At 42.8% G+C, this 72,089-nt stretch overlaps 1 protein-coding gene across 1 annotated transcript; it reads right to left on the minus strand.

The window, feature by feature from the left end:
* Positions 1-27,930: 27,930 nt before the first annotated feature.
* LOC111755790 (uncharacterized) lies at positions 27,931-33,269 on the minus strand. The gene is given in 5 exon segments (XM_063244454.1): positions 27,931-28,067; positions 28,191-28,255; positions 28,289-29,273; positions 29,276-31,497; positions 31,535-33,269. Coding segments are annotated over 5 exon segments (4,953 nt in total). The 5' UTR covers positions 33,079-33,269.
* Between the last annotated feature and the right edge of the window lie 38,820 nt (positions 33,270-72,089).

The following is a 72,089-nucleotide window of genomic DNA, read 5'->3' on the forward strand; positions in this document are numbered from 1 at the left end:
TTTAGTGTTCAGGGTTATGCTGGAATGGCTGCAGACCTCCTTGAAATAGCTATTGCAGACAAGTGAACCCCGAGGAAGCTGGATAGTTGAAGCAGGCACTCCAAATATTCATGCACTGCAAGGATTCACTTTCATTTTGGGACTCATCTTCTGGTTGCTGGCTTTTAGTGCTAACTGATACTACCATGGTGGCAGTAATCCAGCAGAGACTGCATGTATGGTTTGCAGGTTTGCTTCCCAAGCCACCAGAAACTTGGCAGAACACAAATCATTGTGGCATGTTCTTTCCTCCCCTGAAACATTTGGCTTTCTAAGTTTGAAAATTGAATAGACTGGGCTAGTCAGGTTTTTTACCCCATGTACCACCAACAGAGCTAAAGTCAGAGCCAATTACTTCCCTCCATTGTCAAAATATGTGAAATTTTCTTGGTCACCACAACTTGAAAGAAAATTCTGAGGCAACTTAGAGAGGTGAATCAAATACTGCCTGATTGGAATGGCTGTGGTTGTATGAGGTGGAAAGCTGCAGAGTTGGGCTGAAACTGTTCACAGAAATCCACAGGCTTGTGGTTGCCAGGCAACCACACTGGGCTGAGATTGGCTGAGCACCATTGTGAGCTGGACTTTAGGCTCTAGGATACAAGTGTGCAGTAGGAGACCTGAGTCACAATGCTGGGCGTTGCCATGGACACCTTAGTGGCACAGAGGACCTTGTAGGGCAAGATTTAAATAGGATGAATATTCTTGGACTGGTATGCCACAGGATTCTCACTGAAGGCTTCACTGCTCAGAATTTGGGGATGGCAGTGCTTGCCAATCTACACATGGATGTACTTTCAATGGGATATGAAATATGCCAGGGCCTGGCAGATGTTCTCTGACATGTCCTCTCCTTGAGCATATGCTTTTCCCTTGTCATGTCTGTCATTTGGCTGAGTCCTGTTCCCTAAGCTATTCAGTCAAGACTTTGCTGGAATCATTCACCTGCAGTATAAGAGCTTTCTGTGAAATTTCTCAGCAGAAACATTCGGCAAGCACATCGCTTTGGATATGAGAGACAGTGGTGGAAGTTGAATTTCAAGGGCAGATATTTGAAAACAATGAAACAGGCCCCGAATAAGATCTTTACATGTTTCCCAGATGAATATGTTTGGAAATACGGGGGAAGATGGAGATCAAGACTGAGAAGAGTGCACACCCATTTCAAGGTACAAACACCAGGGAAAAATATGGGAAAGCAAGAGAGCTGGTTAATTTGATGTAAAAATCTTTGATGATGAAAGGAAAATTATATTCTCATGGTGATTTAATCAGGCTGTAGCAGTGAAGTTCTCATTTTGGTTGTCCTATGTGTGGCCTTCTGCATTGGGCAGTGGATGCAGGACAGGAGATCTTCAAATAAATCTGGTGGAACACAAAATAGTGAAAAAAATATCAATCTAAATCCTGTGTATTCCTTCCCTTTGAGAACATATATGGATAATGTCCGGAGTTTCAAAAGAGAAAATGTCTATTGGGTCATGGTTTCACCAATGAAATGGTCACTTCACATAACATTTTGAATTTTGCTTTCACAGTTGCTCATGTACCGGGCCTGAGTAAAGCAGAATGCAGAGTAAGCCTCATCAATAATTGTGCATTCCATAAGGGGTTTTAAAACCAGTGAAATCCTTTGGACCTAGTGTTTGTATTTAATTGGTTGATTGGTTTTTCAAATTGTTTGTTTTACTATTTTTAACTTTGGGAGTGAGGGAAGCCCTCACTCATAGTGATTTAGACCTCTCCAAAAGCTCTGAAGTTATTCATGTAACAGCTATTACATGTTATAAGTTTCTCCTATTAAAACTTGAAAGACTAACAAACTCTGTTACTTTTCATCTAAATTCAGTGTTGCGCTAAATTCAGTGTTGGAATGTTTTTACAAGTCCTTTGAAATGTGTCCTCCTCTAGTCACTGGTCGTGCTGGAATGTACTTTCTTGTGAAGACAGGATTTGAGCAAATTGACACAAGTACAGTGTGCCACTACACTGGACACCTGCTTAAATATCGAGTTGCCTAAATGGTGTGTGTTTTACTTTGATCTCTGCTCACACTTTGCTCATCCATTTAGAACCACAGGGCTCCAGGCCATAGCGTTCTAGGCCTAAACAAGAAAATTTCGATTCCGTTTTGGGAGTTCATTCGGCTCTCATAATTACTTTTTCCACAAATGTGTGCTTCAGGAGAGTCCCTGTCTAAATGTGGAGAGGCCCATTTTCATTCACTCACTTTCAGACTTTCTAAGATTTTCAGTTACTAGAGGTTTGCCCAGACTTGCCATTGTCAAGGGACAGTGCATTTCACTTGAAGTTGTGCAGTATTACTTCATGTGTGTCCGTGGAAATTCCACCAATGGGAAACTCTTGCTGTAGTCATCTCCAAGTGTTTCTGCGTAAGACAATATAACTAACAAAGGATGTGGTTTCAAGCAGAATGAGGAATGGAGGGATAATCTTTATTTCAGTGCAGGTTGACGTTTCAAAGAAACAGTAATTCCTATGAAATAGGAGGTAAAATCTTTTGTAAAGAGACATGGATATGACATACTCAACTTTATGTCACATTTTTTAAAAAGCCAAGGGCATTTGAGAAATTCTTGGCTGCTGAATTGTCCCTTTTTTCAAATTTCTCATAGGTAAGACACTCCAGTTTCTTCAAACCATGGTACAGTTCCTTCCATGTAAAAAACCAAAGCAAAAAACAAAATAAATTAAAACAAAACCCATCAAATTACATTTGAGAGCACACAATTGCTCAGCAGGCCCACTATTCAAGAAGCTAGAGGTACAGAAGCCTCAGCCTTCAGCCCATGGCCTGAAGTTTTGTCTCTATTATGGCCCCTCAATTCCCTGGCATGTCCACATTAACTCATGAATCTTTACTCATTTCCTCTTCAAATGCACAGGATCCAATATATTTGAACCCTGTTCACCCTGGCTGTAATCATCCAAGGACACACCAGAGGAAGGGCAGCCACGCCCTTGCCTGGGGCCTTGGAGCTTAGCACAATAGAAATGGAAACCTGAACAAGGGGAGCCAAAACAAAGAGAGGAATATTCCTAAAGTCTGAAACACAGAAGCTACCTATAGACCAGTAGTGGGATTTCACAAATTATGTAAGAATCTCTGTGCACATGCTTGGCATGGTCACTCATGCCTATAATCCCAGCAATCTGGGGGCTGAGGTGGATGGATATTGGGAGTTCCAGTCCATCGTGGGCTACGAATTTATCTCAAGGCCTCTTTCAACAACTACATAAGATGCTGTTTCCAAAAAGAGGACAACAGAAATCTAGACACACTTGGTCTAGGTCCCGGGGTTCACTACATGAGTTGTGGAGTCTAAATATTCCATGCCATGAGAAAATACCTGGGATTTTTAGTGAAAGGGGCATTTGCATCCCTTTTCTAAGGGTTTCCCTTTCAACATGTTACATTTGAATTCTGGGAACACCTGCTGGTGGCAAGCTATCTAGCATTATTTTGGTTTAGGTATTGAGCTAGTACCGCATGTTTAGTGTTCAGGGTTATGCTGGAATGGCTGCAGACCTCCTTGAAATAGCTATTGCAGACAAGTGAACCCCGAGGAAGCTGGATAGTTGAAGCAGGCACTCCAAATATTCATGCACTGCAAGGATTCACATTCATTTTGGGACTCATCTTCTGGTTGCTGGCTTTTAGTGCTAACTGACACTACCATGGTGGCAGTAATCCAGCAGAGACTGCATGTATGGTTTGCAAGTTTGCTTCCCAAGCCACCAGAAACTTGGCAGAACACAAATCATTGTGGCATTTTCTTTCCTCCTCTGAAACATTTGGCTTTCCAAGTTTGAAAATTGAATAGACTGGGCTAGTCAGGTTTGGACACCATGTACCACCAACAGAGATAAAGACAGAGCCAATTACTTCCCTCCACTTGCCAAAATATGTCAAATTTGCTTGGTCACCACAACTTCAAAGAAAATTCTGAGGCAACTTAGAGAGGTGAATCAAATACTGATTGATTGGAATGGCTGTGGTTGTATGAGGTGGAAAGCTGCAGAGTTGGGCTGAAACTGTTCACAGAAATCTACAGGCTTGTGGTTGCCAGGCAACCACACTGGGCTTAGATTGGCTGAGCATCACTGTGAGGTGGATTTTAGGCTCTAGGTTTGAAAATTTAAAAGACTGGGGTAGTCAAGTTTGGAACACATCGAACATAGACAGACCAAAAGGTCTTTCAATTACCTCCCTCCACTTCTCAAAATATGTCAAATTTTCTTGGTCACTACAACTGTAAAAAAAATTCTGAGGCAACATAGAGAGGCTAATCAAATACTGCATGATTGGAATGGCTGTGGTTGTATGAGGTGGAAAGCTGCAGAGTTGGGCTGAAACAGTTCACAGAAAGCCACAAGCTTGTGGTTGATAGGCAACCACACTGGGCTGTGATTGGCTGAGCACCATTGTGAGCTGGACTTTAGGCTCTAGGATACAAGTGTGCAGTAGGAGCCCTGAGTCACAATGCTGGGCGTTGCCATGGAGACCTCAGTGTCACAGAGGACCTTGTAGGGCAAGATTTAAATAGGATGAATATTCTTGGCCTGGTATGCCCCAGGATTCTCACTGAAGGCTTCACTGCTCAGAATTTGGGGATGGAAATGCTTGCCAATCTACACATGGATGTACTTTCAATGGGATATGAAATATGCCGGGGCCTGGCAGATGTTCTCTGACATCTCCTATCCTTGAGCATATGCTTTTCCCTTGTCATGTCTGTCATTTGGCTGAGTCCTGTTCCCTAAGCTATTCAGTCAAGACTTGCTGGAATCATTCACCTGCAGTATAAGAGCTTTCTGTGAAATTTCTCAGCAGAAATCCTCTGCAAGCACATAGCTTTGGATATGAGAGACAGTGGTGGAAGTTGAATTTCAAGGGAAGATATTTGAAAACAATGAAACAAGCCCCGAATAAGATCTTTACATGTTTCCCAGATGAATATGTTTGGAAATACGGGGGAAGATGGAGATCAAGACTGAGAAGAGTGCACACCCATTTCAACGTACAAAAACCAGGGAAAAACATGGGAAAGCAAGAGAGCTGGTTAATTTGATGTAAAAATCTTTGATGATGAAAGGAAAATTATATTCTCATGGTGATTTAATCAGGCTGTAGCAGTGAAGTTCTCATGTTGGTTGTCCTATGTGTGGCCTTCTGCATTGGGCAGTGGATGCAGGACAGGAGATCTTCAAATAAATCTGGTGGAACACAAAATAGTGAAAAAAATATCAATCTAAATCCTGTGTATTCCTTCCCTTTGAGAACATATATGGATAATGTCCAGAGTTTCAAAAGAGAAAATGTCTATTGGGTCATGGTTTCACCAATGAAATGGTCACTTCACATAACATTTTGAATTTTGCTTTCACAGTTGCTCATGTACCTGGCCTGAGTAAAGCAGAATGCAGAGTAAGCTTCATGAATAGTTGTGCATTCCATAAGTGGTTTTAAAACCAGTGAAACCCTTTGGACCTAGTGTTTGTATTTAATTGGTTGATTGGTTTTTCAAATTGTTTGTTTTACTATTTTTAACTTTGGGAGTCAGGGAAGCCCTCACTCATAGTGATTTAGACCTCTCCAAAATCTCTGAAGTTATTTATGTAACAGCTATTACAAGTTATAAGTTTCTCCTATTAAAACTTGAAAGACGAACAGACTCTGCTACGTTTCATCTAAATTCAGTGTTGCGCTAAATTCAGTGTTGGACTTTTTTTACAAGTCCTTTGAAATGTGTCCTCCTCTAGTCACTGGTCGTGCTGGAATGTACTTTCTTGTGAAGACAGGATTTGAGCAAATTGACACAAGTACAGTTTGCCACTACTCTGGACACCTGGTTAAATATCGAGTTGCCTAAATGGTGTGTGTTTTACTTTGATCTCTGCTCACACTTTGCTCATCCAGTTAGAACCACAGGGCTTCAGGCCATAGAGTTCTAGACCTAAACAAGAAAATTTCCATTGCATTTTGGGAGTTCATTCGTCTCTCATAGTTACTTTTTCCACAAATGTGTGCTTCAGGAGAGTCCCTGTCTAAATGTGGAGAGGCCCATTTTCCTTATCTCACTTTCAGACTTTCTAAGATTTTCAGTTATTAGAGATTTGCCCAGACATGCCATTGTCAAGGGACAGTGCACTTCTCTTGAAGTTGTGCAGTATTACTTCATGTGTTTCCGTGGAATTTCCACCAATGGGAAACTCTTGCTGTAGTCATCTCCAAGTGTTTCTGCGTAAGAAAATATAACTAACAAAGGATGAGGTTTCAAGCAGAATGAGGAATGGAGGGATAATCTTTATTTCAGTGCAGGTTGACCTTTCAAAGAAATAGTAATTCCTATGAAATAGGAGGTAAAATCTTTTGTAAAGAGACATGGATATGACATGCTCAACTTTATGTCACATTTTTTAAAAAGCCAAGGGCATTTGAGAAATTCTTGGCTGCTGAATTGTCCCTTTTTTCAAATTTCTCATAGGTAAGACACTCCAGTTTCTTCAAACCATGGTACTGTTCCTTCCATGTAAAAAACCAAAGCAAAAAACAAAATAAATTAAAACAAAACCCATCAAATTACATTTGAGAGCACACAATTGCTCAGCAGGCCCACTATTCAAGAAGCTAGAGGTACAGAAGCCTCAGCCTTCAGCCCATGGCCTGAAGTTTTGTCTCTATCATGGCCCCTCAATTCCCTGGCATGTCCACATTAACTCATGAATCTTTACTCATTTCCTCTTCAAATGCACAGGATCCAATATATTTGAACCCTGTTCACCTGGGCTGTAATCAACCAAGGACACACCAGAGGAAGGGCAGCCACCCCCTTACCTGGGGCCTTGGAGCTTATCACAATAGAAATGGAAACCTGAACAAGGGGAGCCAAAACAAAGAGAGGAATATTCCTAAAGTCTGAAACACAGAAGCTACCTATAGACAAGTAGTGGGATTTCACAAATTATGTAAGAATCTCTGTGCACATGCTTGGCATGGTCGCTCATGCCTATAATCCCAGCAATCGGGATCCTGAGTTGGATGTGTCCTTGGGAGTTCCAGTCCAATGTGGGCTACGAATTTATCTCAAGGCCTCTTTCAACAACTACATAAGATGCTGTTTCCAAAAAGAGGACAACAGAAAACTAGACACACTTTGTCTAGGTCCCGGGGTTCACTACATGAGTTGTGGAGTCTAAATATTCCATGCCATGAGAAAATACCAGGATTTTTAGTGAAAGGGGCATTTGCATCCCTTTTCTAAGGGTTTCCCTTTCACCATGTTACATTTGAATTCTGGGAAAACCTGCTGGTGACAAGCTATCTAGCATTATGTTGGTTTAGGTATTGAGCTAGTACCGAATGTTTAGTGTTCAGGGTTATGCTGGAATGGCTGCAGACCTCCTTGAAATAGCTATTGCAGACAAGTGAACCCCGAGGAAGCTGGATAGTTGAAGCAGGCACTCCAAATATTCATACAGTTCAAGGATTCACTTTCATTTTGGGACTCATCTTCTGGTTGCTGGCTTTTAGTGCTAACTGATACTACCATGCTGGCAGTAATCCAGCAGAGAATGCATGTATGGTTTGCAGGTTTGCTTCCCAAGCCACCAGAAACTTGGCAGAACACAAATCGTTGTGGCATTTTCTTTCCTCCCCTGAAACATTTGGCTTTCTAAGTTTGAAAATTGAATAGACTGGGCTAGTCAGGTTTGGAACCCATGTACCACCAACAGAGCTAAAGACAGAGCCAATTACTTCCCTCCACTTGTCAAAATATGTCAAATTTGCTTGGTCACCACAACTTCAAAGAAAATTCTGAGGCAACTTAGAGAGGTGAATCAAATGCTGCCTGATTGGAATGGCTGTGGTTGTATGAGGTGGAAAGCTGCAGAGTTGGGCTGAAACTGTTCACAGAAAGCCAAAAGCTTGTGGTTGCCAGGCAACCACACTGGGCTGAGATTGGCTGAACATCACTGTGAGGTGGATTTTAGGCTCTAGGTTTGAAAATTTAAAAGACTGGGGTAGTCAAGTTTGGAACACATCGACCACAGACAGACCAAAAGGTCTTTCAATTACTTCCCTCCACTTCTCAAAATATGTCAAATTTTCTTGATCACTACAACTGTACAAAAAATTCTGAGGCAACATAGAGAGGCTAATCAAATACTGCATGATTGGAATGGCTGTGGTTGTATGAGGTGGAAAGCTGCAGAGTTGGGCTGAAACAGTTCACAGAAAGCCACAAGCTTGTGGTTGCCAGGCAACCACACTGGGCTGTGATTGGCTGAGCACCATTGTGAGCTGGACTTTAGGCTCTAGGATACAAGTGTGCAGTAGGAGACCTGAGTCACAATGCTGGGCGTTGCCATGGAGACCTCAGTGTCACAGAGGACCTTGGAGGGCAAGATTTAAATAGGATGAATATTCTTGGCCTGGTATGCCACAGGATTCTCACTGAAGGCTTCACTGCTGAGAATTTGGGGATGGAAATGCTTGCCAATCTACACATGGATGTACTTTCAATGGGATATGAAATATGCCAGGACCTGGCAGACGTTCTCTGACATGTCCTATCCTTGAGCATATGCTTTTCCCTTGTCATGTCTGTCATTTGGCTGAGTCCTGTTCCCTAAGCTATTCAGTCAAGACTTGCTGGAATCATTCACCTGCAGTATAAGAGCTTTCTGTGAAATCTCTCAGCAGAAATCCTCTGCAAGCACATAGCTTTGGATATGAGAGACAGTGGTGGAAGTTGAATTTCAAGGGCAGATGTTTGAAAACAATGAAACAAGCCCCGAATAAGATCTTTACATGTTTCCCAGATGAATATGTTTGGAAATACGGGGGAAGATGGAGATCAAGACTGAGAAGAGTGCACACCCATTTCAAGGTACAAAAACCAGGGAAAAACATGGGAAAGCAAGAGAGCTGGTTAATTTGATGTAAAAATCTTTGATGATGAAAGGAAAATTTTATTCTCATGGTGATTTAATCAGGCTGTAGCAGTGAAGTTCTCATGCTGGTTGTCCTATGTGTGGCCTTCTGCATTGAGCAGTGGATGCAGGACATGAGATCTTCAAATAAATCTGGTGGAACACAAAATAGTGAAAAAAATATCAATCTAAATCCTGTGTATTCCTTACCTTTGAGAACATATATGGATAATGTCCGGAGTTTCAATAGAGAAAATGTCTATTAGGTAATGGTTTCACGAATGAAATGTTCACTTCACATAACATTTTGAATTTTGCTTTCACAGTTGCTCATGTACCGGGCCTGAGTAAAGCAGAATGCAGAGTAAGCCTCATCAATAGTTGTGCATTCCATAAGTGGTTTTAAAACCAGTGAAACCCTTTGGACCTAGTGTTTGTATTTAATTGGTTGATTGGTTTTTCAAATTGTTTGTTTTACTATTTTTAACTTTGGGAGTCAGCAAGCCCTCACTCATAGTGATTTAGACCTCTCCAGAAGCTCTGAAGTTATTCATGTAACAGCTGTTACATGTTATAAGTTTCTCCTATTAAAACTTGAAAGACTAACGACTCTGCTACTTTTCATCTAAATTCAGTGTTGCGCTAAATTCCGTGTTGGACTTTCTTTACAAATCCTTTAAAATGTGTCCTCCTCTAGTCACTGGTCGTTTTGGAATGTTCTTTCTTGTGTAGACAGGATTTGAGCAAATTGACACAAGTACAGTTTGCCACTACTCTGGACACTTGTTTAAATATCGAGTTGCCTAAATGGTGTGTGTTTTACTTTGATCTCTGCTCACACTTTGCTCATCCAGTTAGAACCACAGGGCTCCAGGCCATACCATTCTAGGCCTAAACAAGAAAATTTCCATTCCGTTTTGGCAGTTCATTCGTCTCTCATAATTACTTTTTACACAAATGTGTGCTTCAGGAGAGTCCCGGTCTAAATGTGGAGAGGCCCATTTTCCTTCTCTCACTTTCAGACTTTCTAAGATTTTCAGTTACTAGAGGTTTTCCCAGACTTGCCATTGTCAAGGGACAGTGCACTTCACTTGAAGTTGTGCAGTATTACTTCATGTGTGTCCGTGGAAATTCCACCAATGGGTAACTCTTGCTGTAGTCATCTCCAAGTGTTTCTGCGTAAGAAAATATAACTAACAAAAGATGTGGTTTCAAGCAGAATGAGGAATGGAGGGATAATCTTTATTTCAGTGCAGGTTGACCTTTCAAAGAAACAGTAATTCCTATGAAACAGGAGGTAAAATCTTTTGTAAAGAGACATGGATATGACATGCTCAACTTTATGTCACATTTTTTAAAAAGCCAAGGGCATTTGAGAAATTCTTGGCTGCTGAATTGTCCCTTTTTTCAAATTTCTCATAGGTAAGACACTCCAGTTTCTTCAAACCATGGTACTGTTCCTTCCATGTAAAAAACCAAAGCAAAAAACAAAATAAATTAAAACAAAATCCATCAAATTACATTTGAGAGCACACAATTGCTCAGCAGGCCCACTATTCAAGAAGCTAGAGGTACAGAAGCCTCAGCCTTCAGCCCATGTCCTGAAGTTTTGTCTTTATCATGGCCCCTCAATTCCCTGGCTTGTCCACATTAACTCATGAATCTTTACTCATTTCCTCTTCAAATGCACAGGATCCAATATATTTGAACCCTGTTCACCTGGGCTGTAACCATCCAAGAACACACCAGAGGAAAGGCAGCCACACCCTTGCCTGGGGCCTTGGAGCTTATCACAATAGAAATGGACACCTGAACAAGGGGAGCCAAAACAAAGAGAGGCATATTCCTAAAGTCCGAAACACAGAAGCTACCTATAGACCAGTAGTGGGATTTCACAAATTATGTAAGAATCTCTGTGCACATGCTTGGCATGGTCGCTCATGCCTATAATCCCAGCAATCTGGGGGCTGAGGTTGATGGATCCTTGGGAGTTCCAGTCCATCGTGGGCTACAAATTTATCTCAAGGCCTCTTTCAACAACTACATAAGATGCTGTTTCCAAAAAGAGGACAACAGAAAACTAGACACACTTGGTCTAGGTCCCGGGGTTCACTACATGAGTTGTGGAGTCTAAATATTCCATGCCATGAGAAAATACCAGGATTTATAGTGAAAGGGGCATTTGCATCCCTTTTCTAAGGGTTTCCCTTTCACCATGTTACATTTGAATTCTGGGAAAACCTGCTGGTGACAAGCTATCTAGCATTATGTTGGTTTAGGTATTGAGCTAGTACCGCATGTTTAGTGTTCAGGGTTATGCTGGAATGGCTGCAGACCTCCTTGAAATAGCTATTGCAGACAAGTGAACCCCGAGGAAGCTGGATAGTTGAAGCAGGCACTCCAAATATTCATGCACTGCAAGGATTCACTTTCATTTTGGGACTCATCTTCTGGTTGCTGGCTTTTAGTGCTAACTGATACTATCATGGTGGCAGTAATCCAGCAGAGACTGCATGTATGGTTTGCAAGTTTGCTTCCCAAGCCACCAGAAACTTGGCAGAACACAAATCATTGTGGCATTTTCATTCCTCCCCTGAAACATTTGGCTTTCTAAGTTTGAAAATTGAATAGACTGGGCTAGTCAGGTTTGGACCACATGTACCACCAACAGAGCTAAAGACAGAGCCAATTACTTCCCTCCACTTGTCAAAATATGTCAAATTTTCTTGGTCACCACAACTTCAAAAAATTCTGAGGCAACTTAGAGAGGTGAATCAAATACTGCCTGATTGCAATGGCTGTGGTTGTATGAGGTGGAAAGCTGCAGAGTTGGGCTGAAACTGTTCACAGAAATCCACAGGCTTGTGGTTCCCAGGCAACCACACTGGGCTGAGATTGGCTGAACATCACTGTGAGGTGGATTTTAGGCTCTAGGTTTGAAAATTTCAAAGCCTGGGGTAGTCAAGTTTGGAACAATTCGACCACAGACAGACCAAAAGGTCTTTCAATTACTTCCCTCCACTTCTCAAAATATATCAAATTTTCTTGATCACTACAACTGTAAAAAAATTCTGAGGCAATATAGAGAGGCTAATCAAATACTGCATGATTGGAATGGCTGTGGTTGTAGGAGGTGGAAAGCTGCAGAGTTGGGCTGAAACAGTTCACAGAAAGCCACAAGCTTGTGGTTGCCAGGCAACCACACTGGGCTGTGATTGGCTGAGCACCACTGTGAGCTGGACTTTAGGCTCTTTGATACAAGTGTGCAGTAGGAGACCTGAGTCACAATGCTGGGCGTTGCCATGGAGACCTCAGTGGCACAGAGGACCTTGTAGGGCAAGATTTAAATAGGATGAATATTCTTGGCCTGGTATGCCACAGGATTCTCACTGAAGGCTTCACTGCTCAGAATTTGGGGATGGAAATGTTTGCCAATCTACACATGGAAGTACTTTCAATGGGATATGAAATATGCCAGGGCCTGGCAGATGTTCTCTGACATGTCCTATCCTTGAGCATATGCTTTTCCCTTGTCATGTCTGTCATTTGGCTGAGTCCTGTTCCCTAAGCTATTCAGTCAAGACTTGCTGGAATCATTCACCTGCAGTATAAGAGCTTTCTGTGAAATTTCTCAGCAGAAATCCTCTGCAAGCACATAGCTTTGGATATGAGAGACAGTGGTGGAAGTTGAATTTCAAGGGCAGAAGATTGAAAACAATGAAACAAGCCCCGAATAAGATCTTTACATGTTTCCCAGATGAATATGTTTGGAAATATGGGGGAAGATGGAGATCAAGACTGAGAAGAGTGCACACCCATTTCAAGGTACAAAAACCAGGGAAAAACATGGGAAAGCAAGAGAGCTGGTTAATTTGATGTAAAAATCTTTGATGATGAAAGGAAAATTATATTCTCTTGGTGATTTAATCAAGATGTAGTAGTGAAGTTCTCATGTTGGTTGTCCTATGTGTGGCCTTCTGCATTGGGCAGTGGATGCAGGACAGGAGATCTTCAAATAAATCTGGTGGAACACAAAATAGTGAAAAAAATATCAAGCTAAATCCTGTGTATTCCTTCCCTTTGAGAACATATATGGATAATGTCCGGAGTTTCAAAAGAGAAAATGTCTATTGGGTCATGGTTTCACTAATGAAATGGTCACTTCACATAACATTTTGAATTTTGCTTTCACAGTTGCTCATGTACCGGGCCTGAGTAAAGCAGAATGCAGAGTAAGCCTCATCAATAGTTGTGCATTCCATAAGTGGTTTTAAAACCAGTGAAACCCTTTGGACCTAGTGTTTGTATTTAATTGGTTGATTGGTTTTTCAAATTGTTTGTTTTACTATTTTTAACTTTGGGAGTCAGGGAAGCCCTCACTCATAGTGATTTAGACCTCTCCAAAAGCTCTGAAGTTATTCATGTAACAGCTATTACATGTTATAAGTTTCTCCTATTAAAACTTTAAAGACTAACAGACTCTGCTACTTTTCATCTAAATTCAGTGTTGGGCTAACTTCAGTGTTGGACCTTTTACAAGTCCTTTGAAATGTGTCCTCCTCTAGTCACTGGTCGTCCTGGAATTTACTTTCTTGTGAAGACAGGATTTGAGCAAATTGACACAAGTACAGTTTGCCACTACTCTGGACACCTGGTTAAATATCGAGTTCCCTAAATGATGTGTGTTTTACTTTGACCTCTGCTCACACTTTGCTCATCTAGTTAGAACCATGGGGCTCCAGGCCATAGCGATCCAGGCCTAAACAAGAAAATTTCCATTCCGTTTTGGGAGTTCATTCGTCTCTCATAATTACTTTATCCACAAATGTGTGCTTCAGGAGAGTCCCTGTCTAAATGTGGAGAGGCCCATTTTCATTCACTCACTTTCAGACTTTCTAAGATTTTCAGTTACTAGAGGTTTGCCCAGACTTGCCATTGTCAAGGGACAGTGCACTTAACTTGAAGTTGTGCAGTATTACTTCATGTGTGTCCGTGGTAATTCCACCAATGGGAAACTCTTGCTGTAGTCATCTCCAAGTGTTTCTGCGTAAGACAATATAACTAACAAAGGATGTGGTTTCAAGCAGAATGAGGAATGGAGGGATAATCTTTATTTCAGTGCAGGTTGACCTTTCAAAGAAACAGTAATTCCTATGAAATAGGAGGTAAAATCTTTTGTAAAGAGACATGGATATGACATGCTCAAATTTATGTCACATTTTTTAAAAAGCCAAGGGCATTTGAGAAATTCTTGGCTGCTGAATTGTCCCTTTTTTCAAATTTCTCATAGGTAAGACACTCCAGTTTCTTCAAACCATGGTACTGTTCCTTCCATGTAAAAAACCAAAGCAAAAAACAAAATAAATTAAAACAAAACCCATCAAATTACATTTGAGAGCACACAATTGCTCAGCAGGCCCACTATTCAAGAAGTTAGAGGTACAGAAGCCTCAGCCTTCAGCCCACAGCCTGAAGTTTTGTCTCTATCATAGCCCCTCAATTCCCTGGCATGTCCACATTAACTCATGAATCTTTACTCATTTCCTCTTCAAATGCACAGGATCCAATATATTTGAACCCTGTTCACCTGGGCTGTAATCATCCAAGAACTCACCAGAAGAAGGGCAGCCACCCCCTTGCCTGGGGCCTTGGAGCTTATCACAATAGAAATGGAAACCTGAACAGGGGGAGCCAAAACAAAGAGAGGAATATTCCTAAAGCCTGAAACACAGAAGCTACCTATAGACCAATAGTGGGATTTCACAAATTATGTAAGAATCTCTGTGCACATGCTTGGCATGGTCGCTCATGCCTATAATCCCAGCAATCTGGTGGCTGAGCTCGATGGATCCTTGGGAGTTCCAGTCCATCGTGCGCTACTTATTTATCTCAAGGCCTCTTTCAACAACTACATAAGATGCTGTTTCCAAAAAGAGGACAACAGAAAACTAGACACACTTGGTCTAGGTCCCGGGGTTCACTACATGAGTTGTGGAGTCTAAATATTCCATGCCATGAGAAAATACCTGGGATTTTTAGTGAAAGGGGCATTTGCATCCCTTTTCTAAGGGTTTTCCTTTCACCATGTTACATTTGAATTCTGGGAAAACCTGCTGGTGACAAGCTATCTAGCATTATGTTGGTTTAGGTATTGAGCTAGTACCGCATGTTTAGTGTTCAGGGTTATGCTGGAATGGCTGTAGACCTCCTTGAAATAGCTATTGCAGACAAGTGAACCCCGAGGAAGCTGGATAGTTGAAGCAGGCACTCCAAATATTCATGCAGTGCAAGGATTCACTTTCATTTTGGGACTCATCTTCTGGTTGCTGGCTTTTAGTGCTAACTGATACTACCATGGTGGCAGTAATCCAGCAGAGACTGCATGTATGGTTTGCAAGTTTGCTTCCCAAGCCACCAGAAACTTGGCAGAACACAAATCATTGTGGCATTTTCTTTCCTCCCCTGAAACATTTGGCTTTCTAAGTTTGAAAATTGAATAGACTGGGCTAGTCAGGTTTGGACCCCATGTACCACCAACAGAGCTAAAGACAGAGCCAATTACTTCCCTCCACTTGTCAAAATATGTCAAATTTGCTTGGTCACCACAACTTCAAAGAAAATTCTGAGGCAACTTAGAGAGGTGAATCAAATACTGCCTGATTTGAATGGCTGCGGTTGTATGAGGTGGAAAGCTGCAGAGTTGGGCTGAAACTGTTCACAGGAATCCACAGGCTTGTGGTTGCCAGGCAACCACACTGGGCTGAGATTGGCTGAACATCACTGTGAGGTGGATTTTAGGTTCTAGGTTTGAAAATTTAAAAGACTGGGGTAGTCAAGTTTGGAACACATCGACCACAGACAGACCAAAAGGTCTTTCAATTACTTCCCTGCACTTCTCAAAATACATCAAATTTTCTTGATCACTACAACTGTAAAAAAAATTCTGAGGCAACATAGAGAGGCTAATCAAATACTGCATGATTGGAATGGCTGTGGTTGTATGAGGTGGAAAGCTGCAGAGTTGGGCTGAAAAAGTTCACAGAAAGCCACAAGCTTGTGGTTGCCAGGCAACCACACTGGGCTGTGATTGGCTGAGCACCATTGTGAGCTGGACTTTAGGCTCTAGGATACAAGTGTGCAGTAGGAGACCTGAGTCACAATGCTGGGCGTTGCCATGGAGACCTCAGTGTCACAGAGGACCTTGTAGGGCAAGATTTAAATAGGATGAATATTCTTGGCCTGGTATGCCACAGGATTCTCACTGAAGGCTTCACTGCTCAGAATTTGGGGATGCAAGTGCTTGCCAATCTACACGTGGATGTACTTTCTATGGGATATGAAATATGCCAGGGCCTGGCAGATGTTCTCTGACATGTCCTATCCTTGAGCATATGCTTTTCCCTTGCCATGTCTGTCATTTGGCTGAGTCCTGTTCCCTAAGCTATTCAGTCAAGACTTGCTAGAATCATTCACCTGCAGTATAAGAGCTTTCTGTGAAATGTCTCAGCAGAAATCCTCTGCAAGCACATAGCTTTGGATATGATAGACAGTGGTGGAAGTTGAATTTCAAGGGCAGATATTTGAAAACAATGAAACAAGCCCCGAATAAGATCTTTACATGTTTCCCAGATGAATATGTTTGGAAATACGTGGGAAGATGGAGATCAAGACTGAGAAGAGTGCACACCCATTTGAAGGTACAAAAACCAGGGAAAAACATGGGAAAGCAAGAGAGCTGGTCAATTTGATGTAAAAATCTTTGATGATGAAAGGAAAATTATATTCTCTTGGTGATTTAATCAGGCTGTAGCAGTGAAGTTCTCATGTTGGTTGTCCTATGTGTGGCCTTCTGCATTGGGCAGTGGATGCAGGACAGGAGATCTTCAAATAAATCTGGTGGAACACAAAATAGTGAAAAAATATCAAGCTAAATCCTGTGTATTCCTTCCCTTTGAGAACATATATGGATAATGTCCGGAGTTTCAAAAGAGAAAATGTCTATTCGGTCATGGTTTCACCAATGAAATGGTCACTTCACATAACATTTTTAATTTCGCTTTCACAGTTGCTCATGTACCGGGCCTGAGTAAAGCAGAATGCAGAGTAAGCCTCATCAATAGTTGTGCATTCCATAAGTGGTTTTAAAACCAGTGAAACCCTTTGGACCTAGTGTTTGTATTTAATTGGTTGATTGGTTTTTCAAATTGTTTGTTTTACTATTTTTAACTTTGGGAGTCAGGGAAGCCCTCACTCATAGTGATTTAGACCTCTCCAAAAGCTCTGAAGTTATTCATGTAACAGCTATTACATGTTATAAGTTTCTCCTATTAAAACTTGAAAGACTAACAGACTCTGCTACTTGTCATCTAAATTCAGTGTTGCGCTAAATTCAGTGTTGGACTGTTTTTTACAAGTCCTTTGAAATGTGTCCTCCTCTAGTCACTGGTCGTGCTGGAATGTACTTTCTTGTGAAGACAGGATTTGAGCAAATTGACACAAGTACAGTTTGCCACTACTCTGGACATCTGGTTAAATATCGAGTTGCCTAAATGGTGTGTGTTTTACTTTGATCTCTGCTCACACTTTGCTCATCCAGTTAGAACCACAGGGCTCCAGGCCATACCATTCTAGGCCTAAACAAGAAAATTTCCATTCCGTTTTGGGAGTTCATTCGTCTCTCATAATTACTTTTTCCACAAATGTGTGCTTCAGGAGAGTCCCGGTCTAAATGTGGAGAGGCCCATTTTCCTTCTCTCACTTTCAGACTTTCTAAGATTTTCAGTTACTAGAGGTTTTCCCAGACTTACCATTTTCAAAGGACAGTGCACATCACTTGAAGTTGTGCAGTATTACTTCATGTGTGTCCGTGGAAATTCCACCAATGGGAAACTCTTGCTGTAGTCATCTCCAAGTGTTTCTGCGTAAGAACATATAACTAACAAAGGATGTGGTTTCAAGCAGAATGAGGAATGGAAGGATAATCTTTATTTCAGTGCAGGTTGACCTTTCAAAGAAACAGTAATTCCTATGAAATAGGAGGTAAAATCTTTTGTAAAGAGACATGGATATGACATGCTCAACTTTATGTCACATTTTTTAAAAAGCCAAGGGCATTTGAGAAATTCTTGGCTGCTGAATTGTCCCTTTTTTCAAATTTCCCTTAGGTAACACACTCCAGTTTCTTCAAACCATGTTACTGTTAGTTCCATGTAAAAAACCAAAGCAAAAAACAAAATAAATTAAAACAAAACCCATCAAATTACATTTGAGAGCACACAATTGCTCAGCAGGCCCACTATTCAAGAAGCTAGAGGTACAGAAGCCTCAGCCTTCAGCCCATGGCCTGAAGTTTTGTCTCTATCATGGCCCCTCAATTCCCTGGCATGTCCACATTAACTCATGAATCTTTACTCATTTCCTCTTCAAATGCACAGGATCCAATATATTTGAACCCTGTTCACCTGGGCTGTAATCATCCAAGGACACACCAGAGGAAGGGCAGCCATCCCCTTGCCTGGGGCCTTGGAGCTTATCACAATAGAAATGGAAACCTGAACAAAGGGAGCCAAAACAAAGAGAGTAATATTCCTAAAGTCTGAAACACAGAAGCTACCTATAGACCAGTAGTGGGATTTCACAAATTATGTAAGATTCTCTGTGCACATCCTTGGCATGGTCGCTCATGCCTATACTCCCAGCAATCTGGGGGCTGAGGTGGATGGATCCTTGGGAGTTCCAGTCCATCGTGGGCTACAAATTTATCTCAAGGCCTCTTTCAACAACTACATAAGATGCTGTTTCCAAAAAGAGGACAACAAAAAACTAGACACACTTGGTCTAGGTCCCGGGGTTCACTACATGAGTTGTGGAGTCTAATTATTCCATGCCATGAGAAAATACCTGGGATTTTTAGTGAAAGGGGCATTTGCATCCCTTTTCTAAGGGTTTTCCTTTCACCATGTTACATTTGAATTCTGGGAAAACCTGCTGGTGCCAAGCTATCTAGCATTATGTTGGTTTAGGTATTGAGCTAGTACCGCATGTTTAGTGTTCAGGGTTATGCTGGAATGGCTGCAGACCTCCTTGAAATAGCTATTGCAGACAAGTGAACCCCGAGGAAGCTGGATAGTTGAAGCAGGTACTCCAAATATTCATGCAGTGCAAGGATTCACTTTCATTTTGGGACTCATCTTCTGGTTGCTGGCTTTTAGTGCTAACTGATACTACCATGGTGGCAGTAATCCAGCAGAGACTGCATGTATGGTTTGCAAGTTTGCTTCCCAAGCCACCAGAAACTTGGCAGAACACAAATCATTGTGGCATTTTCTTTCCTCCCCTGAAACATTTGGCTTTCTAAGTTTGAAAATTGAATAGACTGGGCTAGTCAGGTTTGGACCCCATGTAACACCAACAGAGCTAAAGACAGAGCCAATTACTTCCCTCCACTTGTCAAAATATGTCAAATTTGCTTGGTCACCACAACTTCAAAGAAAATTCTGAGGCAACTTAGAGAGGTGAATCAAATACTGCCTGATTTGAATGGCTGCGGTTGTATGAGGTGGAAAGCTGCAGAGTTGGGCTGAAACTGTTCACAGGAATCCACAGGCTTGTGGTTGCCAGGCAACCACACTGGGCTGAGATTGGCTGAACATCACTGTGAGGTGGCTTTTAGGTTCTAGGTTTGAAAATTTAAAAGACTGGGGTAGTCAAGTTTGGAACACATCGACCACAGACAGACCAAAAGGTCTTTCAATTACTTCCCTGCACTTCTCAAAATACGTCAAATTTTCTTGATCCCTACATCTGTAAAAAAAATTCTGAGGCAACATAGAGAGGCTAATCAAATACTGCATGATTCGGATGGCTGTGGTTGTATGAGGTGGAAAGCTGCAGAGTTGGGCTGAAACAGTTCACAGAAAGCCACAAGCTTGTGGTTGCCAGGCAACCACACTGGGCTGTGATTGGCTGAGCACCATTGTGAGCTGAACTTTAGGCTCTAGGATACAAGTGTGCCCTAGGAGACCTGAGTCACAATGCTGGGCGTTGCCATGGAGACCTCAGTGTCACATAGGACCTTGTAGGGCAAGATTTAAATAGGATGAATATTCTTGGCCTGGTATGCCACAGGATTTTCACTGAAGGCTTCACTGCTCAGAATTTGGGGATGCAAGTGCTTCCCAATCTACACATGAATGTACTTTCAATGGGATATGAAATATGCCAGGGCCTGGCAGATGTTCTCTGACATGTCCTATCCTTGAGCATATGCTTTTCCCTTGTCATGTCTGTCATTTGGCTGAGTCCTGTTCCCTAAGCTATTCAGTCAAGACTTGCTGGAATCATTCACCTGCAGTATAAGAGCTTTCTGTGAAATGTCTCAGCAGAAATCCTCTGCAAGCACATAGCTTTGGATATGAGAGACAGTGGTAGAAGTTGAATTTCAAGGGCAGATATTTGAAAACAATGAAACAAGCCCCGAATAAGATCTTTACATGTTTCCCAGATGAATATGTTTGGAAATACGGGGGAAGATGGAGATCAAGACTGAGAAGAGTGCACACCCATTTCAAGGTACAAAAACCAGGGAAAAACATGGGAAAGCAAGAGAGCTGGTCAATTTGATGTAAAAATCTTTGATGATGAAAGGAAAATTATATTCTCATGGTGATTTAATCAGGCTGTAGCAGTGAAGTTCTCATGTTGGTTGTCCTATGTGTGGCCTTCTGCATTGGGCAGTGGATGCAGGACAGGAGATCTTCAAATAAATCTGGTGGAACACAAAATAGTGAAAAAAATATCAAGCTAAATCCTGTGTATTCCTTCCCTTTGAGAACATATATGGATAATGTCCGGAGTTTCAAAAGAGAAAATGTCTATTCGGTCATGGTTTCACCAATGAAATGGTCACTTCACATAACATTTTGAATTTCGCTTTCACAGTTGCTCATGTACCGGGCCTGAGTAAAGCAGAATGCAGAGTAAGCCTCATCAATAGTTGTGCATTCCATAAGTGGTTTTAAAACCAGTGAAACCCTTTGGAACTAGTGTTTGTATTTAATTGGTTGATTGGTTTTTCAAATTGTTTGTTTTCCTATTTTTAACTTTGTGAGTCAGGGAAGCCCTCACTCATAGTGATTTAGACCTCTCCAAAAGCTCTGAAGTTATTCATGTAACAGCTATTACATGTTATAAGTTTCTCCTATTAAAACTTGAAAGACTAACAGACTCTGCTACTTGTCATCTAAATTCAGTGTTGCGCTAAATTCAGTGTTGGACTGTTTTTTACAAGTCCTTTGAAATGTGTCCTCCTCTAGTCACTGGTCGTGCTGGAATGTACTTTCTTGTGAAGACAGGATTTGAGCAAATTGACACAAGTACAGTTTGCCACTACTCTGGACACCTGGTTAAATATCGAGTTGCCTAAATGGTGTGTGTTTTACTTTGATCTCTGCTCACACTTTGCTCATCCAGTTAGAACCACAGGGCTCCAGGCCATAGCGTTCTAGGCCTAAACAAGAAAATTTCCATTCCGTTTTGGGAGTTCATTCGTCTCTCATAATTACTTGTTCCACAAATGTGTGCTTCAGGAGAGGCCCGGTCTAAATGTGGAGAGGCCTATTTTCCTTCTCTCACTTTCAGACTTTCTAAGATTTTCAGTTACTAGAGGTTTTCCCAGACTTGCCATTTTCAAGGGACAGTGCACTTAACTTGAAGTTGTGCAGTATTACTTCATGTGTGTCCGTGGAAATTCCACCAATGGGAAACTCTTGCTGTAGTCATCTCCAAGCGTTTCTGCGTAAGAAAATATAACTAACAAAGGATGTGGTTTCAAGCAGAATGAGGAATGGAGGGATAATCTTTATTTCAGTGCAGGTTGACCTTTCAAAGAAACAGTAATTCCTATGAAATAGGAGGTAAAATCTTTTGTAAAGAGACATGGATATGACATGCTCAACTTTATGTCACATTTTTTAAAAAGCCAAGGGCATTTGAGAAATTCTTGGCTGCTGAATTGTCCCTTTTTTCAAATTTCTCTTAGGAAGACACTCCAGTTTCTTCAAACCATGGTACTGTTCCTTCCATGTAAAAAACCAAAGCAAAAAACAAAATAAATTAAAACAAAACCCATCAAATTACATTTGAGAGCACACAATTGCTCAGCAGGCCCACTATTCAAGAAGCTAGAGGTACAGAAGCCTCAGCCTTCAGCCCACGGCCTGAAGTTTTGTCTCTATCATGGCCCTTCAATTCCCTGGCATGTCCACATTAACTCATGAATCTTTACTCATTTCCTCTTCAAATGCACAGGATCCAATATATTTGAACCCTGTTCACCTGGGCTGCAATCATCCAAGAACACACCAGAGGAAGGGCAGCCACCCCCTTGCCTGGGGCCTTGGAGCTTATCACAATAGAAATGGAAACCTGAACAAGGGGAGCCAAAACAAAGAGAGGAATATTCCTAAAGTCTGAAACACAGAAGCTACCTATAGACCAGTAGTGGGATTTCACAAATTATGTAAGAATCTCTGTGCACATGCTTGGCATGGTCGCTCATGCCTATAATCCCAGCAATCTGGGGGCTGAGGTGGATGGATCCTTGGGAGTTCCAGTCCATCGTGGGCTACGAATTTATCGCAAGGCCTCTTTCAACAACTACATAAGATGCTGTTTCCAAAAAGAGGACAACATTAAACTAGACACACTTGGTCTAGGTCCCTGGGTTCACTACATGAGTTGTGGAGTCTAAATATTCCATGCCATGAGAAAATACCTGGGATTTCTAGTGAAAGGGACAATTGCATCCCTTTTCTAAGGGTTTCCCTTTCACCATGTTACAGTTGAATTCTGGGAAAACCTGCTGGTGTTAAGGTATTGAGCTAGTACCTCATGTTTAGTGTTCAGGGTTATGCTGGAATGGCTGCAGACCTCCTTGAAATAGCGATTGCAGACAAGTGAACCCCGAGGAAGCTGGATAGTTGAAGCAGGCACTCCAAATATTCATGCACTGCAAGGATTCACTTTCATTTTGGGTCTCATCTTCTGGTTGCTGGCTTTTAGTGCTAACTGATACTACCATGGTGGCAGTAATCCAGCAGAGACTGCATGTATGGTTTGCAGGTTTGCTTCCCAAGCCACCAGAAACTTAGCAGAACCCAAATCATTGTGGCATTTTCTTTCCTCCCTTGAAACATTTGGCTTTCTAAGTTTGATAACTGAATAGACTGGGCTAGTCACCTTTGGACCCCATATACCACAAACAGAGCTAAAGACAGAGCCAATTACTTCCCTCCACTTGTCAAAATATGTCAAATTTGCTTGATCACCACAAGTTCAAAGAAAATTCTGAGGCAACTTAGAGAGGTTAATCAAATACTGCATGATTGGAATGGCTGTGGTTGTATGAGGTGGAAAGCTGCAGAGTTGGGCTGAAACTGTTCACAGAAATCCACAGGCTTGTGGTTGCCAGGCAACCACACTGGGCTGAGATTGGCTGAACATCCCTGTGAGGTGGATTTTAGGCTCTAGGTTTGAAAATTTAAAAGACTGGGATAGTCAAGTTTGGAACCCCTAGACCTCAGACATACCAAAAGGTTTTCCAATTACTTCCCTCCACTTCTCAAAATATGTCAAATTTTCTTGATCACTACAACTGTAAAAAAAAAATTCTGAGGCAACATAGAGAGGCTAATCAAATACTGCATGATTGGAATGGCTGTGGTTGTATGAGGTGGAAAGCTGCAGAGTTAGGCTGAATCAGTTCACAGAAATCCACAAGCTTGTGGTTGCGAGGCAACCACAATGGGCTGTGATTGGCTGAGCACCATTGTGAGCTGGACTTTAGGCTCTAGGATACAAGTGTGCAGTAGGAGACCTGAGTCACAATGCTGGGCGTTGCCATGGAGACCTCAGTGGCACAGAGGACCTTGTAGGGCAAGATTTAAATAGGATGAATATTCTTGGCCTGGTATGCCACAATATTCTCTCTGAAGGCTTCACTGCTCAGAATTAGTGGATGGAAATGCTTTCCAATCTACACATTGATGTACTTTCAATGGGATATTAAATATGCCAGGGCCTGGCAGATGACCTCTGCCATGTCCTATCCTTGAGCATATGCTTTTCCCTTGTCATGTCAGTCATTTGGCTGAGTCCTGTTCCCTAAGCTATTCAGTCAAGACTTGCTGGCATCATTCACCTGCAGTGTAAGAGCTTTCTGTGAAATTTCTCAGCAGAAATCCTCTGCAAGCACATAGCTTTGGATATGAGAGACAGTGGTGGACGTTGAATTTCAAGGGAAGATATTTGAAAACAATGAAACAAGCCCCGAATAAGATCTTTACATGTTTCCCAGATGAATATGTTTGGAAATATGGGGAAAGATGGAGATCAACGCTGGGAAGAGTGCACACCCATTTCAAGGTACAAAAACCAGGGAAAAACTTGGGCAAGCAAGACAGCTGGTTAATCTGATGTAAAAATCTTTGATGATGAAAGGAAAATTATATTCTCATGATGATATAATCAGGCTGTAGAAGTGAAGTTCTCATGTGGGTTGTCCTATGTGTGGCCTTCTGCATTGGGCAGTGGATGCAGGACAGGAGATCTTCAAATAAATCTGGTGGAACACAAAATACTGAAAAAAAAATTCAGCCTGAATCCTGTGTATTCCTTCCCTTTGAGAACATATATGGATAATGTACGAAGTTTCAAAAGAGAAAATGTCTATTGGGTCATGGTTTCAACAATGAAATGGTCACTTCACATAACATTTTGAATTTTGCTTTCACAGTTGCTCATGTACCAGGCCTGAGTAAAGCAGAATGCAGAGTAAGCCTCATCAATAGTTGTGCATTCCATAAGTGGTTTTAAAACCAGTGAAACCCTTTGGACTTAGTGTTTGTATTTAATTGGTTGATTGGTTTTGCAAATTGTTTGTTTTACTATTTTTAACTTTGTGAGTCAGGGAAGCCCTCACTCATAGTGATTTCGACCTCTCCAAAAGCTCTGAAGTTATTCATGTAACAGCTATTACATGCTATAAGTTTCTCCTATTAAAACTTGAAAGACTAACAGACTCTGCTACTTTTCATCTAAATTCATTGTTGGGCTAACTTCAGGGTTGGACTTTTTACAAGTCCTTTGAAATGTGTCCTCCTCTAGTCACTGGTCGTGCTGGAATTTACTTTCTTGTGAAGACAGGATTTGAGCAAATTGACACAAGTACAGTTTGCCACTACTCTGGACACCTGGTTAAATATCGAGTTCCCTAAATGGTGTGTGTTTTACTTTGATCTCTGCTGACACTTTGCTCATCCAGTTAGAACCACAGGGCTCCAGGCCATAGCGTTCCAGGCCTAAACAAGAAAATTTCCATTCCGTTTTGGGAGTTCATTCGTCTCTCATAATTACTTTTTCCACAAATGTGTGCTTCAGGAGAGGCCCTGTCCAAATGTGGAGAGGCCCATTTTCATTCACTCACTTTCAGACTTTCTAAGATTTTCAGTTACTAGAGATTTGCCCAGACTTGCCATTGTCAAGGGACAGTGCACTTCACTTGAAATTGTGCAGTATTACTTTGTTAGGGCCAACGCCGCAGGGAAAGAGACCCCAAGGACTCAACTCTTGGTGAGGAAAAAAAAGTTTATTTCCATGTGCATGGGGTCCCTCAGGCAAACGAGTGCGGAGGGGCCCCGAGGGGAATTTGTGCAGGGTTTTTAAAGGTACAAGCCGGAGGCAAGCAAGTTTACAGAAGCAAATCGCATTGGTTAATTTTGAACGGCGCAGGACTTGGCTAACGCTGATTTGAGGGTCTGGGGCTGAGTAACCATGGAGACCGAGGGTCTTGGGTTGACCTTAGAGTGCCAGGTGCCCCCTGGTCCTGTTTATACAGTACATTCTTTTGCTTATCTCTATCTTTACAGAGTACAGAACATCTAGTGGTTAATGGCTAGCAGAGACATTCCTTTCTGCCCTGCTCTGATTATCTCCTGGGAAAGGTTTAGGGAGTGAAGCATTCTTTACTGCTCTGTTTTATAACTCGGGGAGGGGGTTGTAGCAGGGGGGTCGACTCTCACATTCCCCCCTTTTATTTTTCCAATGACTTTTAATCCTAAAGGTCCTGTATAGGTAAGGGGTCATATTGTTGACGTAGCACCATAACTTTTACCTGAGAGATCTGAGCCCTCACAAATTGGGTTACTCGGTTAATGAGGCAAGGGGCTATAGTCATGACTATAATGAATCCGGCCAGGGGTCCCAGTAAAGGAAGAACATAGGGCAGGATTGATTCCCAGAAAGAAAACATTTTGGCTTCACTTGAAGGGGGCTCTCGAGATTTGATTCTCTCTCTCAACTTTTCCATTGCGTCTTTTACAATCCCAGTATGATCAGTGTAGAAACAACATTCTTCTCTAAGTGCGGCGCAGAGACCCCCTTCTTTTAAAAATAGAAGATCTAAGCCTCTTCTGTTCTGTAACACTACTTCAGATAGAGACGAGAGAGATTGTTGTAACGCAGTTATAGAAGTTTCTAAGGCCTGTAAATCTTGGTTTACTACTGCAAGAAGCTGTTGGCGGGATTGATGCCCAGTAATGAGGGCTGCTGTGCCAGTTCCTATCCCCCCTGCCACCCCTATCCCCAATAGGACTGCTAGGGTCAAGGAGACAGGTTCCCGTTTATATCGACCTTTTATGAGGGGGAGCATGTCAGGAGGGAGATACTTAATGCGTGGCATAAGGTCTATGAGGATGCAGGAGCTGTCCCCTGCAAGGAGTACATTTGTGGAAACACAAGGGGTGAGCCCCGTAGTACATAACCAGAATGCCCCGGTGGGAGGGATGAGGTACTGGTTTTTGGGGAAGGAGCGGGTATATGTGAGGCAGCGATGGCGTAGGTCTGCAGGCCAATTATCGAGTGTCCCTATACAGGTTCCTCGGCTAGCGAGGCCAGGTAAAGGAAGGGTGTGGAACACGTGATCCCAATCGCACTGGTCGGAATTAGGGGTCAGCGTATAGGAATCATTTAGAGCAGTCCCCTCATAATATGGAGGGTTAGCACTTAAACATAACCAACAAGCCTGGGCCAGGTCTGGATGGGTAAGATTAAGGGCTCTATGAGCCCCAAGTATAAGGTTAAGGAGAGAGTTTACAGTTGGAGGGACGAGTCCCGACTCAGGAGGATTAGTTAAATCCCCGGAGGGGGTGCGAGGTGAGGTCATGTATTCTCGATTTTGGGTAGCCTTGGGCCCCGGGGATAAAAATCTTTTAGCAGTTGTTGGGGCCTGTGGTGGCGGGGACGGCCTTGTTTCCGGTTTTAATTCTTTTTTGATAAACAAATATCCCCCTGAGTCTTTTCCACTTTGATAATATCTAAACCCCCAAGTTTTTCCGGTGATCCATGAAGGCTCTTGGGGGGTAAGGACCGTGAGTTGTAGGTTTAGGCAGGGTCCAGGTCCCTGGCTTGACTTGGCATCCCAAGCCCCACCATAACAAGTGGGGGGCTTTGGGCGAGCTCCAGTCAACTTTGAAAGACTAATGTGTTGGTCCCTTATGGTGGGTGTCCACGCAGTGGCCACCGTCTCACATCCCCAGTAAGCACAGTAATATTCTCCTGGGGAGTTACAATAGGTTCTCCCCTCCACTGAAGTTGGGCATAGGTAAACACCCTGAGATGGATCCATACAGGGGGCTTGAGGGACAATATCGCAGGAAAAGAAGGCAAAAGTGGGATTACCTGATCCTTCCCACTTGTCGACCACCTCTTGGTTGTCCCACTTAATTAATGACCAGATCCAAGGGCGGTGGGGGTTAGCTATCGCAGGGGTGACTAGCATTAACATGAGTAATCCCATTATAGCCCAGGGGGTTCCAATCTGGGGTCTTTGTTGGATCATCTTGCAATAATACACAAGGGGAGCGTATAGAAACAGCATTAAAGAGTCTTTCGGCTCAGTTTAAGTTTCAAGGGGTTATCAAACCGCTTGAGTTCCCAGGAGCTGTCCTCTCGCGCTGAAGCAGGCTTTAGATGTGACGCGTGGATCCAAGAGGCGACTCCGTCAACCTTTACCGCTGTAGGAGTAGTCAATAGGACCTGGTATGGTCCTTTCCAACGAGGCTGTAGAGTCTCTTGTTGGTGGCGCCGGACGAACACAAAGTCTCCCACCTGGTATGGATGTGGTGCGGGGAACTCACTGGGAGCATAGGCCGAGGCTAGCTGCGTCCACACGTCCCTCTGTAGATTGTCAAGGGCGATGAACCTGTCAGACAGGGAGGTTGGCAACGAGGCAGCATGCTCAGTTAAGGGAGTGAGATCTCGAATGGGGGGTGGAGTGCCAAAAAGGATTTCGAAGGGAGTAAGGTTAGGGGGTTTGGTAGACGGGGTGTTTCGCGCGCGAAAAAGGGCATACGGCAGGAGCATTGTCCAATCTTTTAAGCCAGTCTCATGAGCCAATTTAGTGAGGGTCTCCTTAATAGTTCTATTCATTCTTTCTACCTGTCCTGAACTTTGGGGTCTATAAGCACAATGTAACTTCCAATCAATCCCCAATATGTTGGCCAGTCCCTGACTTACCTTAGCCACAAACGCCGGTCCATTATCAGACCCTATTACCTTTGGCAATCTGAACCGGGGAAATATTTCTTCCATCAACTTTTTAGTTACCACGGCAGCAGTTTCCTTTTTGGTAGGAAAAGCCTCAGTCCATACAGAAAAGGTGTCTACAAAAACTAGCAGATATTTTAGTCCGCATCGGGCAGGCTTAACTTCTGTAAAGTCCACTTCCCAGTATTGTCCAGGTCTGGTGCCACGTAGCCTTTTGCCGGGGGCCAGCTTGGCAGGGTAGGCATTGGTCAATTGACATGCCTCACAATTAGCCACCACCCGATTGGCGACCTGACGTATGGCAGTGGGGGATGCCCCTGGGAAGTCTTGGCGTTGGGCCAGTAGGCTTAGCTTTTTAGCTCCCAAATGGGTGAGCCGGTGGGCCTGTTGTATGTAAGCAGTCAAATCAGGTGTTTCAGGGGTTTGGTTAATCTGAGCTTTCTCCTTTGGAGGAGAATCTTTGACATCAGTCGCCAACATTTGTGAGTCTCCCATGGCTGCAGATTTTGCTGCCTGATCGGCCAGGTTGTTTCCCCTTGTGACGGGATCAGTCCCTTTCTGGTGGCTGTTACAGTGTATTATCGCCACCTTCTGGGGCAACATAACTGCAGCGAGCAACTGGAGGATTTCCTGTTTGTGTTTTATTTCTTTTCCTGCGGAGGTCAGAAGCCCCCATGGCGGTATATGGCCCCGTGGATGTGGGCCGTTGCAAAGGCATATCGGCTATCCGTGTAAATGTTCGCTCGCTTTCCTTTAGCGAGCTCCAGAGCCTTAGTCAAAGCAATCAGTTCGGCCTTTTGGGCCGAGGACCCGTCCTCTAGTCTGGCTGTCCATATAACATTGGAATAATCAGTCACAGCCGCCCCCGCATACCGCTTACCTTGAATCAAAAAGCTACTCCCGTCAGTGAAGTAGGTCACCTCTGCATTGGGTAGGGGGCAATCCAATAAGTCCGGTCGTACTCCGGCCTCTTCTGCCAAGACGTCCTGGCAGGTATGGAGGACGGGTTCCGAAGCTTCTTCCGGCAGCAGAGTCGCCGGGTTGAGAGTCACCGGGGGTCCAAAAGTTATCTTGTCCTTGTTGAGCAAGAGGCTCTGATAATGAGTAACTCTGGCATTTGAGAGCCACCTGTCTGGAGGCTGGCGGATGATGCTTTCTAGCGTGTGCGGGGCAATGATTGTTATTTTTTGTCCCAAAGTCAATTTGTCAGCGTCTTTAATGAGTAAGGCAGCTGCTGCGATGGCCTTTAGGCAAGGTGGCCACCCGCTTGCCACCGTGTCCAGTCTTTTTGAGAGGTAAGCCACCGGACGCCTCCATGGCCCAAAGGCCTGGGTCAGTACTCCTCTCGCTATTCCTCTCTTTTCTTCAATGAAGAGAGTAAAGGGCTTATCCACATTAGGAAGAGCCAGGGCCGGAGCGGACAGGAGAGCCCGCTTGATGGCATCAAAGGCCTGCTGGTGATCTTTTTCCCAGATAAAGGGAGACCCCCCCTTCAGTAACGGATACAGGGGAGCTGCCAAAGTTGCGAATCCTGGGATCCACAACCGGCAAAACCCCGCAGTACCCAGGAACTCTCGTAATTGTTTTTGACTCTTTGGGGGGGGAATCTGGACCACAGTCTGTTTTCTGGCCTCAGTGAGCCACCTTTTTCCCCCTTTTAAGGAGTAACCCAGAAAAATTACCTCTCGCTTACAAATTTGAGCCTTTTTTGCTGATGCCCTATACCCCAGGATAGCCAACTCACGTAAAAGGTCCTGAGTTCCACTTGTGCAGTCACCCTCAGAGTCCGCAGCCAGCAGCAAGTCATCTACATATTGAAGAAGGGTGAGGCTTGGGTGTTGAGCCCGAAAGGGGGCTAAATCCTTATGTAGGGCTTCATCAAAGATGGTTGGGCTGTTTTTGAAGCCCTGTGGGAGGCGCATCCAGGTTAGTTGTCCCGCGGACCCAGTCTCAGGGTCCGTCCATTCAAATGCAAATAAGGGCTGGCTATCTTTGTGTAAAGGCAAACAGAAAAAGGCATCCTTTAAATCCAGAACAGTGTACCAAGTCCTTGACGGATTTAACCCGCTGAGGAGATTATAGGGATTGGGTACGGTGGGGTGAATGTCTTCTACCCTGCTATTGACCTCCCTTAGGTCCTGTACCGGTCTGTAGTCATTCGTCCCGGGCTTTCTGACCGGGAGTAACGGAGTATTCCATGCAGACCGACAAGGAGTTAATACCCCTTGATCTAAAAGTCTCTGTATGTGCACCTTAATCCCTAGGTGAGCTTCTCTATTAATGGGATATTGCTTAACCCGAATAGGGGAGGCAGTGGTTTTTAAAGTAACCACTACAGGCGGTTGCTGGCTTGCCAGCCCGAGTCCAGCCGTCTCGGCCCAGGATTCTTTAAAATCAGTTAGCCAGGCTGGGGCGATAGGCTGGGGATCCTGGTGGTCGTAGAGCCTATATTCATCTTCCAGTGTTAGAGATAACACCGTAACCATAGGTTGCCCAACCTTTGGGTTACGGAATGTCACTTGAGGTCCTTGGGGCTCAAAGGAAATCTTTGCCCCCAGTTTGGTTAATAAGTCCCATCCCAGGAGGGGAGCAGGACATTCGGGAATAACCAGAAAGGAGTGTTTTACTTTTCCCTTGCCTAAGTCAACTGTGCGCTCAGTGGTCCACGAGCGATATTTGCTCCCATTAGCCCCTTGAACTAATGATTTCTTAGTTGAAAGGGCCCCTAAGGGGGCTTGTAAGGCCGAATAAACAGCTCCCGTATCGACCTCGAATTCCACGGGAGTCCCCTCCACTTTAAACATTACCCTGAGCTCGGGGAGGGGATCCGAGCCCCGAAGTCCCTAGTCTTCTTCATCCAGGGCGAGCATGGGGGCTCGGGATCGCTGTGAGGACTGCCTTTCTCGTTCTTCTTTGGCCCGTTTTTTTTTTTAACTTTTCACAGTCTTTGATCAGGTGTCCTTTTTCCTTACAATATGCACATTGGTCAGGGTCTAATGGAGGGCGAGTGGGCTTTCCCTTTCCTGGCTCAGGTTTTCCCTGAATAACTGTGGCCAACATCTTAGTTAATTCCTTGTTTCATCTTTTGTCCCTAGCTAACTCTTTCTCTTCCTCTGTCTCCTGCTTATAGTAGACTTTTTCAGCTTCCTTAACAAGATCCCTCAGAGTCAGGTCTTGGAGACCATCTAGCCTTTGGAGCTTACGTCTTATATCAGGGGCCGATTGCCCTATGAAGGCCATAGCTATCGAGCCTTGTCGGCCTTCCTCCTCAGGGTTAAAAGGCGTATATCGCCGGTAAGCTTCCATCAGGCGTTCTAGAAAAACTGAGGGAGTCTCAGTAGGTCCTTGGGTAACTTCTCTTACCTTGGCCAGATTAGTGGGGTGCCTTGCGGCCGCCCGGAGACCTGCCATTAGAGTCTGGCGATAGATAGAAAGATGCTGCCTACCGGCAGGTGAGTTGGGTTCCCAGTTGGGGCGCTTTAAGTGGAAGAAGTCATCGATCCGGTCTGGTCTCTGGGTGGGTCTGCCATCCTCTCTGGGAACAGCTTTCTGGGCTTCCAGGAGGATGCGGTCTCTTTCCTCAGTGGTGAACAGGACCCCTAGGAGCTGTTGACAGTCGTCCCAGGTGGGTTGGTGGGAGAACATAACAGAATCCATTAGACCTGTTAGCTTAGAAGGATCATCAGAAAAAGGAGGGTTATTGTTTTTCCAGTTATAGAGATCTGAGGTAGAAAAAGGCCAGTACTGTAAAGCGGGCATCTGCCCTCCATCTGTCCCATCGTCTATCATGGGCCCATAGGGACGGAGAGGGAGGGTAACGACTGGATCCTCAGGCCGTAGCTTGCTCCGAGTGTTCTGGGCTGGGCCCGTGGGCCCCGGAGGTGTGGGCTCGGGGCAAGCCATCGCAGGGAGTGGGGGATATAGAGGGGACGGGGGTATCGGAGGAGAAGGGGAATTTAGCTCAGGTGAAGAGGGGGCTGACGGAGAAGCAGCACACGATCCGGACGAGGAGGCTGGAGAAGAGAGTGGGTACGGAGGAGGTTGAGTCAGCTGGGAAGGAGGAGGCTGGTCATAGTCGAGTAAGGGTAGATCAGGCTGAGACTCGGGCAGGACCGGAGCCGAAGTGGGAGGTCCTTTCAGAGCTAAAAGCTTTGGTACAGATGAGTCAGAAGGGGGAAGAAAGGATTTTACCCATAATGGGGGTTCCTCCCTGAGGTCCTGCCATACCAGGATGTAAGCGACCTGATCAGGGTGCCCCCTTTGTCCGGGGCGGAAGATGACGTCCTTAACTGCTAGAATGAGGGGCAGATGAAAAGTCCCCTCTGGTGGCCATCCCACAGAGAAAGCAGGCCACTCAGTCGAGCAGAAATCCTGCCACTTACTCTTCTTGACCTGCAAGGAGAGATCGTGAGCCCTCTTCCGCACCTCCGACCAATGGTCGAGGGTGAGGGACAATGGGGATGAGGTCGATTGTCCCATGATGTTCTATTGTCACAGGGCGGTTAATGCAAGCGCGGTACAACAAATAACCAAACACAGCACCCACGACACACAAGACAATCAGGCCGGCCACTTCATTCACATGCATACGCATCAGTTTCACTCCAAATGAGACACCTTACAGGGTGTCTCCAGATTGGCCCGGGCGGACCACAGACTGGGAATCGAAATCCCCCAGAGGAGTCACCTCAAAGGGTGTCTCCAGATTGGCCCAGACGGACCACAGATTGGGAATCGAAATTCCCCAGATCGATAGGGAGGCCCTATCGCAGATGGTGAACCACGGAAACCGTGTGGGGCGTCCCCCAGTCACCAGGGAACAGAGTACGAAACAGATAACAAAAATTGCCCCTAGATCGGAGCCGTATGGCTCGGGGCGTAAACACCGGTGGTATAAAAAGCGACCAGTCGTACTCACCCGCAGAGCCGTTGGGGTCACCTCCCGTGAGACGTGCTTATCTCGGTGGGACCTCCACGATGTTAGGGCCAACGCCGCAGGGAAAGAGACCCCAAGGACTCAACTCTTGGTGAGGAAAAAAAAGTTTATTTCCATGCGCATGGGGTCCCTCAGGCAAACGAGTGCGGAGGGGCCCCGAGGGGAATTTGTGCAGGGTTTTTAAAGGTACAAGCAGGAGGCAAGCAAGTTTACAGAAGCAAATCGCATTGGTTAATTTTGAACGGCGCAGGACTTGGCTAACGCTGATTTGAGGGTCTGGGGCTGAGTAACCATGGAGACCGAGGGTCTTGGGTTGACCTTAGAGTGCCAGGTGCCCCCTGGTCCTGTTTATACAGTACATTCTTTTGCTTATCACTATCTTTACAGAGAACAGAACATCTAGTGGTTAATGGCTAGCAGAGACATTCCTTTCTGCCCTGCTCTGATTATATCCTGGGAAAGGTTTAGGGAGTGAAGCATTCATTACTGCTCTGTTTTATAACTCTGGGAGGGGGTTGTAGCAGGGGGGTCGACTCTCACAACTTCATGTGTCTCCGTGGAAATTCCACCAATGGGAAACTCTCGCTGTAGTCATCTCCAAGTGTTGCTGCGTAAGAAAATATAACTAACAAAGGATGTGGTTTCAAGCAGAATGAGGAAAGGAGGGATTATCTTTATTTCAGTGCAGGTTGACCTTTCAAAGAAACAGTAATTCCTATCAAATAGGAGGTAAAATCTTTTGTAAAGAGACATGGACATGACACACTCAACTTTATGTCACTTTTTTAAAAACGCCAAGGGCATTTGAGAAATTCTTCACTGCTGAATTGTCCCTTTTTGCAAATTTCTCTTAGGTAAGACACTCCAGCTTCTTCAAACCATGGTACAGTTCCTTCCATGTAAAAAACCAAAGCAAAAAACAAAATAAATTAAAACAAATCCCATCAAATTACATTTGAGAGCACACAGTTGCTCAGCAGGCCCACTATTCAAGAAGCTAGAGGTACAGAATCCTCAGCCTTCAGCCCATGGCCTGAAGTTTTGTCTCTATCATGGCCCCTCAATTCCCTGGCATGTCCATATTAACTCATGAATCTTTACTCATTTCCTCTTCAAATGCACAGGATCCAATATATTTGAACCCTGTTCACCTGGGCTGCAATCATCCAAGGACACACCAGAGGAAGGGCAGCCACTCCCTTGCCTGGGGCCTTAGAGCTTATCACAATAGAAATGGACACCTGAACAAGGGGAGCCAAAACAAAGAGAGGTATATTCCTAAAGCCTGAAGCACAGAAGCTACCTATAGACCGGTAGTGGGATTTCACAAATTATGTAAGAATCTCTGTGCACATGCTTGGCATGCCCCCTCATGCCTATAATCCCAGCAATCTGGGGGCTGACCTGGATGGATCCTTGGGAGTTCCAGTCCATCTTGGGCTACGAATTTATCTCAAGGCCTCTTTCAACAACTACATAAGATGCTGTTTCCAAAAAGAGGACAACATTAAACTAGACACACTTGGTCTAGGTCCCTGGGTTCACTACATGAGTTGTGGAGTCTAAATATTCCATGCCATGAGAAAATACCTGGGATTTCTAGTGAAAGGGGCATTTGCATCCCTTTTCTAAGGGTTTCCCTTTCACCATTTTACAGTTGAATTCTGGGAAAACCTGCTGGTGTTAAGGTATTGAGCTAGTACCTCATGTTTAGTGTTCAGGGTTATGCTGGAATGGCTGCAGACCTCCTTGAAATAGCGATTGCAGACAAGTGAACCCCGAGGAAGCTGGATAGTTGAAGCAGGCACTCCAAATATTCATGCACTGCAAGGATTCACTTTCATTTTGGGTCTCATCTTCTGGTTGCTGGCTTTTAGTGCTAACTGATACTACCATGGTGGCAGTAATCCAGCAGAGACTGCATGTATGGTTTGCAGGTTTGTTTCCCAAGCCACCAGAAACTTGGCAGAACCCAAATCATTGTGGCATTTTCTTTCCTCCCTTGAAACATTTGGCTTTCTAAGTTTGATAACTGAATAGACTGGGCTAGTCACCTTTGGACCCCATATACCACAAACAGAGCTAAAGACAGAGCCAATTACTTCCCTCCACTTGTCGAAATATGTCAAATATGCTTGATCACCACAAGTTCAAAGAAAATTCTGAGGCAACTTAGAGAGGTGAATCAAATACTGCATGATTGGAATGGCTGTGGTTGTATGAGGTGGAAAGCTGCAGAGTTGGGCTGAAACTGTTCACAGAAATCCACAGGCTTGTGGTTGCCAGGCAACCACACTGGGCTGAGATTGGCTAAACATCCCTGTGAGGTGGATTTTAGGCTCTAGGTTTGAAAATTTAAAAGACTGGAATAGTCAAGTTTGGAACCCATAGACCTCAGACATACCAAAAGGTTTTCCAATTACTTCCCTCCACTTCTCAAAATATGTCAAATTTTCTTGATCACTACAACTGTAAAAAAAAATTCTGAGGCAACATAGAGAGGCTAATCAAATACTGCATGATTGGAATGACTGTGGTTGTATGAGGTGGAAAGCTGCAGAGTTGGGCTGAAACAGTTCACAGAAATCCACAAGCTTGTGGTTGCCAGGCAACCACAATGGGCTGTGATTGGCTGAGCACCATTGTGAGCTGGACTTTAGGCTCTAGGATACAAGTGTGCAGTAGGAGACCTGAGTCACAAAGCTGGGCATTGCCATGGAGACCTCAGTGGCACAGAGGACCTTGTAGGGCAAGATTTAAATAGGATGAATATTCTTGGCCTGGTATGCCACAATATTCTCTCTGAAGGCTTCACTACTCAGAATTAGTGGATGGAAATGCTTTCCAATCTACACATTGATGTACTTTCAATGGGATATTAAATATGCCAGGGCCTGGCAGATGACCTCTGCCATGTCCTATCCTTGAGCATACGCTTTTCCCTTGTCATGTCAGTCATTTGGCTGAGTTCTGTTCCCTAAGCTATTCAGTCAAGACTTGCTGGCATCATTCACCTGCAGTGTAAGAGCTTTCTGTGAAATTTCTCAGCAGAAATCCTCTGCAAGCACATAGCTTTGGATATGAGAGACAGTGGTGGAAGTTGAATTTCAAGGGCAGATATTTGAAAACAATGAAACAAGCCCGAATAAGATCTTTACATGTTTCCCAGATGAATATGTTTGGAAATATGGGGGAAGATGGAGATCAAGGCTGGGAAGAGTGCACACCCATTTCAAGGTACAAAAATCAGGGAAAAACAAGGGCAAGCAAGAGAGCTGGTTAATCTGATGTAAAAATCTTTGATGATGAAAGGAAAATTATATTCTCATGATGATATAATCAGGCTGTAGAAGTGAAGTTCTCATGTGGGTTGTCCTATGTGTGGCCTTCTGCATTGGGCAGTGGATGCAGGACAGGAGATCTTCAAATAAATCTGGTGGAACACAAAATACTGAAAAAAATATTCAGCCTGAATCCTGTGTATTCCTTCCCTTTGAGAACATATATGGATAATGTACGAAGTTTCAAAAGAGAAAATGTCCATTGGGTCATGGTTTCAACAATGAAATGGTCACTTCACATAACATTTTGAATTTTGCTTTCACAGTTGCTCATGTACCAGGCCTGAGTAAAGCAGAATGCAGAGTAAGCCTCATCAATAGTTGTGCATTCCATAAGTGGTTTTAAAACCAGTGAAACCCTTTGGACTTAGTGTTTGTATTTAATTGGTTGATTGGTTTTGCAAATTGTTTGTTTTACTATTTTTAACTTTGTGAGTCAGGGAAGCCCTCACTCATAGTGATTTCGACCTCTCCAAAAGCTCTGAAGTTATTCATGTAACAGCTATTACATGCTATAAGTTTCTCCTATTAAAACTTGAAAGACTAACAGACTCTGCTACTTTTCATCTAAATTCAGTGTTGGGCTAAGTTCAGGGTTGGACTTTTTACAAGTCCTTTGAAATGTGTCCTCCTCTAGTCACTGGTCGTGCTGGAATTTACTTTCTTGTGAAGACAGGATTTGAGCAAATTGACACAAGTACAGTTTGCCACTACTCTGGACACCTGGTTAAATATCGAGTTCCCTAAATGGTGTGTGTTTTACTTTGATCTCTGCTGACACTTTGCTCATCCAGTTAGAACCACAGGGCTCCAGGCCATAGCGTTCCAGGCCTAAACAAGAAAATTTCCATTCCGTTTGGGAGTTCATTCGTCTCTCATAATTACTTTTTCCACAAATGTGTGCTTCAGGAGAGGCCCGGTCTAAATGTGGAGAAGCCCATTTTCATTCACTCACTTTCAGACTTTCTAAGATTTTCAGTTACTAGGGATTTGTCCAGACTTGCCATTGTCAAGGGACAGTGCACTTCACTTGAAATTGTGCAGTATTACTTCATGTGTCTCCGTGGAAATTCCACCAATGGGAAACTCTCGCTGTAGTCATCTCCAAGTGTTGCTGCTTAAGAAAATATAACTAACAAAGGATGTGGTTTCAAGCAGAATGAGGAAAGGAGGGATTATCTTTATTTCAGTGCAGGTTGACCTTTCAAAGAAACAGTAATTCCTATCAAATAGGAGTTAAAATCTTTTGTAAAGAGACATGGACATGACACACTCAACTTTATGTCACTTTTTTTAAAATGCCAAGGGCATTTGAGAAATTCTTGGCTGATGAATTGTCCCTTTTTGCAAATTTCTCTTAGGTAAGACACTCCAGCTTCTTCAAACCATGGTACAGTTCCTTCCATGTAAAAAACCAAAGCAAAAAACAAAATAAATTAAAACAAAACCCATCAAATTACATTTGAGAACACACAATTGCTCAGCAGGCCCACTATTCAAGAAGCTAGAGGTACAGAATCCTCAGCCTTCAGCCCATGGCCTGAAGTTTTGTCTCTATCATGGCCCCTCAATTCCCTGGCATGTCCATATTAACTCATGAATCTTTACTCATTTCCTCTTCAAATGCACAGGATCCAATATATTTGAACCCTGTTCACCTGGGCTGCAATCATCCAAGGACACACCAGAGGAAGGGCAGCCACTCCCTTGCCTGGGGCCTTAGAGCTTATCACAATAGAAATGGACACCTGAACAAGGGGAGCCAAAACAAAGAGAGGTATATTCCTAAAGCCTGAAGCACAGAAGCTACCTATAGACCGGTAGTGGGATTTCACAAATTATGTAAGAATCTCTGTGCACATGCTTGGCATGCCCCCTCATGCCTATAATCCCAGCAATCTGGGGGCTGACCTGGATGGATCCTTGGGAGTTCCAGTCCATCTTGGGCTACGAATTTATCTCAAGGCCTCTTTCAACAACTACATAAGATGCTGTTTCCAAAAAGAGGACAACATTAAACTAGACAAACTTGGTCTAGGTCCCTGGGTTCACTACATGAGTTGTGGAGTCTAAATATTCCATGCCATGAGAAAATACCTGGGATTTCTAGTGAAAGGGGCATTTGCATCCCTTTTCTAAGGGTTTCCCTTTCACCATTTTACAGTTGAATTCTGGGAAAACCTGCTGGTGTTAAGGTATTGAGCTAGTACCTCATGTTTAGTGTTCAGGGTTATGCTGGAATGGCTGCAGACCTCCTTGAAATAGCGATTGCAGACAAGTGAACCCCAAGGAAGCTGGATAGTTGAAGCAGGCACTCCAAATATTCATGCACTGCAAGGATTCACTTTCATTTTGGGTCTCATCTTCTGGTTGCTGGCTTTTAGTGCTAACTGATACTACCATGGTGGCAGTAATCCAGCAGAGACTGCATGTATGGTTTGCAGGTTTGTTTCCCAAGCCACCAGAAACTTGGCAGAACCCAAATCATTGTGGCATGTTCTTTCCTCCCTTGAAACATTTGGCTTTCTAAGTTTGATAACTGAATAGACTGGGCTAGTCACCTTTGGACCCCATATACCACAAACAGAGCTAAAGACAGAGCCAATTACTTCCCTCCACTTGTCGAAATATGTCAAATTTGCTTGATCACCACAAGTTCAAAGAAAATTCTGAGGCAACTTAGAGAGGTGAATCAAATACTGCATGATTGGAATGGCTGTGGTTGTATGAGGTGGAAAGCTGCAGAGTTGGGCTGAAACTGTTCACAGAAATCCACAGGCTTGTGGTTGCCAGGCAACCACACTGGGCTGAGATTGGCTGAACATCCCTGTGAGGTGGATTTTAGGCTCTAGGTTTGAAAATTTTTAAAGACTGGGATAGTCAAGTTTGGAACCCATAGACCTCAGACATACCAAAAGGTTTTCCAATTACTTCCCTCCACTTCTCAAAATATGTCAAATTTTCTTGATCACTACAACTGTAAAAAAAAAATTCTGAGGCAACATAGAGAGGCTAATCAAATACTGCATGATTGGAATGACTGGGGTTGTATGAGGTGGAAAGCTGCAGAGTTGGGCTGAAACAGTTCACAGAAATCCACAAGCTTGTGGTTGCCAGGCAACCACAATGGGCTGTGATTGGCTGAGCACCATTGTGAGCTGGACTTTAGGCTCTAGGATACAAGTGTGCAGTAGGAGACCTGAGTCACAATGCTGGGCATTGCCATGGAGACCTCAGTGGCACAGAGGACCTTGTAGGGCAAGATTTAAATAGGATGAATATTCTTGGCCTGGTATGCCACAATTTTCTCTCTGAAGGCTTCACTGCTCAGAATTAGTGGATGGAAATGCTTTCCAATCTACACATTGATGTACTTTCAATGGGATATTAAATATGCCAGGGCCTGGCAGATGACCTCTGCCATGTCCTATCCTTGAGCATACGCTTTTCCCTTGTCATGTCAGTCATTTGGCTGAGTCCTGTTCCCTAAGCTATTCAGTCAAGACTTGCTGGCATCATTCACCTGCAGTATAAGAGCTTTCTGTGAAATTTCTCAGCAGAAATCCTCTGCAAGCACATAGCTTTGGATATGAGAGACAGTGGTGGAAGTTGAATTTCAAGGGCAGATATTTGAAAACAATGACACAAGCCGCGAATAAGATCTTTACATGTTTCCCAGATGAATATGTTTGGAAATATGGGGGAAGATGGAGATCAAGGCTGGGAAGAGTGCACACCCATTTCAAGGTACAAAAACCAGGGAAAAACAAGGGAAAGCAAGAGAGCTGGTTAATCTGATGTAAAAATCTTTGATGATGAAAGGAAAATTATATTCTCATGATGATATAATCAGGCTGTAGAAGTGAAGTTCTCATGTGGGTTGTCCTATGTGTGGCCTTCTGAATTGGGCAGTGGATGCAGGACAGGAGATCTTCAAATAAATCTGGTGGAACACAAAATACTGAAAAAAATATTCAGCCTGAATCCTGTGTATTCCTTCCCTTTGAGAACATATATGGATAATGTACGTAGTTTCAAAAGAGAAAATGTCTATTGGGTCATGGTTTCAACAATGAAATGGTCACTTCACATAACATTTTGAATTTTGCTTTCACAGTTGCTCATGTACCAGGCCTGAGTAAAGCAGAATGCAGAGTAAGCCTCATCAATAGTTGTGCATTCCATAAGTGGTTTTAAAACCAGTGAAACCCTTTGGACTTAGTGTTTGTATTTAATTGGTTGATTGGTTTTGCAAATTGTTTGTTTTACTATTTTTAACTTTGAGAGTCAGGGAAGCCCTCACTCATAGTGATTTCGACCTCTCCAAAAGCTCTGAAGTTATTCATGTAACAGCTATTACATGCTATAAGTTTCTCCTATTAAAACTTGAAAGACTAACAGACTCTGCTACTTTTCATCTAAATTCAGTGTTGGGCTAAGTTCAGGGTTGGACTTTTTACAAGTCCTTTGAAATGTGTCCTCCTCTAGTCACTGGTCGTGCTGGAATTTACTTTCTTGTGAAGACAGGATTTGAGCAAATTGACACAAGTACAGTTTGCCACTACTCTGGACACCTGGTTAAATATCGAGTTCCCTAAATGGTGTGTGTTTTACTTTGATCTCTGCTGACACTTTGCTCATCCAGTTAGAACCACAGGGCTCCAGGCCATAGCGTTCCAGGCCTAAACAAGAAAATTTCCATTCCGTTTGGGAGTTCATTTGTCTCTCATAATTACTTTTTCCACAAATGTGCGCGTCAGGAGAGGCCCTGTCCAAATGCGGAGAGGCCCATTTTCATTCACTCACTTTCAGACTTTCTAAGATTTTCAGTTACTAGAGATTTGCCCAGACTTGCCATTGTCAAGGGACAGTGCACTTCACTTGAAATTGTGCAGTATTACTTCATGTGTCTCCGTGGAAATTCCACCAATGGGAAACTCTCGCTGTAGTCATCTCCAAGTGTTGCTGCGTAAGAAAATATAACTAACAAAGGATGTGGTTTCAAGCAGAATGAGGAAAGGAGGGATTATCTTTATTTCAGTGCAGGTTGACCTTTCAAAGAAACAGTAATTCCTATCAAATAGGAGGTAAAATCTTTTGTAAAGAGACATGGACATGACACACTCAACTTTATGTCACTTTTTTTAAAACGCCAAGGGCATTTGAGAAATTCTTGGCTGCTGAATTGTCCCTTTTTGCAAATTTCTCTTAGGTAAGACTCTTCAGCTTCTTCAAACCATGGTACAGTTCCTTCCATGTAAAAAACCAAAGCAAAAAACAAAATAAATTAAAACAAAACCCATCAAATTACATTTGAGAACACACAATTGCTCAGCAGGCCCACTATTCAAGAAGCTAGAGGTACAGAATCCTCAGCCTTCAGCCCATGGCCTGAAGTTTTGTCTCTATCATGGCCCCTCAATTCCCTGGCATGTCCACATTAACTCATGATCCTTTACTCATTTCCTCTTCAAATGCACAGGATCCAATATATTTGAACCCTGTTCACCTGGGCTGTAATCATCCAAGGACACACCAGAGGAAGGGCAGCCACTCCCTTGCCTGGGGCCTTGGAGCTTATCACAATAGAAATGGACACCTGAACAAGGGGAGCCAAAACAAAGAGAGGCATATTCCTAAAGCCTGAAGCACAGAAGCTACCTATAGACCAGTAGTGGGATTTCACAAATTATGTAAGAATCTCTGTGCACATGCTTGGCATGGTCCCTCATGCCTATAATCCCAGCAATCTGGGGGCTGAGGTGGATGGATCCTTGGGAGTTCCAGTCCATCTTGGGCTACGAATTTATCTCAAGGCCTCTTTCAACAACTACATAAGATGCTGTTTCCAAAAAGAGGACAACATTAAACTAGACACACTTGGTCTAGGTCCCTGGGTTCACTACATGAGTTGTGGAGTCTAAATATCCCATGCCATGAGAAAATACCTGGGATTTCTAGTGAAAGGGGCATTTGCATCCCTTTTCTAAGTGTTTCCCTTTCACCATGTTACAGTTGAATTCTGGGAAAACCTGCTGGTGATAAGGTATTGAGCTAGAACCTCATGTTTACTGTTCAGGGTTATGCTGGAATGGCTGCCGACCTCCTTGAAATAGCGATTGCAGACAAGTGAACCCCGAGGAAGCTGGATAGTTGAAGCAGGCACTCCAACTATTCATGCACTGCAAGGATTCACTTTCATTTTGGGTCTCATCTTCTGGTTGCTGGCTTTTAGTGCTAACTGATACTACCATGGTGGCAGTAATCCAGCAGAGACTGCATGTATGGTTTGCAGGTTTGCTTCCCAAGCCACCAGAAACTTGGCAGAACCCAAATCATTGTGGCATTTTCTTTCCTCCCTTGAAACATTTGGCTTTCTAAGTTTGATAACTGAATAGACTGGGCTAGTCACCTTTGGACCCCATATACCACAAACAGAGCTAAAGACAGAGCCAATTACTTCCCTCCACTTGTCAAAATATGTCAAATTTGCTTGATCACCACAAGTTCAAAGAAAATTCTGAGGCAACTTAGAGAGGTGAATCAAATACTGCATGATTGGAATGGCTGTGGTTGTATGAGGTGGAAAGCTGCAGAGTTGGGCTGAAACTGTTCACAGAAATCCACAGGCTTGTGGTTGCCAGGCAACCACACTGGGCTGCGATTGGCTGAACATCCCTGTGAGGTGGATTTTAGGCTCTAGGTTTGAAAATTTAAAAGACTGGGATAGTCAAGTTTGGAACCCATAGACCTCAGACATACCAAAAGGTTTTCCAATTACTTCCCTCCACTTCTCAAAATATGTCAAATTTTCTTGATCACTACAACTGTAAAAAAAAATTCTGAGGCAACATAGAGAGGCTAATCAAATACTGCATGATTGGAATGGCTGTGGTTGTATGAGGTGGAAAGCTGCAGAGTTGGGCTGAAACAGTTCACAGAAATCCACAAGCTTGTGGTTGCCAGGCAACCACAATGGGCTGTGATTGGCTGAGCACCATTGTGAGCTGGACTTTAGGCTCTAGGATACAAGTGTGCAGTAGGAGACCTGAGTCACAATGCTGGGCGTTGCCATGGAGACCTCAGTGGCACAGAGGACCTTGTAGGGCAAGATTTAAATAGGATGAATATTCTTGGCCTGGTATGCCACAATATTCTCTCCGAAGGCTTTACTGCTCAGAATTAGGGGACGGAAATGCTTGCCAATCTACACATTGATGTACTTTCAATGGGATATTAAATATGCCAGGGCCTGGCAGATGACCTCTGCCATGTCCTATCCTTGAGCATACGCTTTTCCCTTGTCATGTCAGTCATTTGGCTGAGTCCTGTTCCCTAAGCTATTCAATCAAGACTTGCTGGCATCATTCACCTGCAGTATAAGAGCTTTCTGTGAAATTTCTCAGCAGAAATCCTCTGCAAGCACATAGCTTTGGATATGAGAGACAGTGGTGGAAGTTGAATTTCAATGGCAGATATTTGAAAACAATGAAACAAGCCCCGAATAAGATCTTTACATGTTTCCCAGATGAATATGTTTGGAAATATGGGGGAAGATGGAGATCAAGGCTGGGAAGAGTGCACACCCATTTCAAGGTACAAAAACCAGGGAAAAACATGGGCAAGCAAGAGAGCTGGTTAATCTGATGTAAAAATCTTTGATGATGAAAGGAAAATTATATTCTCATGATGATATAATCAGGCTGTAGAAGTGAAGTTCTCATGTGGGTTGTCCTATGTGTGGCCTTCTGCATTGGGCAGTGGATGCAGGACAGGAGATTTCAAATAAATCTGGTGGAACACAAAATACTGAAAAAAATAATTCAGCCTAAATCCTGTGTATTCCTTCCCTTTGAGAACATATATGGATAATGTATGAAGTTTCAAAAGAGAAAATGTCTATTGGGTCATAGTTTCAACAATGAAATGGTCACTTCACATAACATTTTGAATTTTGCTTTCACCTTTGCTGATGTACCAGGCCTGAGTAAAGCAGAATGCAGAGTAAGCCTCATCAATAGTTGTGCATTCCATAAGTGGTTTTAAAACCAGTGAAACCCTTTGGACTTAGTGTTTGTATTTAATTGGTTGATTGATTTTGCAAATTGTTTGTTTTACTATTTTTAACTTTGTGAGTCAGGGAAGCCCTCACTCATAGTGATTTCGACCTCTCCAAAAGCTCTGAAGTTATTCATGTAACAGCTATTACATGCTATAAGTTTCTCCTATTAAAACTTGAAAGACTAACAGACTCTGCTATTTTTCATCTAAATTCAGTGTTGGGCTAAGTTCAGGGTTGGACTTTTTACAAGTCCTTTGAAATGTGTCCTCCTCTAGTCACTGGTCGTGCTGGAATTTACTTTCTTGTGAAGACAGGATTTGAGCAAATTGACACAAGTACAGTTTGCCACTACTCTGGACACCTGGTTAAATATCGAGTTGACTAAATGGTGTGTGTTTTACTTTGATCTCTGCTCACACTTTGCTCATCCAGTTAGAACCACAGGGCTCCAGGCCATAGCGTTCCAGTCCTAAACAAGAAAATTTCCATTCCGTTTTGGGAGTTCATTCGTCTCTCATAATTACTTTTTCCACAAATGTGTGCTTCAGGAGAGGCCCTGTCCAAATGTGGAGAGGCACATTTCCATTCACTCACTTTCAGACTTTCTAAGATTTTCAGTTACTAGAGATTTGCCCAGACTTGCCATTGTCAAGGGACAGTGCACTTCACTTGAAATTGTGCAGTATTACTTCATGTGTCTCCGTGGAAATTCCGCCAATGGGAAACTCTCGCTGTAGTCATCTCCAAGTGTTGCTGCGTAAGAAAATATAACTAACAAAGGATGTGGTTTCAAGCAGAATGAGGAAAGGAGGGATTATCTTTATTTCAGTGCAGGTTGACCTTTCAAAGAAACAGTAATTCCTATCAAATAGGAGGTAAAATCTTTTGTAAAGAGACATGGACATGACACACTCAACTTTATGTCACTTTTTTTAAAACGCCAAGGGCATTTGAGAAATTCTTGGCTGCTGAATTGTCCCTTTTTGCAAATTTCTCTTAGGTAAGACACTCCAGCTTCTTCAAACCATGGTACAGTTCCTTCCATGTAAAAAACCAAAGCAAAAAACAAAATAAATTAAAACAAAACCCATCAAATTACATTTGAGAGCACACAGTTGCTCAGCAGGCCCACTATTCAAGAAGCTAGAGGTACAGAATCCTCAGCCTTCAGCCCATGGCCTGAAGTTTTGTCTCTATCATGGCCCCTCAATTCCCTGGCATGTCCACATTAACTCATGAATCTTTACTCATTTCCTCTTCAAATGCACAGGATCCAATATATTTGAACCCTGTTCACCTGGGCTGTAATCATCCAAGGACACACCAGAGGAAGGGCAGCCACTCCCTTGCCTGGGGCCTTGGAGCTTATCACAATAGAAATGGACACCTGAACAAGGGGAGCCAAAACAAAGAGAGGCATATTCCTAAAGCCTGAAGCACAGAAGCTACCTATAGACCAGTAGTGGGATTTCACAAATTATGTAAGAATCTCTGTGCACATGCTTGGCATGGTCCCTCATGCCTATAATCCCAGCAATCTGGGGGCTGAGGTGGATGGATCCTTGGGAGTTCCAGTCCATCTTGGGCTACGAATTTATCTCAAGGCCTCTTTCAACAACTACATAAGATGCTGTTTCCAAAAAGAGGACAACATTAAACTAGACACACTTGGTCTAGGTCCCTGGGTTCACTACATGAGTTGTGCAGTCTAAATATTCCATGCCATGAGAAAATACCTGGGATTTCTAGTGAAAGGGGCATTTGCATCCCTTTTCTAAGGGTTTCCCTTTCACCATTTTACAGTTGAATTCTGGGAAAACCTGCTGGTGTTAAGGTATTGAGCTAGTACCTCCTGTTTAGTGTTCAGGGTTATGCTGGAATGGCTGCAGACCTCCTTGAAATAGCGATTGCAGACAAGTGAACCCCGAGGAAGCTGGATAGTTGAAGCAGGCACTCCAAATATTCATGCACTGCAAGGATTCACTTTCATTTTGGGTCTCATCTTCTGGTTGCTGGCTTTTAGTGCTAACTGATACTACCATGGTGGCAGTAATCCAGCAGAGACTGCATGTATGGTTTGCAGGTTGGCTTCCCAAGCCACCAGAAACTTGGCAGAACCCAAATCATTGTGGCATTTTCTTTCCTCCCTTGAAACATTTGGCTTTCTAAGTTTGATAACTGAATAGACTGGGCTAGTCATCTTTGGACACCATATACCACAAACAGAGCTAAAGACAGAGCCAATTACTTCCCTCCACTTGTCACAATATGTCAAATTTGCTTGATCCCCACAAGTTCAAAGAAAATTCTGAGGCAACATAGAGAGGTGAATCAAATACTGCATGATTGGAATGGCTGTGGTTGTATGAGGTGGAAAGCTGCAGAGTTGGGCTGAAACTGTTCACAGAAATCCACAGGCTTGTGGTTGCCAGGCAACCACACTGGGCTGAGATTGGCTGAACATCCCTGTGAGGTGGATTTTAGGCTCTAGGTTCGAAAATTTAAAGGACTGCGATAGTCAAGTTTGGAACCCATAGACCTCAGACATACCAAAAGGTTTTCCAATTACTTCTCTCCACTTCTCAAAATATGTCAAATTTTCTTGATCACTACAACTGTAAAAAAAATTCTGAGGCAACATAGAGAGGCTAATCAAATACTGCATGATTGGAATGGCTGTGGTTGTATGAGGTGGAAAGCTGCAGAGTTGGGCTGAAACAGTTCACAGAAATCCACAAGCTTGTGGTTGCCAGGCAACCACAATGGGCTGTGATTGGCTGAGCACCATTGTGAGCTGGACTTTAGGCTCTAGGATACAAGTGTGCAGTAGGAGACCTGAGTCACAATGCTGGGCGTTGCCATGGAGACCTCAGTGGCACAGAGGACCTTGTAGGGCAAGATTAAATAGGATGAATATTCTTGGCCTGGTATGCCACAATATTCTCTCTGAAGGCTTCACTGCTCAGAATTTGTGGATGGAAATGCTTGCCAATCTACACATTGATGTACTTTCAATGGGATATTAAATATGCCAGGGCCTGGCAGATGACCTCTGCCATGTCCCATCCTTGAGCATACGCTTTTCCCTTGTCATGTCAGTCATTTGGCTGAGTCCTGTTCCCTAAGCTATTCAGTCAAGACTTGCTGGCATCATTCACCTGCAGTATAAGAGCTTTCTGTGAAATTTCTCAGCAGAAATCCTCTGCAAGCACACAGCTTTGGATATGAGAGACAGTGGTGGAAGTTGAATTTCAAGGGCAGATATTTGAAAACAATGAAACAAGCCCCGAATAAGATCTTTACATGTTTCCTAGATGAATATGTTTGGAAATATGGGGGAAGATGGAGATCAAGGCTGGTAAGAGTGCACACCCATTTCAAGGTACAAAAACCAGGTAAAAACATGGGCAAGCAAGAGAGCTGGTTAATCGGATGTAAAAATCTTTGATGATGAAAGGAAAATTATATTCTCATGATGATATAATCAGGCTGTAGAAGTGAAGTTCTCATGTGGGTTGTCCTATGTGTGGCCTTCTGCATTGGGCAGTGGATGCAGGACAGGAGATCTTCAAATAAATCTGGTGTGGAACACAAACTACTGAAAAAAATAATTCAGCCAAAATCCTGTGTATTCCTTCCCTTTGAGAACATGTATGGATAATGTACGAAGTTTCAAAAGAGAAAATGTCTATTGGGTCATGGTTTCAACAATGAAATGGTCACTTCACATAACATTTTGAATTTTGCTTTCACAGTTGCTCATGTACCAGGCCTGAGTAAAGCAGAATGCAGAGTAAGCCTCATCAATAGTTGTGCATTCCATAAGTGGTTTTAAAACCAGTGAAACCCTTTGGACTTAGTGTTTGTATTTAATTGGTTGATTGGTTTTGCAAATTGTTTGTTTTCCTATTTTTAACTTTGTGAGTCAGGGAAGCCCTCACTCATAGTGATTTCGACCTCTCCAAAAGCTCTGAAGTTATTCATGTAACAGCTATTACATGCTATAAGTTTCTCCTATTAAAACTTGAAAGACTAACAGACTCTGCTACTTTTCATCTAAATTCAGTGTTGGGCTAAGTTCAGGGTTGGACTTTTTACAAGTCCTTTGAAATGTGTCCTCCTCTAGTCACTGGTCGTGCTGGAATTTACTTTCTTGTGAAGACAGGATTTGAGCAAATTGACACAAGTACAGTTTGCCACTACTCTGGACACCTGGTTAAATATCGAGTTCCCTAAATGGTGTGTGTTTTACTTTGATCTCTGCTGACACTTTGCTCATCCAGTTAGAACCACAGGGCTCCAGGCCATAGCGTTCCAGGCCTAAACAAGAAAATTTCCATTCCGTTTTGGGAGTTCATTCGTCTCTCATAATTACTTTTTCCACAAATGTGTGCTTCAGGAGAGGCCCTGTCCAAATGTGGAGAGGCCCATTTTCATTCACTCACTTTCAGACTTTCTAAAGATTTTCAGTTACTAGAGATTTGCCCAGACTTGCCATTGTCAAGGGACAGTGCACTTCACTTGAAATTGTGCAGTATTACTTCATGTGTCTCCGTGGAAATTCCACCAATGGGAAACTCTCACTGTAGTCATCTCCAAGTGTTGCTGAATAAGAAAATATAACTAACAAAGGATGTGGTTTCAAGCAGAATGAGGAAAGAAGGGATTATCTTTATTTCAGTGCAGGTTGACCTTTCAAAGAAACAGTAATTCCTATCAAATACGAGGTCAGAGACATGGACATGACACACTCAACTTTATGTCACTTTTTTTAAAACGCCAAGGGCATTTGAGAAATTCTTGGCTGCTGAATTGTCCCTTTTTGCAAATTTCTCTTAGGTAAGAGACTCCAGCTTCTTCAAACCATGGTACAGTTCCTTCCATGTAAAAAACCAAAGCAAAAAACAAAATAAATTAAAACAAATCCCATCAAATTACATTTGAGAGCACACAGTTGCTCAGCAGGCCCACTATTCAAGAAGCTAGAGGTACAGAATCCAAAGCCTTCAGCCCATGGCCTGAAGTTTTGTCTCTATCATGGCCCCTCAATTCCCTGGCATGTCCACATTAACTCATGAATCTTTACTCATTTCCTCTTCAAATGCACAGGATCCAATATATTTGAACCCTGTTCACCTGGGCTGTAATCATCCAAGGACACACCAGAGGAAGGGCAGCCACTCCCTTGCCTGGGGCCTTGGAGCTTATCACAATAGAAATGGACACCTGAACAAGGGGAGCCAAAACAAAGAGAGGCATATTCCTAAAGCCTGAAGCACAGAAGCTACCTATAGACCAGTAGTGGGATTTCACAAATTATGTAAGAATCTCTGTGCACATGGTTGGCATGGTCCCTCATGCCTATAATCCCAGCAATCTGGGGGCTGAGGTGTCTGGATCCTTGGGAGTTCCAGTCCATCTTGGGCTACGAATTTATCTCAAGGCCTCTTTCAACAACTACATAAGATGCTGTTTCCAAAAAGAGGACAACATTAAACTAGACACACTTGGTCTAGGTCCCTGGGTTCACTACATGAGTTGTGGAGTCTAAATATCCCATGCCATGAGAAAATACCTGGGATTTCTAGTGAAAGGGGCATTTGCATCCCTTTTCTAAGGGTTTCCCTTTCACCATGTTACAGTTGAATTCTGGGAAAACCTGCTGGTGATAAGGTATTGAGCTAGTGCCTCATGTTTAGTGTTCAGGGTTATGCTGGAATGGCTGCAGACCTCCTTGAAATAGCGATTGCAGACAAGTTAACCCCGAGGAAGCTGGATAGTTGAAGCAGGCACTCCAAATATTCATGCACTGCAAGGATTCACTTTCCTTTTGGGTCTCATCTTCTGGTTGCTGGCTTTTAGTGCTAACTGATACTACCATGGTGGCAGTAATCCAGCAGAGACTGCATGTATGGTTTGCAGGTTTGCTTCCCAAGCCACCAGAAACTTGGCAGAACCCAAATCATTGTGGCATTTTCTTTCCTCCCTTGAAACATTTGGCTTTCTAAGTTTGATAAATGAATAGACTGGGCTAGTCACCTTTGGACCCCATATACCACAAACATAGCTAAAGACAGAGCCAATTACTTCCCTCCACTTGTCAAAATATGTCAAATTTGCTTGATCACCACAACTTCAAAGAAAATTCTGAGGCAACTTAGAGAGGTGAATCAAATACTGCATGATTGGAATGGCTGTGGTTGTATGAGGTGGAAAGCTGCAGGGTTGGGCTGAAACTGTTCACAGAAATCCACAGGCTTGTGGTTGCCAGGCAACCACACTGGGCTGCGATTGGCTGAACATCCCTGTGAGGTGGATTTTAGGCTCTAGGTTTGAAAATTTAAAAGACTGGGATAGTCAAGTTTGGAACCCATAGACCTCAGACATACCAAAAGGTTTTCCAATTACTTCCCTCCACTTCTCAAAATATGTCAAATTTTCTTGATCACTACAACTGTAAAAAAAAATTCTGAGGCAACATAGAGAGGCTAATCAAATACTGCATGATTGGAATGGCTGTGGTTGTATGAGGTGGAAAGCTGCAGAGTTGGGCTGAAACACTTCACAGAAATCCACAAGCTTGTGGTTGCCAGGCAACCACAATGGGCTGTGATTGGCTGAGCACCATTGTGAGCTGGACTTTAGGCTCTAGGATACAAGTGTGCAGTAGGAGACCTGAGTCACAATGCTGGGCGTTGCCATGGAGACCTCAGTGGCACAGAGGACCTTGTAGGGCAAGATTTAAATAGGATGAATATTCTTGGCCTGGTATGCCACAATATTCTCTCCGAAGGCTTTACTGCTCAGAATTAGGGGATGGAAATGCTTGCCAATCTACACATTGATGTACTTTCAATGGGATATTAAATATGCCAGGGCCTGGCAGATGACCTCTGCCATGTCCTATCCTTGAGCATACGCTTTTCCCTTGTCATGTCAGTCATTTGGCTGAGTCCTGTTCCCTAAGCTATTCAATCAAGACTTGCTGGCATCATTCACCTGCAGTATAAGAGCTTTCTGTGAAATTTCTCAGCAGAAATCCTCTGCAAGCACATAGCTTTGGATATGAGAGACAGTGGTGGAAGTTGAATTTCAATGGCAGATATTTGAAAACAATGAAACAAGCCCCGAATAAGATCTTTACATGTTTCCCAGATGAATATGTTTGGAAATATGGGGGAAGATGGAGATCAAGGCTGGGAAGAGTGCACACCCATTTCAAGGTACAAAAACCAGGTAAAAACATGGGCAAGCAAGAGAGCTGGTTAATCTGATGTAAAAATCTTTGATGATGAAAGGAAAATTATATTCTCATGATGATATAATCAGGCTGTAGAAGTGAAGTTCTCATGTGGGTTGTCCTATGTGTGGCCTTCTGCATTGGGCAGTGGATGCAGGACAGGAGATTTCAAATAAATCTGGTGGAACACAAAATACTGAAAAAAATAATTCAGCCTAAATCCTGTGTATTCCTTCCCTTTGAGAACATATATGGATAATGTATGAAGTTTCAAAAGAGAAAATGTCTATTGGGTCATAGTTTCAACAATGAAATGGTCACTTCACATAACATTTTGAATTTTGCTTTCACCTTTGCTGATGTACCAGGCCTGAGTAAAGCAGAATGCAGAGTAAGCCTCATCAATAGTTGTGCATTCCATAAGTGGTTTTAAAACCAGTGAAACCCTTTGGACTTAGTGTTTGTATTTAATTGGTTGATTGATTTTGCAAATTGTTTGTTTTACTATTTTTAACTTTGTGAGTCAGGGAAGCCCTCACTCATAGTGATTTCGACCTCTCCAAAAGCTCTGAAGTTATTCATGTAACAGCTATTACATGCTATAAGTTTCTCCTATTAAAACTTGAAAGACTAACAGACTCTGCTATTTTTCATCTAAATTCAGTGTTGGGCTAAGTTCAGGGTTGGACTTTTTACAAGTCCTTTGAAATGTGTCCTCCTCTAGTCACTGGTCGTGCTGGAATTTACTTTCTTGTGAAGACAGGATTTGAGCAAATTGACACAAGTACAGTTTGCCACTACTCTGGACACCTGGTTAAATATCGAGTTGACTAAATGGTGTGTGTTTTACTTTGATCTCTGCTCACACTTTGCTCATCCAGTTAGAACCACAGGGCTCCAGGCCATAGCGTTCCAGTCCTAAACAAGAAAATTTCCATTCCGTTTTGGGAGTTCATTCGTCTCTCATAATTACTTTTTCCACAAATGTGTGCTTCAGGAGAGGCCCTGTCCAAATGTGGAGAGGCCCATTTTCATTCACTCACTTTCAGACTTTCTAAGATTTTCAGTTACTAGAGATTTGCCCAGACTTGCCATTGTCAAGGGACAGTGCACTTCACTTGAAATTGTGCAGTATTACTTCATGTGTCTCCGTGGAAATTCCGCCAATGGGAAACTCTCGCTGTAGTCATCTCCAAGTGTTGCTGCGTAAGAAAATATAACTAACAAAGGATGTGGTTTCAAGCAGAATGAGGAAAGGAGGGATTATCTTTATTTCAGTGCAGGTTGACCTTTCAAAGAAACAGTAATTCCTATCAAATAGGAGGTAAAATCTTTTGTAAAGAGACATGGACATGACACACTCAACTTTATGTCACTTTTTTTAAAACGCCAAGGGCATTTGAGAAATTCTTGGCTGCTGAATTGTCCCTTTTTGCAAATTTCTCTTAGGTAAGACACTCCAGCTTCTTCAAACCATGGTACAGTTCCTTCCATGTAAAAAACCAAAGCAAAAAACAAAATAAATTAAAACAAAACCCATCAAATTACATTTGAGAGCACACAGTTGCTCAGCAGGCCCACTATTCAAGAAGCTAGAGGTACAGAATCCTCAGCCTTCAGCCCATGGCCTGAAGTTTTGTCTCTATCATGGCCCCTCAATTCCCTGGCATGTCCACATTAACTCATGAATCTTTACTCATTTCCTCTTCAAATGCACAGGATCCAATATATTTGAACCCTGTTCACCTGGGCTGTAATCATCCAAGGACACACCAGAGGAAGGGCAGCCACTCCCTTGCCTGGGGCCTTGGAGCTTATCACAATAGAAATGGACACCTGAACAAGGGGAGCCAAAACAAAGAGAGGCATATTCCTAAAGCCTGAAGCACAGAAGCTACCTATAGACCAGTAGTGGGATTTCACAAATTATGTAAGAATCTCTGTGCACATGCTTGGCATGGCCCCTCATGCCTATAATCCCAGCAATCTGGGGGCTGAGGTGGATGGATCCTTGGGAGTTCCAGTCCATCTTGGGCTACGAATTTATCTCAAGGCCTCTTTCAACAACTACATAAGATGCTGTTTCCAAAAAGAGGACAACATTAAACTAGACACACTTGGTCTAGGTCCCTGGGTTCACTACATGAGTTGTGCAGTCTAAATATTCCATGCCATGAGAAAATACCTGGGATTTCTAGTGAAAGGGGCATTTGCATCCCTTTTCTAAGGGTTTCCCTTTCACCATGTTACAGTTGAATTCTGGGAAAACCTGCTGGTGTTAAGGTATTGAGCTAGTACCTCCTGTTTAGTGTTCAGGGTTATGCTGGAATGGCTGCAGACCTCCTTGAAATAGCGATTGCAGACAAGTGAACCCCGAGGAAGCTGGATAGTTGAAGCAGGCACTCCAAATATTCATGCACTGCAAGGATTCACTTTCATTTTGGGTCTCATCTTCTGCTTCCTGGCTTTTAGTGCTAACTGATACTACCATGGTGGCAGTAATCCAGCAGAGACTGCATGTATGGTTTGCAGGTTGGCTTCCCAAGCCACCAGAAACTTGGCAGAACCCAAATCATTGTGGCATTTTCTTTCCTCCCTTGAAACATTTGGCTTTCTAAGTTTGATAACTGAATAGACTGGGCTAGTCATCTTTGGACACCATATACCACAAACAGAGCTAAAGACAGAGCCAATTACTTCCCTCCACTTGTCACAATATGTCAAATTTGCTTGATCCCCACAAGTTCAAAGAAAATTCTGAGGCAACATAGAGAGGTGAATCAAATACTGCATGATTGGAATGGCTGTGGTTGTATGAGGTGGAAAGCTGCAGAGTTGGGCTGAAACTGTTCACAGAAATCCACAGGCTTGTGGTTGCCAGGCAACCACACTGGGCTGAGATTGGCTGAACATCCCTGTGAGGTGGATTTTAGGCTCTAGGTTCGAAAATTTAAAGGACTGCGATAGTCAAGTTTGGAACCCATAGACCTCAGACATACCAAAAGGTTTTCCAATTACTTCCCTCCACTTCTCAAAATATGTCAAATTTTCTTGATCACTACAACTGTAAAAAAAAATTCTGAGGGAACATAGAGAGGCTAATCAAATACTGCATGATTGGAATGGCTGTGGTTGTATGAGGTGGAAAGCTGCAGAGTTGGGCTGAAACAGTTCACAGAAATCCACAAGCTTGTGGTTGCCAGGCAACCACAATGGGCTGTGATTGGCTGAGCACCATTGTGAGCTGGACTTTAGGCTCTAGGATACAAGTGTGCAGTAGGAGACCTGAGTCACAATGCTGGGCGTTGCCATGGAGACCTCAGTGGCACAGAGGACCTTGTAGGGCAAGATTTAAATAACATGAATATTCTTGGCCTGGTATGCCACAATATTCTCTCTGAAGGCTTCACTGCTCAGAATTTGTGGATGGAAATGCTTGCCAATCTACACATTGATGTACTTTCAATGGGATATTAAATATGCCAGGGCCTGGCAGATGACCTCTGCCATGTCCTATCCTTGAGCATACGCTTTTCCCTTGTCATGTCAGTCATTTGGCTGAGTCCTGTTCCCTAAGCTATTCAGTCAAGAGTTGCTGGCATCATTCACCTGCAGTATATGAGCTTTCTGTGAAATTTCTCAGCAGAAATCCTCTGCAAGCACATAGCTTTGGATAGGAGAGACAGTGGTGGAAGTTGAATTTCAAGGGCAGATATTTGAAAACAATGAAACAAGCCCCGAATAAGATCTTTACATGTTTCCCAGATGAATATGTTTGGAAATATGGGGGAAGATGGAGATCAAGGCTGGGAAGAGTGCACACCCATTTCAAGGTACAAAAACCAGGGAAAAACATGGGCAAGCAAGAGAGCTGGTTAATCTGATGTAAAAATCTTTGATGATGAAAGTAAAACTATATTCTCATGATGATATAATCAGGCTGTAGAAGTGAAGTTCTCATGTGGGTTGTCCTATGTGTGGCCTTCTGCATTGGGCAGTGGATGCAGGACAGGAGATCTTCAAATAAATCTGGTGGAACACAAAATACTGAAAAAAATAATTCAGCCTAAATCCTGTGTATTCCTTCCCTTTGAGAACATATATGGATAATGTATGAAGCTTCAAAAGAGAAAATGTCTATTGGGTCATGGTTTCAACAATGAAATGGTCACTTCACATAACATTTTGAATTTTGCTTTCACCGTTGCTCATGTACCAGGCCTGAGTAAAGCAGAATGCAGAGTAAGCCTCATCAATAGTTGAGCATTCCATAAGTGGTTTTAAAACCAGTGAAACCCTTTGGACTTAGTGTTTGTATTTAATTGGTTGATTGGTTTTGCAAATTGTTTGTTTTACTATTTTTAACTTTGTGAGTCAGGGAAGCCCTCACTCATAGTGATTTCGACCTCTCCAAAAGCTCTGAAGTTATTCATGTAACAGCTATTACATGCTATAAGTTTCTCCTATTAAAACTTGAAAGACTAACAGACTCTGCTACTTTTCATCTAAATTCAGTGTTGCGCTAAATTCAGTTTTGGACTTTTTTTTACAAGTCCTTTGAAATGTGTCCTCCTCTAGTAACTGGTCGTGCTGGAATTTACTTTCTTGTGAAGACAGGATTTGAGCAAATTGACACAAGTACAGTTTGCCACTACTCTGGACACCTGGTTAAATATCGAGTTCCCTAAATGGTGTGTGTTTTACTTTGATCTCTGCTGACACTTTGCTCATCCAGTTAGAACCACAGGGCTCCAGGCCATAGCGTTCCAGGCCTAAACAAGAAAATTTCCATTCCGTTTTGGGAGTTCATTCGTCTCTCATAATTACTTTTTCCACAAATGTGTGCTTCAGGAGAGGCCCTGTCCAAATGTGGAGAGGCCCATTTTCATTCACTCACTTTCAGACTTTCTAAGATTTTCAGTTACTAGAGATTTGCCCAGACTTGCCATTGTCAAGGGACAGTGCACTTCACTTGAAATTGTGCAGTATAACTTCATGTGTCTCCGTGGAAATTCCACCAATGGGAAACTCTCGCTGTAGTCATCTCCAAGTGTTGCTGCGTAAGAAAATATAACTAACAAAGGAAGTGGTTTCAAGCAGAATGAGGAAAGGAGGGATTATCTTTATTTCAGTGCAATTTGACCTTTCAAAGAAACAGTAATTCCTATCAAATAGGAGGTAAAATCTTTTGTAAAGAGACATGGACATGACACACTCAACTTTATGTCACTTTTTTTAAAACGCCAAGGGCATTTGAGAAATTCTTGGCTGCTGAATTGTCCCTTTTTGCAAATTTCTCTTAGGTAAGACACTCCAGCTTCTTCAAACCATGGTACAGTTCCTTCCATGTAAAAAACCAAAGCAAAAAACAAAATAAATAAAAACAAAACCCATCAAGTTACATTTGAGAGCACACAATTGCTCATAGGCCCACTATTCAAGAAGCTAGAGGTACACAATCCTCAGCCTTCAGCCCATGGCCTGAAGTTTTGTCTCTATCATGGCCCCTCAATTCCCTGGCATGTCCACATTAACTCATGAATCTTTACTCATTTCCTCTTCAAATGCACAGGATCCAATATATTTGAACCCTGTTCACCTGGGGTGTAATCATCCAAGGACACACCAGAGGAAGGGCAGCCACTCCCTTGCCTGGGGCCTTGGAGCTTATCACAATAGAAATGGACACCTGAACAAGGGGAGCCCAAACAAAGAGAGGCATATTCCTAAAGCCTGAAGCACAGAACCTACCTATAGACCAGTAGTGGGATTTCACAAATAATGTAAGAATCTCTGTGCTCATGCTTCGCATGGTCCCTCATGCCTATAATCCCAGCAATCTGGGGGCTGAGGTGGATGGATCCTTGGGAGTTCCAGTCCATCTTGGGCTACGAATTTATCTCAAGGCCTCTTTCAACAACTACATAAGATGCTGTTTCCAAAAAGAGGACAACATTAAACTAGACACACTTGGTCTAGGTCCCTGGGTTCACTACATGAGTTGTGGAGTCTAAATATCCCATGCCATGAGAAAATACCTGGGATTTCTAGTGAAAGGGGCATTTGCATCCCTTTTCTAAGGGTTTCACTTTCACCATGTTACAGTTGAATTCTGGGAAAACCTGCTGGTGATAAGGTATTGAGCTAGTAACTCATGTTTAGTGTTCAGGGTTATGCTGGAATGGCTTCAGACCTCCTTGAAATAGCGATTGCAGACAAGTGAACCCCGAGGAAGCTGGATAGTTGAAGCAGGCACTCCAAATATTCATGCACTGCAAGGATTCACTTTCATTTTGGGTCTCATCTTCTGGTTGCTGGCTTTTAGTGCTAACTGATACTACCATGGTGGCAGTAATCCAGCAGAGACTGCATGTATGGTTTGCAGGTTTGCTTCCAAGCCACCAGAAACTTGGCAGAACCGAAATCATTGTGGCATTTTCTTTCCTCCCTTGAAACATTTGCCTTTCTAAGTTTGATAACTGAATAGACTGGGCTAGTCACCTTTGGACCCCATATACCACAAACAGAGCTAAAGACAGAGCCAATTACTTCCCTCCACTTGTCAAAATATGTCAAATTTGCTAGATCACCACAAGTTCAAAGAAAATTCTGAGGCAACTTAGAGAGGTGAATCAAATACTGCATGATTGGAATGGCTGTGGTTGTATGAGGTGGAAAGCTGCAGAGTTGGGCTGAAAATGTTCACAGAAATCCACAGGCTTGTGGTTGCAGGCAACCACACTGGGCTGAGATTGGCTGAACATCCCTGTGAGGTGGATTTTAGGCTCTAGGTTTGAAAATATAAAAGACTGGGATAGTCAAGTTTGGAACCCATAGACCTCAGACATACCAAAAGGTTTTCCAATTACTTCCCTCCACTTCTCAAAATATGTCAAATTTTCTTGATCACTACAACTGTGAAAAAAAATTCTGAGGCAATATAGAGCGGCTAATCAAATACTGCATGATTGGAATGGCTGTGGCTGTATGAGTTGGAAAGCTGCAGAGTTGGGCTGAAACAGTTCACAGAAATCCACAAGCTTGTGGTTGCCAGGCAACCACAATGGGCTGTGATTGGCTGAGCACCATTGTGAGCTGGACTTTAGGCTCTAGGATACAAGTGTGCAGTAGGAGACCTGAGTCACAATGCTGGGCGTTGCCATGGAGACCTCAGTGGCACAGAGGACCTTGTAGGGCAAGATTTAAATAGGATGAATATTCTTGGCCTGGTATGCCACAATATTCTCTCCGAAGGCTTCACTGCTCAGAATTTGTGGATGGAAATGCTTGCCAATCTACACATTGATGTACTTTCAATGGGATATTAAATATGCCAGGGCCTGGCAGATGAACTCTGCCATGTCCTATCCTTGAGCATACGCTTTTCCCTTGTCATGTCAGTCATTTGGCTGAGTCCTGTTCCCTAAGCTATTCAGTCAATACTTGCTGGCATCATTCACCTGCAGTATAATAGCTTTATGTGATATTTCTCAGCAGAAATCCTCTGCAAGCACATAGCTTTGGATATGAGAGACTGTGGTGGAAGTTGAATTACAAGGGCAGATATTTGAAAACAATGAAACAAGCCCCGAATAAGATCTTTACATGTTTCCCAGATGAATATGTTTGGAAATATGGGGGAAGATGGAGATCAAGGCTGGGAAGAGTGCACACCCATTTCAAGGTACAAAAACCAGGGAAAAACATGGGCAAGCAAGAGAGCTGGTTAATCTGATGTAAAAATCTTTGATGATGAAAGGAAAATTATATTCTCATGATGATATAATCAGGCTATAGAAGTGAAGTTCTCATGTGGGTTGTCCTATGTGTGGCCTTCTGCATTGGGCAGTGGATGCAGGACAGGAGATCTTCAAATAAATCTGGTGGAACACAAAATACTGAAAAACATAATTCAGCCTAAATCCTGTGTATTCCTTCCCTTTGAGAACATATATGGATAATGTATGAAGTTTCAAAAGAGAAAATGTCTATTGGGTCATGGTTTCAACAATGAAATGGTCACTTCACATAACATTTTGAAGTTTGCTTTCACAGTTGCTCATGTACCAGGCCTGGGTAAAGCAGAATGCAGAGTAAGCCTCATCAATATTTGTGCATTCCATAAGTGGTTTTAAAACCAGTGAAACCCTTTGGACTTAGTGTTTGTATTTAATTGGTTGATTGGTTTTGCAAATTGTTTGTTTTCCTATTTTTAACTTTGTGAGTCAGGGAAGCCCTCACTCATAGTGATTTCGACCTCTCCAAAAGCTCTGAAGTTATTCATGTAACAGCTATTACATGCTATAAGTTTCTCCTATTAAAACTTGAAAGACTAACAGACTCTGCTACTTTTCATCGAAATTCAGTGTTGGGCTAAGTTCAGGGTTGCACTTTTTACAAGTCCTTTGAAATGTGTCCTCCTCTAGTCACTGGTCGTGCTGGAATTTACTTTCTTGTGAAGACAGGATTTGAGCAAATTGACACAAGTACAGTTTGCCACTACTCTGGACACCTGGTTAAATATCGAGTTCCCTAAATGGTGTGTGTTTTACTTTGATCTCTGCTCACACTTTGCTCATCCAGTTAGAACCACAGGGCTCCAGGACATAGCGTTCCAGGCCTAAACAAGAAAATTTCCATTCCGTTTTGGGAGTTCATTCGTCTCTCATAATTACTTTTTCCACAAATGTGTGCTTCAGGAGAGGCCCTGTCCAAATGTGGAGAGGCCCATTTTCATTCACTCACTTTCAGACTTTCTAAGATTTTCAGTTACTAGAGATTTGCCCAGACTTGCCATTGTCAAGGGACAGTGCACTTCACTTGAAATTGTGCAGTATTACTTCATGTGTCTCCGTGGAAATTCCACCAATGGGAAACTCTCGCTGTAGTCATCTCCAAGTGTTGCTGCGTAAGAAAATATAACTAACAAAGGATATGGTTTCAAGCAGAATGAGGAAAGGAGGGATTATCTTTATTTCAGTGCAGGTTGACCTTTCAAAGAAACAGTAATTCCTATCAAATAGGAGGTAAAATCTTTTGTAAAGAGACATGGACATGACACACTCAACTTTATGTCACTTTTTTCAAAACGCCAAGGGCATTTGAGAAATTCTTGGCTGCTGAATTGTCCCTTTTTGCAAATTTCTCTTAGGTAAGACACTCCAGCTTCATCAAACCATGGTACAGTTCCTTCCATGTAAAAAACCAAAGCAAAAAACAAAATAAATTAAAACAAAACCCATCAAATTACATTTGAGAGCACACAATTGCTCAGCAGGCCCACTATTCAAGAAGGTAGAGGTACAGAATCCTCAGCCTTCAGCCCATGGCCTGAAGTTTTGTCTCTATCATGGCCCCTCAATTCCCTGGCATGTCCACATTAACTCATGAATCTTTACTCATTTCCTCTTCAAATGCACAGGATCCAATATATTTGAACCCTGTTCATCCAAGGCTGTAATCATCCAAGGACACACCAGAGGAAGGGCAGCCACTCCCTTGCCTGGGGCCTTGGAGCTTATCACAATAGAAATGGACACCTGAACAAGGGGAGCCAAAACAAAGAGAGGCATATTCCTAAAGCCTGAAGCACAGAAGCTACCTATAGACCAGTAGTGGGATTTCACAAATTATGTAAGAATCGCTGGGCACATGCTTGGCATGGTCCCTCATGCCTATAATCCCAGCAATCTGGGGGCTGAGGTGGATGGATCCTTGGGAGTTCCAGTCCATCTTGGGCTATGAATTTATCTCAAGGCCTCTTTCAACAACTACATAAGATGCTGTTTCCAAAAAGAGGACAACATTAAACTAGACACACTTGGTCTAGGTCCCTGGGTTCACTACATGAGTTGTGGAGTCTAAATATTCCATGCCATGAGAAAATACCTGGGATTTCTAGTGAAAGGGGCATTTGCATCCCTTTTCTAAGCGTTTCCCTTTCACCATGTAACAGTTGAATTCTGGGAAAACCTGCTGGTGATAAGGTATTGAGCTAGTACCTCATGTTTAGTGTTCAGGGTTATGCTGGAATGGCTTCAGACCTCCTTGAAATAGCGATTGCAGACAAGTGAACCCCGAGGAAGCTGGATAGTTGAAGCAGGCACTCCAAATATTCATGCACTGCAAGGATTCATTTTCATTTTTGGTCTCATCTTCTGGTTGCTGGCTTTTAGTGCTAACTGATACTACCATGGTGGCAGTAATCCAGCAGAGACTGCATGTATGGTTTGCAGGTTTGCTTCCCAAGCCACCAGAAACTTGGCAGAACCCAAATCATTGTGGCATTTTCTTTCCTCCCTTGAAACATTTGGCTTTCTACGTTTGATAACTGAATAGACTGGGCTAGTCACCTTTGGACACCATATACCACAAACAGAGCTAAAGACAGAGCCAATTACTTCCCTCCACTTGTCAAAATATGTCAAATTTGCTTGATCACCACAAGTTCAAAGAAAATTCTGAGGCAACTTAGAGAGGTGAATCAAATACTGCATGATTGGAATGGCTGTGGTTGTATGAGGTGGAAAGCTGCAGAGTTGGGCTGAAACTGTTCACAGAAATCCACAGGCTTGTGGTTGCCAGGCAACCACACTGGGCTGCGATTGGCTGAACATCCCTGTGAGGTGGATTTTAGGCTCTAGGTTTGAAAATTTAAAAGACTGGGATAGTCAAGTTTGGAACCCATAGACCTCAGACATACCAAAAGGTTTTCCAATTACTTCCCTCCACTTCTCAAAATATGTCAAATTTTCTTGATCACTACAATTGTAAAAAAAAATTCTGAGGCAACATAGAGAGGCTAATCAAATACTGCATGATTGGAATGGCTGTGGTTGTATGAGGTGGAAAGCTGCAAAGTTGGGCTGAAACAGTTCACAGAAATCCACAAGCTTGTGGTTGCCAGGCAACCACAATGGGCTGTGATTGGCTGAGCACCATTGTGAGCTGGACTTTAGGCTCTAGGATACAAGTGTGCAGTAGGAGACCTGAGTCACAATGCTGGGCGTTGCCATGGAGACCTCAGTGGCACAGAGGACCTTGTAGGGCAAGATTTAAATAGGATGAATATTCTTGGCCTGGTATGCCACAATATTCTCTCCGAAGGCTTTACTGCTCAGAATTAGGGGATGGAAATGCTTGCCAATCTACACATTGATGTACTTTCAATGGGATATTAAATATGCCAGGGCCTGACAGATGACCTCTGCCATATCCTATTCTTGAGCATACGCTTTTCCCTTGTCATGTCAGTCATTTGGCTGAGTCCTGTTCCCTAAGCTATTCAGTCAAGACTTGCTGGCATCATTCACCTGCAGTATAAGAGCTTTCTGTGAAATTTCTCAGCAGAAATCCTCTGCAAGCACATAGCTTTGGATATGAGAGACAGTGGTGGAAGTTGAATTTCAAGGGCAGATATTTGAAAACAATGAAACAAGCCCCGAATAAGATCTTTACATGTTTCCCAGATGAATATGTTTGGAAATATGGGGGAAGATGGAGATCAAGGCTGGGAAGAGTGCACACCCATTTCAAGGTACAAAAACCAGGGAAAAACATGGGCAAGCAAGAGAGCTGGTTAATATGATGTAAAAATCTTTGATGATGAAAGGAAAATTATATTCTCATGATGATATAATCAGGCTGTAGAAGTGAAGTTCTCATGTGGGTTGTCCTATGTGTGGCCTTCTGCATTGGGCAGTGGATGCAGGACAGGAGATCTTCAAATAAATCTGGTGGAACACAAAATACTGAAAAAAAAATTCAGCCTAAATCCTGTGTATTCCTTCCCTTTGAGAACATATATGGATAATGTATGAAGCTTCAAAAGAGAAAATGTCTATTGGGTCATGGTTTCAACAATGAAATGGTCACTTCACATAACATTTTGAATTTTGCTTTCACCGTTGCTCATGTACCAGGCCTGAGTAAAGCAGAATGCAGAGTAAGCCTCATCAATAGTTGTGCATTCCATAAGTGGTTTTAAAACCAGTGAAACCCTTTGGACTTAGTGTTTGTATTTAATTGGTTGATTGGTTTTGCAAATTGTTTGTTTTCCTATTTTTAACTTTGTGATTCAGGGAAGCCCTCACTCATAGTGATTTCGACCTCTCCAAAAGCTCTGAAGTTATTCATGTAACAGCTATTACATGCTATAAGTTTCTCCTATTAAAACTTGAAAGACTAACCGACTCTGCTACTTTTCATCTAAATTCATTGTTGGGCTAAGTTCAGGGTTGGACTTTTTACAAGTCCTTTGAAATGTGTCCTCCTCTAGTCACTGGTCGTGCTGGAATTTACTTTCTTGTGAAGACAGGATTTGAGCAAATTGACACAAGTACAGTTTGCCACTACTCTGGACACCTGGTTAAATATCGAGTTCCCTAAATGGTGTGTGTTTTACTTTGATCTCTGCTCACACTTTGCTCATCCAGTTAGAACCACAGGGCTCCAGGGCATAGCGTTCCAGGCCTAAACAAGAAAATTTCCATTCCGTTTTGGGAGTTCATTCGTCTCTCATAATTACTTTTTCCACAAATGTGTGCTTCAGGAGAGGCCCTGTCCAAATGTGGAGAGGCCCATTTTCATTCACTCACTTTCAGACTTTCTAAGATTTTCAGTTACTAGAGATTTGCCCAGACTTGCCATTGTCAAGGGACAGTGCACTTCACTTGAAATTGTGAAGTATAACTTCATGTGTCTCCGTGGAAATTCCACCAATGGGAAACTCTCGCTGTAGTCATCTCCAAGTGTTGCTGCGTAAGAAAATATAACTAACAAAGGATGTGGTTTCAAGCAGAATGATGAAAGGAGGGATTATCTTTATTTCAGTGCAGGTTGACCTTTCAAAGAAACAGTAATTCCTATCAAATAGGAGGTAAAATCTTTTGTAAAGAGACATGGACATGACACACTCAACTTTATGTCACTTTTTTTAAAACGCCAAGGGCATTTGAGAAATTCTTGGCTGCTGAATTGTCCCTTTTTGCAAATTTCTCTTAGGTAAGACACTCCAGCTTGTTCAAACCATGGTACAGTTCCTTCCATGTAAAAAACCAAAGCAAAAAACAAAATAAATTAAAACAAAACCCATCAAATTACATTTGAGAACACACAATTGCTCAGCAGGCCCACTATTCAAGAAGCTAGAGGTACAGAATCCTCAGCCTTCAGCCCATGGCCTGAAGTTTTGTCTCCATCATGGCCCCTCAATTCCCTGGCATGTCCATATTAACTCATGAATCTTTACTCATTTCCTCTTCAAATGCACAGGATCCAATATATTTGAACCCTGTTCACCTGGGCTGCAATCATCCAAGGACACACCAGAGGAAGGGCAGCCACTCCCTTGCCTGGGGCCTTAGAGCTTATCACAATAGAAATGGACACCTGAACAAGGGGAGCCAAAACAAAGAGAGGTATATTCCTAAAGCCTGAAGCACAGAAGCTACCTATAGACCGGTAGTGGGATTTCACAAATTATGTAAGAATCTCTGTGCACATGCTTGGCATGCCCCCTCATGCCTATAATCCCAGCAATCTGGGGGCTGAGCTGGATGGATCCTTGGGAGTTCCAGTCCATCTTGGGCTACGAATTTATCTTAAGGCCTCTTTCAACAACTACATAAGATGCTGTTTCCAAAAAGAGGACAACATTAAACTAGACACACTTGGTCTAGGTCCCTGGGTTCACTACATGAGTTGTGGAGTCTAAATATTCCATGCCATGAGAAAATACCTGGGATTTCTAGTGAAAGGGGCATTTGGATCCCTTTTCTAAGGGTTTCCCTTTCACCATTTTACAGTTGAATTCTGGGAAAACCTGCTGGTGTTAAGGTATTGAGCTAGTACCTCATGTTTAGTGTTCAGGGTTATGCTGGAATGGCTGCAGACCTCCTTGAAATAGCGATTGCAGACAAGTGAACCCCAAGGAAGCTGGATAGTTGAAGCAGGCACTCCAAATATTCATGCACTGCAAGGATTCACTTTCATTTTGGGTCTCATCTTCTGGTTGCTGGATTTAGTGCTAACTGATACTACCATGGTGGCAGTAATCCAGGAGAGACTGCATGTATGGTTTGCAGGTTTGCTTCCCAAGCCACCAGAAACTTGGCAGAACCCAAATCATTGTGGCATTTTCTTTCCTCCCTTGAAACATTTGGCTTTCTAAGTTTGATACCTGAATAGACTGGGCTAGTCACCTTTGGACCCCATATACCACAAACAGAGCTAAAGACAGAGCCAATTACTTCCCTCCACTTGTCGAAATTTGTCAAATTTGCTTGATCACCACAAGTTCAAAGAAAATTCTGAGGCAACTTAGAGAGGTGAATCAAATACTGCATGATTGGAATGGCTGTGGTTGTATGAGGTGGAAAGCTGCAGAGTTGGGCTGAAACTGTTCACAGAAATCCACAGGCTTGTGGTTGCCAGGCAACCACACTGGGCTGAGATTGGCTGAACATCCCTGTGAGGTGGATTTTAGGCTCTAGGTTTGAAAATTTTTAAAGACTGGGATAGTCAAGTTTGGAACCCATAGACCTCAGACATACCAAAAGGTTTTCCAATTACTTCCCTCCACTTCTCAAAATATGTCAAATTTTCTTGATCACTACAACTGTAAAAAAAAATTCTGAGGCAACATAGAGAGGCTAATCAAATACTGCATGATTGGAATGACTGTGGTTGTATGAGGTGGAAAGCTGCAGAGTTGGGCTGAAACAGTTCACAGAAATCCACAAGCTTGTGGTTGCCAGGCAACCACAATGAGCTGTGATTGGCTGAGCACCATTGTGAGCTGGACTTTAGGCTCTAGGATACAAGTGTGCAGTAGGAGACCTGAGTCACAATGCTGGGCATTGCCATGGAGACCTCAGTGGCACAGAGGACCTTGTAGGGCAAGATTTAAATAGGATGAATATTCTTGGCCTGGTATGCCACAATATTCTCTCTGAAGGCTTCACTGCTCAGAATTAGTGGATGGAAATGCTTTCCAATCTACACATTGATGTACTTTCAATGGGATATTAAATATGCCAGGGCCTGGCAGATGGCCTCTGCCATGTCCTATCCTTGAGCATACGCTTTTCCCTTGTCATGTCAGTCATTTGGCTGAGTCCTGTTCCCTAAGCTATTCAGTCAAGACTTGCTGGCATCATTCACCTGCAGTATAAGAGCTTTCTGTGAAATTTCTCAGCACAAATCCTCTGCAAGCACATAGCTTTGGATATGAGAGACAGTGGTGGAAGTTGAATTTCAAGGGCAGATATTTGAAAACAATGAAACAAGCCCGAATAAGATCTTTACATGTTTCCCAGATGAATATGTTTGGAAATATGGGGGAAGATGGAGATCAAGGCTGGGAAGAGTGCACACCCATTTCAAGGTACAAAAACCAGGGAAAAACAAGGGCAAGCAAGAGAGCTGGTTAATCTGATGTAAAAATCTTTGATGATGAAAGGAAAATTATATTCTCATGATGATATAATCAGGCTGTAGAAGTGAAGTTCTCATGTGGGTTGTCCTATGTGTGGCCTTCTGCATTGGGCAGTGGATGCAGGACAGGAGATCTTCAAATAAATCTGGTGGAACACAAAATACTGAAAAAAATATTCAGCCTGAATCCTGTGTATTCCTTCCCTTTGAGAACATATATGGATAATGTACGAAGTTTCAAAAGAGAAAATGTCTATTGGGTCATGGTTTCAACAATGAAATGGTCACTTCACATAACATTTTGAATTTTGCTTTCACAGTTGCTCATGTACCAGGCCTGAGTAAAGCAGAATGCAGAGTAAGCCTCATCAATAGTTGTGCATTCCATAAGTGGTTTTAAAACCAGTGAAACCCTTTGGACTTAGTGTTTGTATTTAATTGGTTGATTGGTTTTGCAAATTGTTTGTTTTACTATTTTTAACTTTGTGAGTCAGGGAAGCCCTCACTCATAGTGATTTCGACCTCTCCAAAAGCTCTGAAGTTATTCATGTAACAGCTATTACATGCTATAAGTTTCTCCTATTAAAACTTGAAAGACTAACAGACTCTGCTACTTTTCATCTAAATTCAGTGTTGGGCTAAGTTCAGGGTTGGACTTTTTACAAGTCCTTTGAAATGTGTCCTCCTCTAGTCACTGGTCGTGCTGGAATTTACTTTCTTGTGAAGACAGGATTTGAGCAAATTGACACAAGTACAGTTTGCCACTACTCTGGACACCTGGTTAAATATCGAGTTCCCTAAATGGTGTGTGTTTTACTTTGATCTCTGCTGACACTTTGCTCATCCAGTTAGAACCACAGGGCTCCAGGCCATACCGTTCCAGGCCTAAACAAGAAAATTTCCATTCCGTTTGGGAGTTCATTCGTCTCTCATAATTACTTTTTCCACAAATGTGTGCTTCAGGAGAGGCCCGGTCTAAATGTGGAGAAGCCCATTTTCATTCACTCACTTTCAGACTTTCTAAGATTTTCAGTTACTAGAGATTTGTCCAGACTTGCCATTGTCAAGGGACAGTGCACTTCACTTGAAATTGTGCAGTATTACTTCATGTGTCTCCGTGGAAATTCCACCAATGGGAAACTCTCGCTGTAGTCATCTCCAAGTGTTGCTGCTTAAGAAAATATAACTAACAAAGGATGTGGTTTCAAGCAGAATGAGGAAAGGAGGGATTATCTTTATTTCAGTGCAGGTTGACCTTTCAAAGAAACAGTAATTCCTATCAAATAGGAGGTAAAATCTTTTGTAAAGAGACATGGACATGACACACTCAACTTTATGTCACTTTTTTTAAAACGCCAAGGGCATTTGAGAAATTCTTGGCTGCTGAATTGTCCCTTTTTGCAAATTTCTCTTAGGTAAGACACTCCAGCTTCTTCAAACCATGGTACAGTTCCTTCCATGTAAAAAACCAAAGCAAAAAACAAAATAAATTAAAACAAAACCCATCAAATTACATTTGAGAACACACAATTGCTCAGCAGGCCCACTATTCAAGAAGCTAGAGGTACAGAATCCTCAGCCTTCAGCCCATGGCCTGAAGTTTTGTCTCTATCATGGCCCCTCAATTCCCTGGCATGTCCACATTAACTCATGAATCTTTACTCATTTCCTCTTCAAATGAACAGGATCCAATATATTTGAACCCTGTTCACCTGGGCTGTAATCATCCAAGGACACACCAGAGGAAGGGCAGCCACTCCCTTGCCTGGGGCATTGGAGCTTATCACAATAGAAATGGACACCTGAACAAGGGGAGCCAAAACAAAGAGAGGCATATTCCTAAAGCCTGAAACACAGAAGCTACCTATAGACCAGTAGTGGGATTTCACAAATTATGTAAGAATCTCTGTGCACATGCGTGGCATGGTCCCTCATGCCTATAATCCCAGCAATCTGGGGGCTGAGGTGGATGGATCCTTGGGAGTTCCAGTCCATCTTGGGCTACGAATTTATCTCAAGGCCTCTTTCAACAACTACATAAGATGCTGTTTCCAAAAAGAGGACAACATTAAACTAGACACACTTGGTCTAGGTCCCTGGGTTCACTACATGAGTTGTGGAGTCTAAATATCCCATGCCATGAGAAAATACCTGGGATTTCTAGTGAAAGGGGCATTTGCATCCCTTTTCTAAGCGTTTCCCTTTCACCATGTTACAGTTGAATTCTGGGAAAACCTGCTGGTGATAAGGTATTGAGCTAGAACCTCATGTTTACTGTTCAGGGTTATGCTGGAATGGCTGCCGACCTCCTTGAAATAGCGATTGCAGACAAGTGAACCCCGAGGAAGCTGGATAGTTGAAGCAGGCACTCCAACTATTCATGCACTGCAAGGATTCACTTTCATTTTGGGTCTCATCTTCTGGTTGCTGGCTTTTAGTGCTAACTGATACTACCATGGTGGCAGTAATCCAGCAGAGACTGCATGTATGGTTTGCAGGTTTGCTTCCCAAGCCACCAGAAACTTGGCAGAACCCAAATCATTGTGGCATTTTCTTTCCTCCCTTGAAACATTTGGCTTTCTAAGTTTGATAACTGAATAGACTGGGCTAGTCACCTTTGGACCCCATATACCACAAACAGAGCTAAAGACAGAGCCAATTACTTCCCTCCACTTGTCAAAATATGTCAAATTTGCTTGATCACCACAAGTTCAAAGAAAATTCTGAGGCAACTTAGAGAGGTGAATCAAATACTGCATGATTGGAATGGCTGTGGTTGTATGAGGTGGAAAGCTGCAGGGTTGGGCTGAAACTGTTCACAGAAATCCACAGGCTTGTGGTTGCCAGGCAACCACACTGGGCTGCGATTGGCTGAACATCCCTGTGAGGTGGATTTTAGGCTCTAGGTTTGAAAATTTAAAAGACTGGGATAGTCAAGTTTGGAACCCATAGACCTCAGACATACCAAAAGGTTTTCCAATTACTTCCCTCCACTTCTCAAAATATGTCAAATTTTCTTGATCACTACAACTGTAAAAAAAAATTCTGAGGCAACATAGAGAGGCTAATCAAATACTGCATGATTGGAATGGCTGTGGTTGTATGAGGTGGAAAGCTGCAGAGTTGGGCTGAAACAGTTCACAGAAATCCACAAGCTTGTGGTTGCCAGGCAACCACAATGGGCTGTGATTGGCTGAGCACCATTGTGAGCTAGACTTTAGGCTCTAGGATACAAGTGTGCAGTAGGAGACCTGAGTCACAATGCTGGGCGTTGCCATGGAGACCTCAGTGGCACAGAGGACCTTGTAGGGCAAGATTTAAATAGGATGAATATTCTTGGCCTGGTATGCCACAATATTCTCTCCGAAGGCTTTACTGCTCAGAATTAGGGGATGGAAATGCTTGCCAATCTACACATTGATGTACTTTCAATGGGATATTAAATATGCCAGGGCCTGGCAGATGACCTCTGCCATGTCCTATCCTTGAGCATACGCTTTTCCCTTGTCATGTCAGTCATTTGGCTGAGTCCTGTTCCCTAAGCTATTCAATCAAGACTTGCTGGCATCATTCACCTGCAGTATAAGAGCTTTCTGTGAAATTTCTCAGCAGAAATCCTCTGCAAGCACATAGCTTTGGATATGAGAGACAGTGGTGGAAGTTGAATTTCAATGGCAGATATTTGAAAACAATGAAACAAGCCCCGAATAAGATCTTTACATGTTTCCCAGATGAATATGTTTGGAAATATGGGGGAAGATGGAGATCAAGGCTGGGAAGAGTGCACACCCATTTCAAGGTACAAAAACCAGGGAAAAACATGGGCAAGCAAGAGAGCTGGTTAATCTGATGTAAAAATCTTTGATGATGAAAGGAAAATTATATTCTCATGATGATATAATCAGGCTGTAGAAGTGAAGTTCTCATGTGGGTTGTCCTATGTGTGGCCTTCTGCATTGGGCAGTGGATGCAGGACAGGAGATTTTAAATAAATCTGGTGGAACACAAAATACTGAAAAAAATAATTCAGCCTAAATCCTGTGTATTCCTTCCCTTTGAGAACATATATGGATAATGTATGAAGTTTCAAAAGAGAAAATGTCTATTGGGTCATAGTTTCAACAATGAAATGGTCACTTCACATAACATTTTGAATTTTGCTTTCACATTTGCTGATGTACCAGGCCTGAGTAAAGCAGAATGCAGAGTAAGCCTCATCAATAGTTGTGCATTCCATAAGTGGTTTTAAAACCAGTGAAACCCTTTGGACTTAGTGTTTGTATTTAATTGGTTGATTGATTTTGCAAATTGTTTGTTTTACTATTTTTAACTTTGTGAGTCAGGGAAGCCCTCACTCATAGTGATTTCGACCTCTCCAAAAGCTCTGAAGTTATTCATGTAACAGCTATTACATGCTATAAGTTTCTCCTATTAAAACTTGAAAGACTAACAGACTCTGCTATTTTTCATCTAAAT

Source organism: Cavia porcellus, unplaced genomic scaffold, assembly GCF_034190915.1.
Source record: "Cavia porcellus strain 051 isolate PalLab524CR breed Dunkin Hartley unplaced genomic scaffold, mCavPor4.1 scaffold_60, whole genome shotgun sequence".
NCBI classification, from domain to species: Eukaryota; Metazoa; Chordata; class Mammalia; order Rodentia; family Caviidae; genus Cavia; species Cavia porcellus.